Below are 70,149 nucleotides of genomic sequence, written 5' to 3'. Positions count from 1 at the left end.
TTCTCAGTGGTGATCTTACCTTCAACTTGGCAAAGAAAACTCCATCTCTTATATTCTCCCATAGACACACACACACACACACACACACACACACCACACACACACACACTTCTACAGCCATCCTCTTCTCTTTTCCTTCTATTTCAACATGGAAGCTGACTTTCTCATCAAAGGTTGATGTTTCCACCTGGATTTTAGTGCTCTCCCTTCACTCTTTTCCTAGAAACCTTGTATTTCTTCTTACCCTTTCTTTGTCTTGGAATTTTTCTTTCTACTTCAAGGCCCATGAGGTTGGGCTTCCTCTCTCCTCTCCAGTCCCACTGCACCTTGTGTGCCCTCTGTTCCTGAGCCCTCACCACACTGGCCTCTTTTGAGTCCCTTTTACTTACTAATTACTTTTACTTACTTTCACAGGGCTTTGCACATGTTGTTTTTTGTCTGGAACGTTCTTCCCGTTCATGCTGCAGACCTTGGCCCAAGTATCAGTTCCTCTGGGAAGCCCTCCTGACTTCCCTAAGTTGGTCAGATTATCTTGTCACATCTTCACTTAGCACTCTATAGCTCTCTTTGTAGTAGTGCCATGGTTGTGACTTGATTATCTGTACCCTTATCTGTTTCCCTTACAATATCACTTCCTTCTCTGAATTTCTAGGCAAGAGAGTGGGTCTTTGCTGGGCCTTGTGTCCTTAATGCCAGACCTAGTGGGCCTAGTCTCCAAGATTACTAGTAACAGTAAGGGTTCAATTAATGGGCATATAGGGAACATCTAGTCTGTGCCATGCTCGTCCATGCATGTAATCCTCATGACACCTTTGCGAGTAGGTCTTTTGCTCTTTATACATGAGGTCATCAAAGCTCAGAGATGCTAAGAAACTTACCCATGGTCACATGTTGGAGATGACTGAGCCTGAGCAAGAACCTGTCCTTCTGACTCCAAGCCAGAGTCCTTATCTGTTTCTCCAGCTGCCAGGAAAGGGAAGGAGACATTCTGGTATCTACTCCCATAGTCTGAGGGCCCCTGCCTACTAGATGCTCTAGAACCTTATCTCAGTTCACCCTCAGAATTTACCTATGAGGTGGGTGTTCCATCCTTTTCCAAATGTGGTCATTGAGATACAGAAAGGTTTTGTGAACACCCCCCCAGTTACTCAGCAAAATAGCAGAACTGAGCTTCTAACCCAGGGCATCAGGGCTGTCTTTACCATACTAGGCACGATAGAACAGGTAAATGAAAGCTTAGCCAGGGTGGGGGATCTTTAAACCTCATGAAAGGACTGAGCTGGTTTCTGGGCCTCTTCTTTGGCCCACACTTGACAACTTGAGTCATCTTGGCTTTGAGGAATACTCGTGCCTGGAATTGCTCTGTTGACCCAAGACCCTAGTTCGGAGTGTTTCCAGACAACGCGGGGAAGCAAGGTTAGGAGTCATGCCACATCCCAGAGCTGGTTCAAGGATCCGTCGTCAAGATGGCAGCCGGCCTTGCACTTCCACTTCAAAATAAACTGTCTGGTCTTAGGGTGGCTTTTCAAGGACAGCTCCTGTCACCATCACCTCCCTCCGGGGCACAGTGTGGAAGCATGGGGGCAGGCGCGGCCCCGGCTGAAAGTGTGAGGCGTCCACAGGCTCTGGGAAGAATCAGCCAGTTTCCAGATGGAGTAGAACCAAGAGCCCTTGGGCGCTGGAGCTGCTTGGGCCTGATCCTCACTGCCTGACCTTCTGGTAGGCAGGAGAGACACATTGCCTGCAGTGGCTTGTGCTAAGGGTGGGGTTCCTAGGAAGGCTTCTCTTGGCTGGCAAAGTGACAAAATCACCATCCGAGGGGTGGGATGGACATTCTGCCCACGTGGGCCTCCCTGGAGAGGACCCACTAGTGCCACCATGGTTTCCTTGGCTCATGCCTTTATTCAAGAAATAACCGAATACAGCAATGTTTCTCGAATTATTGACAACATGTCTCAGACCCATCTTTTTGTTATTTCGCACTTAAATGTCAAATTGCTACAAAATCTTTCTAAATGCTTGCTCAGAATGTTGGTATTTAACTCCCTGTGGCCTGATGACGAAGAGTGACTAGTTCTTTGCCCAAGGGTCTTCTGTAGCAGCAGGATTGGAGGACTGATGGATTGGGTGGACAAATGTTCTAGCTTCCTTGTCCCCCCGTGGGACACTTCTGCGGTGTGTTCTACAGTTACTCAGAGGCCTCCAGTGGGACTAAGCCCCAGTTACCCAAGAGGCAACTTGCTCGCTTTTATTGGCTTTCCTCCCTCCTCTCTCTCTTCTCCACTCCTTCACCATGCTTCCTGGGGACATCCTCTTAAATACAGACCCTGCACCCCTGAATCTTTGATTCAGCATCTGCTTTGCAGGATCCCCAAATTAGGACACTTTCAAAGTTCAAGTCCTATCATACCCTTTCATGCACCCTTAACTGCAGCCAACTTCAACTATAAACTGGATGCCCCATGCCTTGGCCTTCCGTGTCTCTGTTCTTGCCGTGCCTGTTACCTGGAAGCCCTTCTGGCTTTCATGTTCGTCATCTCCTATCTGTTCTTCAAGAACTAGCTCAGGTTCCATTTGTTTCATGATAAGAACAAAGAGAGATGGCTCAACCCTTTGAACTCCCAGAGGAGTCTATCAGTATTGGTATGATCTTTGTCTTCTGGGTTTCTTGACCCAGTGGAGTCAACTGACAATCTCCCTGCCCGCCCCCCACCACACCTGCCGCCCCACTGGGGTTTGATCACTTACTCCCATGGCCACAACTACACCTTACCATGGCTCAGAAATGCGCAGTTCTGGGATCTTAAAGGCCAGGGTCCTCAGGGTGCCCACAGACACTTCTCTTTCTCTGTCACTCCAAGGGTGTATGTCTTCATAGGTTATCCAGACCTCCATCTTCTCCTCCTTCAACGGGACCTACTCACACAGCCCCCTGGTCTTTTCCCCAAACTCACCAGCCCCTTTGTCCCTTCAAGCCCTGCAATTGTACAAAATCCAGCCCTGGGTTGGTCCGCCCATCAGCCTCCTGGTTTCCCTCTTTGCCAGGAGCCTGAGAAGAAACACAAAGTGGTTCAGGGCACCCACACGAGGTATGGGGGTTGGAATCCTGGCATCACATACTCATTGTGTAACCTTGGGCAGTTATATAAGTTTGGGTCTGCAGGTTCCTCATCTATTAAAGGGAAAAATAAGATATACCACTCAGACGGAGGTTCAATTTTTAAATGCCAAAGACACAGCAGACTCTCCAGAACTGCATCTGTCCACATTGCTTTATTACTGTGTGCCCTTTTCCTTGGGTTGGTGGTGGAAATTCAATGAAATAATACGTGTAAAGCCTTCAGAACCGGGTCAAGCACCGGGTAGACACCCGTAAATGTCAGCCACTGGTATAATTACTGAGTTAGTTTCTCGGACAGCCATAGTAAATCAGGGCAATAATAAATCATGGGCTTCAATCAGCAGAAGTGTATTGTCCTCAGTTCTGGGAGCCCAGAAGTCTGAAATGGAGACCTCGGCAGGTTGGATCCTTCGGAAGCTCTGAGGGAGACTTGATTTCATGCCTCTCTCCTTGCTTCGGGTGGATGCTGACAATCCTTGGTGTTTCTTGTCCGTGGCTGTGTAACTAATGACCTCTGCCTCTGCGTCATGTAGCCATCCTCTCTGTGCGTCAGTCCCAGATCTCCCCTTCTCCTGTAAACATACCTGCCACCCCCCTAAATCCAGCTAATCTCATCTTGAGATCCTTAACTTAATTATATCTGCAAGGCCCCTGTTCCAAATAAGTTCACCTTCATGGGTTCCAGGGGTTAGGATCTGGCCATATTTTATGGGGGACAGCATTTCATCCACTACAGGGATCGTTACAAAAAGTTTCAGTGGACAGGTAGGAGCAGAAGCCTAACTGGAAAGAATTAAGAGACAAAGAGGGAGAACAAAAAAAGAGAGAGAGAGAAGATTAGGGGGGGGGAGGGGAGAGGACAAAGAGGAGATGAAGAAATGTAGATAATTTCTGGGAAGACTTGGTCAGGAAGGAGAGCAAATGGAGAGGGAGCTGGAGGAGAAGTAGATAGATGAGGAATTTCTGTTCTTCCTTGAAATTACAGTCAAAACCTGGGTCTCTTGGGGGAAAAGATGGTAGAGAAGAAGGAAGACCTTCAAGATGCGTGGAGGAGTGAGGGGAGGAACGGGCCCCAGAGCAGAGTCGCCCTCCTTAACTCAGGGCCAAATGGCTGACAAGAAATCCCGGGATGGGCCCGCCATGGAACAAGTCAGAACAGAGACATCATCGGAGGAGCAAAAGGTGAGCCAAGCAGCCACCAAAGACAAGAGAAAACGCAATCAACTAACCACGGAAGAGCCTGAGACTTGGAAAGGCTGAGTCAGAGATCATATGTTGGACAGTATGAAGCACTGTCTCCAGTCTCTCATCTGAGGTTCCAAACATGGCTGGAGGGCAAGCAGAATGATGATGGCCCTCAGGTGGGGGAGCAGAAGGCGTTGGGGTGACCAAAGAATCCACAGAGCCTCCAGCAGAGGAAGCAGGAAGCCCAGGGAGGGTCTGGGGGATGCTCTAGCTGGGCGCAGGCAGAGACACCACGGAGGCCCCGTGCAGAGGTGGGCACTCTCATTGTACTGTTGCTCCCATTTCCTTCTGCACTCTCAACCCTGGGCTTCTTTCAGATGGGTCAGCCTGGGTTTTCTACCTCTTGGATCTTTCTCAAGACCCTTTCCAGAGCACCTCTTCTTCCTCTGACCCTTGACAGACCCCAAACCAGACTTAGCTTATTTGCTAGCTGGCTCCTCTTCTTCTGTTGGTTGGCACTACCGGCCACAAACCGGCCTCTGTCTCTCCCAACGTGCTGTCTCTATCACCAAGCACTGCGTATTCTACCTCCTACGTATCTCCTAAGGCTGCCCGTCCCGTCCCGTTCTCTCCATCCCCAGGCCTTGCCAGCCCAGTCTTACCCAAACCCTGCAACAGGTCTCCCTGCCTCTTGGCATCTCCAGTCCGTCGTCCAAATGGCTACACCCCAGGCTTCCTAAACGGCAGAGATGATGTTTTTTGCATACCTGTTGCTCACCTGTTTAAAGGTCTTTGCTGCCTTCTTACCTCTGTTGGGGAAAGCAAAACACAAACTGGCATTCGAAATCCTTTATGATCCGGGTTAATTTCCTCATAGTCTTTTTCCGTATGCGGTTAGAACCTGGTAGAGTACCCAGCTCCCCACTACCCATGGCAGCCATAATGCGTATTTATATAGACATTGTATAAAATTGGAGTCATGCTGTTTCATAACTTCCCCTTTTCACTTACTAGCATATCTTGAGTGTTTCCTCATCTCTTTAATATTCTTTGAGAGTGTGAGATTTAATTTCCCTGCAGCCTTCCTTCTACAAATGTGGCGTAGCCTATACCCAGGTCTCTGTCATTGAGAATCTGGGAAACTTTCAGTATACCCCAGTTATAAATAAGGCTGGGATAAATCACCCTTGATTTTTAGGGCGCATCCTGGAAGCAGAATTGCTACATCAAAGTATAACTCTTTCAAAGGCTTTCACACATACTGTCAAACGGTCGTACAGAAACGTACAATTTACCTCCTCAGCAGAGAAAAACAGGCCTCTCTCTGTCTTCCCTCACATCTTACCAACAGCTGGTGTTTTCATTATTTTTATCTTGACCAATTCTATAGATAAGAAAAGCCGGAATCTCCTTTTCATTTGTACTTCGGGATTTCTGACATTTTCATAAGGTTTTTGTATTTCCTCGGTGAATTACGTTAATCATCCTCTGCCCCTGGTGTCCACAGGTCAGTTCCTCTCATTGTTATGGGTTTAGCGGGACTTGAAAGGGCCGCTGCAGATGCGAGCCCTTGGGCAGCTTCCTCCCCGCCCTTCTGACCCACCTCCTCCCACATTCCCACCCTCCCGAGCCTTCCTCTGCTCCCCAGGGAACCTTTGTCATTCAAAATAGCCCCTGCTTCCCAGGGCCTTTTCCCAGGGTAGCGCGTTCGCACCGCCCTCTCCACCTTTCGCTAGCCTTCCCTCCGGGAGTCCCACATTCCTCCAGCTCCCACCTCACCTCTCTCCACACCCTGCACACTCACCCCTGAAATTCCTCAAGGAGGCCCAAAAGGACAGAGGACCCAGACTGACCTAGCCCTAGAGCCAGAATCCCGGCCCTACCCTGTTCTGGCCTGAAAGGGGAAGGACTTGGGGAGATGGGGAGCAGTTCAGAGAAAGGGCTGTCCCCAGAGGAAGGCCTGGGAGAGTGAGGCCACAGTGCCAGGTGGAAGAAGTAGCTCATTTTATTTTTTATGATTGTGGTCTTTCTATCCCAGAGCTCAAACCCACCCTGGGTCACCTCACTATCTGGCAGGGTCCTGAAGAGGGGAACTGTAACATTATGTGTAAGCATGTGGGATGGAGGTCAGGTGCACAGAACACAAAACCCCAAGGAGCAGGCCTGGCTTCCCCAGGAAGGATAGGCCTTGGCAGCGTCTCAGGCTGAAGGGACAGCTTGAGCCAAGGCTGGGGGACCAAGTTTCTGGTTGAGGAGGTCCTGTAAATGAGGGTTCTCAGGACACCCAAGGAGTCCCTAGGGTCGGTGCCAGGACTGACAAGGAAGTGCCGCCCCCCCCCCCGCCCCCGCTCCGGCTCTCCTTTCTGCCCCTCTCAGACTTCACTCCTTCACTCCTGCACTCAGGAGACCAGTGTGGCAGTGGGGCCTGGGTCGGGCTGTGTGCTGGGCCTCGCCCTGTAGGTGGAGGGGATGCAAGCCTCGACCCGAGTGATCAGAACTGGAGGGCTCCCCGAGGACAGTGACTAAAACCGGGAGTCAGAGGCCAATTCCCAGAAGCAGCCTCCGAGCTGGCCCTTGAGGTGCAAGGTGGTCAGGTGGCGAGGGGCGGGTGGCGATCGCGGTCTCGGGGAGTCTCGGCGGCCGTCGCAGCTTGGGGGGCGTATGGGGGAGGGGCCGCCTGGGTCAGTCCCGCACCCCGGCGCGCAGGAGGGCCCCGCGCCCCCCGCCCTGCCCCAGCCAGCCGCCCGCGCACGTAGCGCTCATCCGCTCGGCGCGCCCAGACAGGTGACAAGAGGGCGGGGCGGCGCGGCGCCTGCCCGCTACCTGCCCGGCCGCCTGCGCCTCGGGGGCCCTGCGGACCGAAAGGGGCGGGGCTGCCTCGTGCACCTGGAGGAAGGCGGAGGGGTCCCGGAGCTGTGGTCGGGAGGTCTGGACCGGGACAGAGAGAGAGGGGGACTACCCGCAGGGACGCGGCCGGTTGCCGGGCCGGGGGCGAGCGGGTGGTGAAATGCTCAGTCCCCGGGTGTACAAAGAGGCGCCGGCAGGGCTCCCCAGTACTCACGCTTGCCCCGTCCGCACCCCCACCCGCAGCGTGAGGACAAGGACTCCGCCCCAGACCTCTAAGCGGAATTCGATGTACAAGAACATCCAGGTACACAAGTCTGCGCTCCGGAATGTCTTATCTAGGAGCCAACCTAGATGGACCGGTCTCCGAGCGGCTCTTTACGCAAGATGGTCCTGTCTTGTCCTCATCAAAGGGAGGGGGAGGGTGGCGCCGGTGGAGGTTAGTGGGGAAACGGACGCCTTCTGAAGCTAGCCGTGTCCTTGTGCCCCCAGGACGCCCCGTCCCACAGACCCGTGCCCACCCCTGATCTCATACACGCACACGTCGGGTGGTGGGCCCCAGCAAGAGATCCGGCTGTCCAGAAGGGTTAGAGGATGAATCCCAGAAGGATCCTTTGCATTAGCCCTCCAATTCCCTGCCCCCGGCCTCCACTCCCCCTTCACTTTGTCCTCGGTGCAGGGCAATCCAGGGGCAGATGGAGGAAAGGAATGGGGCCTGGCTCACCCGAGATCAAAAGCATTTTGAGAGGTAATGTGTTCTGGACCCAGAGCAGCTGCTCTTCCCCGCCCGACCCACGGACCATCCCCCATCAAAGCAGCTAAAGGGAAAGCCAGAGGACCACCCAGAGTAGATTTGCTGCAGGGCCCCTTCCATCTGGGGGAGGCACAGTTGTTGCTTGCTTCTGCCTTATCAGTACAGTGGGGAACAGGGCTGAGCCCTGGGATCTGGCCCCTCCACTTCCTCCCTTCTGCTTTGGACTTGATCTGCAGACCTAGAGAGTGGGGCCCTTGTGTTCACAAATACCTCCCCCTGGCAACCTGGCATAGAGCCCCTGTTCCTTGGAGAAGGTGCTCGGGGAGCAGCAAAGAGAAGGTTCAGAGAGGTCAGCTAGCCTGGTTGATCTCCCTTAGGTCAACCAGAAAGACAAGGAGACCAGGCCCCCCCACCCTGTCAGCCCCAGGTGCTGAGCCGGTTGCAGACTTAAGTGCAGATCCAGGACAGCAGCCCAGGCGCAGGGTCCTGGGGATTAGTGTCCAAAGAGGGAGGGAAACCTCCCCAGACAGACACAGGGCTACATACACAGAGGACTGAAAGAACGAGTAAGTGGATGATTGAATGAATGTCCGAGGTCTTGAATTTATCTGGGTTGAAAACCCTCAGCAGGTTGAGACTTTTTGTGGTTTGTCATTGCTCTGATCCTGGTGTGTGCTACAGCTCCCCAGGGGCTGGGGAAAACACTTGGATTCAGCCCCTCCACTCCTGCAGCCAAGGCCTGATGTCCACAGGAGGGCAAGCTGTGCTCTCGGAATATCCAGAGCTGGGGGTGTGTTGAGGGTCCATTGCCCCAGACAGAGAACTGTTCACAGGCCTCTGCAGTGCCTGGGTCACCTTCCTTCCTGTCCTCATCTCAGTGTCCCCAACAGCATAGGACAAACTGTGCCAGAAAACAAGGACCTGAAATGAAGACCACTTACCAGCTGCGTGGCCTTAGCAGTCATTTCTCTCTCTCTCTCTCTCTCTCTCTGAGGTTTAGTTTCCTTAACTGTAAAATGGAGGAGACAAAAATGCCTTCATTGAGTTCCTGAACGTGGGGTCACTTGCAGCTCTGCCCCTCCCCCTCCGCACCCAAGGCTCTGAGTTCACTCTGAACACCTTCCTACCCGCTCCTCCCTGTCTATCTGCCTTCATACCCTCACTAGCAGTCCTCCGAGGGCAAGAATCCGGTGTCCCCCACCTCTCTGTGTCCTCTGTTACTCGGCGTTGCCCAACACATGGGCAAGCACCTGGCAGGGGAAGTAAGTGTTCCCTGAATGGTAGTGATGAGTGAAAGCCCTGTTAGCCAGATAGCTTTGGTCGTGTGATAGTGTTTGAAGTCACAGAGCTTCAGGACCAAAATATATTTTACAAATGAACCAAATCCCCCATTTGACAGATGGAAAAACTGAGGTCCAGAATGTGAGACTGCCAGGGATCCTCTCTGGAGGTTGTCGTGCTTGGACTTCAACTGAAAGTCTCCTAGTCCCCGGCTTGGGGTAAGGGGGAGAGAAAGCCTCTCCACAGGTTCTTCTCAACAGACTCTCCCCGCTCCCATCCCCACAGGGCTCCAGCCAGTGCAGACATGGGGAAGTCCAGCACTGTCGTCCACCTTCAGTGACTGCCGACTTCAAGACGCCCGAGATCAAAGAGCAGATCCGGGCTCTCAAGGGCTGGCAGTGGGGGCGCCATGTTATAGGGACTGGGAACTCGGAGTTGGTGATGAGGGAACAGAAGGCAAGCGGAGGACAAAGCAGGAGCTGACACCCCACAACCCCCACCCCCCATGGGATATATGTGACATTCCTCAGGCATTCCTGGCTGCCCTAAAGGAAAAAACAAATAGTTAACTTGTAGAGATCACAATCCTCCAAGACCTGAGTCTCCCTCAGTTTACAAAGGTCCTAGAACAAAGCATTTCTCGCAATAACTAGCTTCCAGAAGGAAATGTAGATAAAATTAAAATTCCGTATAACCCGCAGCCCATTGACAGTGAAGTGGGCAGAGTGTAACGTTGCTCCAGGAAGCTCCCAACTATCTTCATGTTAATGCCTTGCCAAGGGGAAAAACAACCTTAACTTGACAATGGCAAGGCCTCCGTTCTCCGGTGAGTCTCCATTAACATATGAAAATCCTTTTGAAACCTCCCTTTTCCTTACCTCCCCCAACCCCATAGTATATAATCAGTCACTCCTCTCAACCCGGGTGCAGCAGCTATGTCTGCCCAGGGGTCCTCTCCCCGTGCTTTCATAAACCACCTTTTTGCACCAGAGACATCTCAAGAATCCTTTCTTGGTCATTGGCACCAGACTCCACCGAACCTCACCTGTATTCCAAAACCTCATCAGCTGGTGGTGCCAGGGGTGCAGACTCCGTGCTGTGGTGTGTGCTGGGCAGAACTGGAAGTCCTACTTGTGACTTCCGGCTGAGCCTGGGCAGGTGAAAGCAGCGTGGGCTTCAGGGGCAGACCAGCCTGGCATGGAATCTCCACTCTGACACTCATCAGCTGGATGAGTTAATAGGACAAGTCACTTCATCTGTTAAGCCTCCATATCCTCACCTGTCCCATAGAGTATTAATCTATAGTTGAGAAAATTCCATAAAGACATAAGTACGGGGGAGCCTGGGTGGCTCAGTGGGTTAAGCATCCACCTTTGGCTCAGCTCATGATCCCAGGGGTCCTGGAATGGAGCCCCATGTTGGGCTCCTTGCTCAGCAGGGGGCCTGCTTCTTCCTCTCCCTCTGCTGCTTTCCCTGCTTGTGTCCTCTCTCAAATAAATAAAATAAAACCTTTAAAAAAGGGGGGGGGGGATTGAATACTTAACCAACTGAGCCACCCAGATACCTGTAAGCTAAGGATCATGAGAAGAAGAGAAACTTCTCTTGAATTGTCCAGGGGGCCCTAAATGCCATCACATCACAAAGTATCTTTATAAGAGAGAGGCAGAGGAACAGAGAGAGGAGAAGACATACAGACCCAGGAGAAGGAGGTGTGAAGACGGGTGCAGAGACTGGAGTGCTGGGCCACCAAGCCAAGGAACAGTCTGCAGCCACCAGAAGCTGGAAGAGGTAAGGAACAGAGTCTCAGAAGGGAGTGGAGCCCTGCTGATCCCTTGCTTTCAGATTTCTGGCCTCCAGAACCATGAATGACTGCATTTTTATTGTTTCAAGCTCCCTAGTTTGTGGTCATTCATTATAGCAGCAGCAGTGGAGTTCTCGTGGTTCTGGCTCCAACTTAGCCAGTCCCCTGCCTCTGGAACTTCTCATCTCTTAGCTAAACCTGGACCTAGAATCTCAGGCCCTAAAGTCTGATTCTGGGTGGGGTGGGACAGCTGCCACCCACAGTGTCCACTGCGTTTTAACTGCCACCTGCTCCTTGGCCCTATCTGCCTCTGATAGACTGTACCACCAGTTTCTGGCCCCATCAGACTCCAGTGGGAGTGGGAAGTGGGCATGTGTGCAGGGGTCAAGTACTGGTTCATTGGGCAAAAAAAGAACTTGGGAAAATCAGGAGGCCCATACTGCAGTTTTGCTTCTGTACGAACTTGGACCACAGTTTGCTCACCTGCCATATTTGTGGATTGGAACACATGCTTTTCCTGAGCCTTTTGGTTCTGACTGTGAATGAGCAAGGAAAGGAGTGGGAGCGTTTGGGAAAGAGGATGAAGATAATGAATGCTGAGCATAAAAATGTTGAGTTCTATAAATGAGGCTTAGGTTTCTCTCATGGACTGGATGATGAGCCATTCTGAGGCCACACAGTGACTCAAGGTTTACCAGGAGGCAGGGCTTCGGGTTGGAGGTCTGTAGGAGAGGCGGGACCAACCCAGCCACACTCACCTTCAAGGTAGATCACTCTGTCCCCAATCTTACAGATACGCATAGACCCAGGGACTTTGACCCCGTAGACAGAACCAACCGGAAGGAAGAAGGGTGGCGTGACCAGAAGGCTTCCTGGCAACCAGTGACATGGGGGGATAAGATGAGATAGGCAAAAGTAGACTGCCACACTTGGGAACTTGAAGGAGGAAACACTGGAAAACATGGTAGGAAAATGGAAACAAAGGAGTCACGGTTGGGCTAAGTCCACAGAGCTAAACCTGTTCAAGCCAGTGGCTGAAATAAAGTATTAAAAGGAAGTGAGTTAGGGGGACATGGGTGGCTCAGTGGGTTAAGCCTCTCCCTTCAGCTCAGGTCATGATCTCAGGGTCCTGGGATCGAGCCCCACATCGGCCCCTCTGCTCAGCAGGGAGCCTGCTTCCCCCTCTCTCTGCCTGCCTCTCTGCCTACTTGGGATTTCTCTCTTTCTGTCAAATAAATAAATAAAATCTTAAAAAAAAAGGAAGAAGAAGAAAGGAAGTGAATTAGTGGGCAGAATAAAGTGAAGCAAAGCTGGGTGCTAGTTGGGTTGTTGAGTTAGTGTTGAGATGTGAAAGTTAAAGTCCACACACTCCCACTGCTGGTGGTCCTAAAGTATTAAGAGAGACCACAGACTCAGAATTAGTAAGAACGTGGTTTATTAAAAATGCATTGCTAGAAAGAAGGAGGAACATGCCCGCCAACCAGACACTGAGGACAGCCTCCTCGTTTCTGAACACCTCACTAAAACGGAGTTTAGCAAGGTCACAGGATACAAAGCCAACATTCTAAATTCAGTCAGATTTCTTTCTTTCTTTCTTTTTATTTTATTTATTGGGGCACCCGGGGGGCTCAGTTGGTGAAGCATCTGCCTTCCACTCAGGTCATGATCCCGGGGTCCTGGGATTGAGCGCCTTGTTGCACTCTCTCCTCAAGGGGAACCTGCTTCTCCCTCTGCTGGCCACTCCCCTGCTCGTGCTCGCTCTCTTGCTCTCTCTTTCTGTCAAATAAATAAATAAAATCTTTTTAAAAAGAGAGAGAGATTTCATTTCTTTATTTGAGAGAGAGTGAGAGCCAGAGAGATCACAGAGGGTGAGGGAGAAGCAGACCTGCCATTGGGCAGAGAGCCTGATGCAGGGCTCCATCCCAGGACCCTGAGATCATGACCTGAGCCAAAGGCAGACACTTAGCCAACTGAGCCACCCAGGCTTCCTCCATCAGATTTTTATATAGTAGCAATAAACAACTAAAAACTGAAATTTTAGAAACATCTATTGAAGTTGCTTCAAGGGGAGCCCAGCTTGCCCAGACAGTGGAATGTGCAACTCTTGCTCTCTTGGGCTTCGAGCCCCACATTGGGTGTAGAGATTAGTTCAAATAAAATCTTTTAAAAAAATAAATAGAAATAAAAAAATAAAATTGCATCAGAAAATCAAATAGTATTACATTTAACAGAATAGATGCAAGATGTGTGTATTAGTTATCTATTGCTGTGTAACAAATGATCCCAAACTTAGTGGTTTAAAACAACAGACATTTGTTGTTTTATTTCAGTTTCCACAGATTAGGAAATCAGGAGCACTTTAGCTGGATGGCTCTGGCTCTGAGTCTCTCGTAGGCTGTACCCCAGATGTTGGACAAAGCTACTTCATCTGAAGCTTGCTGTGGCTGTCATCAGGTGGAACCCTCCATAGGACTGCTTACAACATAAGCTGGCTTCTCCCAGAGTGAATGATCTAAGAAAGAACAGCCCTACAGGAAAGCCACACTATTTTTTTTTTTTTTATGACCTGATCTCCACTGTCCCACACTGTGACTTCTGCCTTATTCTCTCATTAGAACAAGTCCAGTCACTAAGCCCAGCTCACACTCGAGGGGAGGCGAATTAGTTTCCACCTTTGGAAAGGAGGTGTATTAAATAATTTCTGAATGTTTATTTAGTTAGTTAGTTAAGATTCTGTTTATTTATTTGACAGAGAGAAACACAGCAAGAGAGGGAACCCAGGCAGGGGGAGTGGGGAGAGCGAGAAGCAGGCCTCCCGTCCAGCAGGGAGCCCGATGCAATGCAGGGCTTGATCCCAGGACCCTGAGATCATGACCCGAGCTGAAGGCAGATGCTTAACAACTGAGCTACCCAGGCGCCTCCATGAATGTATTTTTTAAAACCACCACAGCCAGTATGCTGAAAACAACAAAACACTGCTGATTAAAATTTTTTTTTTTTAAAGATTATATTTATTTATTTGACAGAGAGAAATCACAAGTAGGCAGAGAGGCAGGCAGAGAGAGAGAGAGGAGGAAGCAGGCTCCCTGCTGAGCAGAGCCCGATGCGGGACTCGATCCCAGGACCCTGAGATCATGACCTGAGCGGAAGGCAGCGGCTTAACCACTGAGCCACCCAGGCGCCCTGATTAAAATTTTTAAATGCAAAGATAAAGTGTGTTTGTGCATGAAAAGACTTGATACTAAATCGATCTTGGACTGATCTATAGATTCAGTACAATCTCAGTCAAAACTAGCAGGATGTCTCTGTAGACATTAACAAGCTGGGCACCTGGGTGGCTCGGTTGGTTCAGCATCTTAGTGGTCTCAGTGTTTCTTAACCTGGGACAGTTTTCTCCAGGAAATATTTGGCAATGTCTGGAGACATTTTTGGTTGTCACAACTGGAGAGGCTGATGCTTTTGAATTAGTGGGTAAAGGGCAGGAATCTGCTCAATATTCTGCAATACACAGGACAGAAAAATTAATACAAAAAATTTTCTGGCCCCAAATAACAATAGTACTGAAATTAAGAAACCCTGAGCTTGGGGTGCCTGGGTGGCACAGTCCTTAAGTGTCTGCCTTCAGCTCAGGTCATAATCCCAGGGTCCTGGGATCAAGACCCGCATCCAGCTCCCTGCTCAGCGGGAAGCCTGCTTCTCCCTCTCCCACTCCCCCTGCTTATGTTGCTTCTCTCACTGTGTCTTTCTCTGTCAAATTAAAACAAAAGAAAGAAAGAAAGAAAGACCAATCCTGAGCTAAGCAAAGATTTCTTTTTTTTTTTTTTTAAAGATTTTATTTATTTATTTGACAGAGAGAGATCACAAGTAGCCAGAGAGACAGGCAGAGAGAGAGGAAGGGAAGCAGGTTCCCTGCTGAGCAGAGAGCCCGATGTGGGGCTCGATCCCAGGATCCTGGGATCATGACCTGAGCCGAAGGCAGAGGCTTTAACCCACTGAGCCACCCAGGTGCCCCTAAGCAAAGATTTCTTAGATAGGACACAAAAGTCAGAAACCATAAAAGGAAAAAAAAAAAAAAAACAACCCTGATAAATTAGATTTTAAAAATTAAAAACTTATGCTCTTTAAAAGAGCAGAATCATCATTAAAGGGGAACCTGGGTGGCTTAGGTTAGGTGTCCAACTCTTCATCTCAGCTCAGGTTTTTTTTTTTTGTTTGTTTTGTTTTAAGAGTTTATATCATGGGGCACCTGGATGGCTCAGTGGATTGAGTCGCTGCCTTTGGCTCGGGTCATGATCTCGGTGTCCTGGGATCGAGCCCCGCATCGGGCTCTTTGCTCGGCAGGGAGCCTGCTTCTCTCTCTCGCTGCCTGACTCTCTGCCTACTTGTGATCTCTCTCTCTGTCAAATAAATAAATAAAATATTTAAAAAAAAAAAAAAAAGAGTTTATATCATGTGTGAGAGAGAGATCATGCGCAGGGAGGAGGGGTAGAGAGAAGCCAACTCACGGTTGAGTAAGGAGGCCCGCTGAAGGACTCCATCCCAGAACCTTGAGATCATGACCCAGGACCCTGGGATCATGACCTGAGCCGAAGACACTTAATCAACTGAGCCACCCAGGGTCCCCACTCTCAGCTCAGGTCTTGATCTCATGATTGTGAGTTCAAGCCCCACCTGCAGATAGGTGAAAGCATTTGCAAAACATGTATCAGATAAAGGACTTCCAGCCAGAATTTATAGAGTTCTGACAACTCAAAGTAGGAAGGCAACCAGTTTTTTTTTGTTTGTTTGTTTGTTTTAAGATCTTTATTTATTTACTTGACAGACAGAGATCACAAGTAGGCAGAGAGAGAGGGGGAAGCAGGCTCCCTGTTGAGCAGAGAGCCCGATGCAGGGCTCGATCCCAGGACCCTGGGATCATGACCTGAGCTGAAGGCAAAGGTTTTAACCCACTGAGCCACCCAGGTGCATCGGTGACCACTTATTTTAATGGAAAAAGAGTTGATCAGACACTTCATCAAAGAAGATACACAAATGGCCAATAAGCACACAAAAAGAAACTCAACATCATTAGTCATTTAAGAAACATCAACTTAAATCACAATGAAATGCCACTACACATCCATAAGAATGACTAAAAATAAAAAATGGCAAGAATGTGGACAGCTAGAACTCCCCTACTCGGCTGGTGGGAATGTGAAATGGTGCAACTTTGGAAAACAGTTCGGCAATGTCTTGTAAAGATAAATATACACTTACATTACATCCATGCCATTCCTTTCTTCGGTATTTACCCAAGGGATGTTTACCAAGAGATATTTACCCAAAGAGTTAATAAATGAATGTTCGTAGCAACTTGATTCTCAATGGCCAAAAGCAGAAAAGAACCCAAATGCCAATTAACTGGTAATTGGGTTAACAGTTGTGTCTATATACATAACAGAATTTACTCATCAATAAAGAGAAACAAGCCACTACAGTTGTGATATATATATATATAAGAAAATGGATAAATTTAAAAATCATTATGCTGGATGAAAGAACCCAGACATAAAACAATGCATATTATATGATTCCGTTTATAAGAAACTCCAGGAAATTCAAAATTACAGTGACAGATAGTGATAGTTGCCAGAGGCTAGGAGTTGGGGGAGAGGACTGACTTCAAAGGGTCACAGGGAAATTTGGGGGTGATAGAAATGCACTATATCTCCATATATCAAGGAATAGATGTATGTTTATCTCTATATATAGGAATTACACAACTGTATACATTTGTCAAGATTCATATTTTACACTTGAAACTGGAGAATTTCATTGTGTGTAAATGATGCCTAAATAAAACCTATTTAAAAAAAAAATACTGGCTTCTTTTTATACATAAGGCCACCTCCCAGATTGGTCTTGTGGTTAGCAGTGGGGGAGGGGCCCCACAGCTCCGGAGTAGGAAAAATGAGACCTAGGGAAGTTTAGCCAGGAAAGGGAAAGGCACTTAGCACTTTCCTTAGCAAAACTTTTAAATTCGAAAGAAGTTCTAATACCATACGTTTGAATGAGTTTACTCTTTTGTCCGGTATAATATATATAAGTTACAGGATTTGTCCAGTGGAGATTGTTATTAAAGATCTATAAAAGAATCACAGTTTGTCCAGTGAACAAATCATTTCAGGACCTCTTTGTTAGTCGAGATTACTGACATTCAGACCCCCCTGACATGAAGTCCCGCTGATTAGATAGGGACCACCCTCATCATTAGGGGCCTTCCCATATGTGGGCCTCCCCAAGGCTCCGGGCTGTAGGGTCTTTGTAAGAATGTCCTTGGCATTTCACTTAGTGCTAGTTGCACCATACATATTCTCATATTAATGTCCCTTCATCCTTTGTTTCTTGCCCCTGAAAGCTCTTTACCAGAAAAGGATCAGAGTCGTAGTTTATAGCTAAGGATTAGGTTGATTAAATTTGGGATTATGGGCATGGAAAGCCTAATTCACACTGCTCCTCCCAAGTGTGTCTACCACATAGGGAGTGGTGAGTATAAGTATTCAAATCAATGAATGAATGAAAACTGATTGAAATGGAAGGAAGCTGTTAGTTGGCTTCAGGTGGCTCAGATAACATCATGAAGGATAGAGAAGGGGTTGCTCTTTCTCTCTCTCTCTGTCCTGACCTCTACAGTGTCATTTGAAGGCTTCCCACCACTCACCACCTACCTCTGTTCTGCTAAAAGCCTCCTTGTGCTCCCCTGTGCTGTCCCATAAAGGGGAGTCTCCCTGGTTGCACCATGGAGAAGAAAAGCCACTTCTTCTCAAGAATGCCAGAAGAAGTCTCCTTGCTTTCCCTGGCTTGGATTTGGTTTGGGGCCCAGCTCGAACCTTGACTGTGGCTATATGGACTGGCTAAAACCAATCAGAACCTATTCTTGGTGCTGGGGAGTGAGCTGCTTTCTGCAGTCATCAGGGGAATGGGTGTTTGGCAGTCAAAAATAACAACTGTCACAAGGATGTCAGGGTCTGGATTAGAGCTCCCAAAAGGCTCCAGTGTAGACTGAGCAGTGAAAAGGCTGAGTTGTGTTTCTTTTAGATCACGATAGGGAGGAAAAAGCATAACACTTAGTGCCCTGTGTTCTGCTTTTCAGGACTTTGCCTGAAAACAAAAAAGCCACCTACCTAAAAGCTGTTCTTCATGTAGAAGAGTGTAAGACCTCTTAAACATGTAGGGTTGGGGGAGAGGGAACAAATTTTTATGTACGTGACTGAGTTACGGTAGTAAAAATACTGTCTTTATATGGATAAAAATATGGAAAAATAAATATCACCAGGTGTGCTAGGCTATTTAATGACATACAGGGATTGTTGGAAAGCAATTTAACGGCTTCAGTTTTCCACATATATCATCACAGTGTTTGCCTAATCATAAGAATACAGCACAACAGGGGCGCCTGGGTGGCTCAGTCAGTTAAGCGTCTGCCTTTGGCTCAAGTCATGATTCCAGGGTCCAGGGATTCAGCCCGGCATCTGGCTCCCTGCTCAGCAGGGAGTCTGCTTCTCCTTCTTCCTCTGCCTCTCCCTCTGCCTCTTGCCCTGCTCATGCTTGTGCTCTTGCTCGCTCGCTCTCAAGTGAATAATAAAAAAATCTTTTAAAAAATGTAAAAAAAAAGAACACATCAGAACAGAGTTTGGGTTAGGTAAGGGATGAATGCTGGGGCTGGGGTGCAGATGACCTTTCCCTGAGAGAAATGGTTTAGTCTCTGCAAGCTTCGGTTTCCCCAGATGTAGGACAGAGGCAATAGCGACAGTGACACCTCACAAGCGGTCGTGAGGGTTGAATGAACACTCTGTCTATCCCATGTAGAGCACACAGTAGTTGGTACCCACTAACCTCTCTCGGTATACCCTCGCGGTTAGGAGGAGGACAGGGGAGGGATGCCTTGTAAAGCTAGGACTAGCTGTGACTGCACATAACTGGCATCAGATTTGCAAAGCGGCTTTATTGAGGTAAAATTGACATGCAATAAACAACACATGTTTCAATTATACAATCGGACAAGTTTTGAGGATGTATCCACCCTTGCAACCATCACCACCACCAAGATAAGTCCCCTATCTACCACCCCCAAATGGTCCTATTCCCCTTGGAATCCCCCCTCTCATCCCTCCACCCTGCTCCCTCCAGATAACCATGGGTCTGCTTTCTGCCAACACAGATTAGCTTGCATTTCCTAGAATTTCATGTAAATGGAATCATAGACTCATATACTCGCTCTCTCTCTTTTCTGGCTTCTTCCATTCGACTTAGTTTTGAGATCTTCCATGTTGGTGTTGTACTAATAGCTAGTTCGTGCTTTTTTATTGCTGAGTTGTACCCCATTATATGGCTATCTCACAATTACTTTCTCCAGTCCCCTGTCGGTGAACAAGTGGGCTGGTGCCAGTCTTTGGCCATGACCCAGAGTTGTTATGGGCTTTTAGTCTTTGGGTGGACATATGCTTTCGTACATCTTCTGTAAATAGCTACCAGTACGATTGCTGGATTGTAAAGTAAAAAAAAATATATATATATATATATATATATATATATATATATATAATCTTTACAAGAAACTTCCTGGCAGTATGTGCCATTCCAGGTGTGCCCCTTTGCAGGTGGAGCCATTCCAGAGTTCAACCTCACAGGACCTCGGAGCCACGGGCAGGACAAACCCACTGCGGACTTCGGGTCCCCAGCTCAGCAGCAGGTGGTAATTAGAGTTAAGATGAGGAGGAGTCCGAGGGGCACCTAATCTGAAGGGGGGGGCCAAGCATGAGCAAGAAAATAGCCCCAGGTGTGCCTGTAACCCATCTTGCCAGGTAGCCATAAAATTGAGGTGGTTCGTGACTGAAAGTTTCAAGAGCCCGGAGTCCTCTGCTCTTTGCCATGTAGCCTCTCCCTTCAGAATCAGGGCCCCGTGTGACACCCTGCCTGGCTCATGCGAACGCTGTCCCAGGGCTGGACCTTGCCACGCCCACTGGAGTCCTGCTGCAGACCCGCCAAGTCTCTAGACACAAACCGGGTTGCATCTGTCGACCTTGAGACTATGGAAGCCCAGAGCCCAGGGGTTCCAGGAGCTCAGCCTGTCTTCAACCTCAAGCTCTGGACACACCCAGCCGCCGTGAGCGGGGCCGGCTCTGCAGCCTGTCTGTCCCACGCTCCCCTCCTTTCTTATTGAGCCACCCATCTGTCCCCACCCTGGTTCAGTCTTGGTTTCTCCCACTTGAGCTATATATCTGGTCCTCTTCTGGCTGCTCTGCCTGGCCTCCCTTTCTCCAGCCCATTCCCTCAATCCATCTTCCACACATCATCATTCTAAGATGCAAATCTTTTCTTTTTAAAGATTATTTACTTATTTGACAGACAGAGAGATCACAAGTAGGCAGAGAGGCAGGCAGAGAGAGGAGGAAGCAGGCTCCCCACTGCGCAGAGAGCCCAATGAGGGGCTCCATCCCAGGACCTGAGCCAAAGGCAGAGGCTTTAACCCACTGAGCCACCCAGGCACCCCTAAGATGCAAATCTGACGAGGCCCCTCCTCTGCTTCCCATTGCCTATAGTGGAAAGCTCTAGTTCCTTAGCCTAGCATTCAAGGCCCTCCATGGACTGCGTCTCTGACCTTTCCGGCCTCCACTCCCTCCATCCCTTGAACCTTCCCTGGGTTCTAACCATTGCAAACCATCTTTCACCACCTTTATACCTGCTGTTCCCACTGCTTGGTACACTGTTTTTAAGTCCCTATTCCTTCATTAAGAATCAGCCCTCCCTTGGTTCCTTCCTCGGTTTCTGGCACCCTGTGCAAAACTTCACAGTGACAGGGTGCCTGGCTGGCTCAGTAAGAGCATGCGACTCCTGATTCAGGTTTGTGAGTTCAAGCCCCAACCTTGGAGACAAAGATTACTTAAAACAAACAAACAAAACCCCTTCCCGATGGCAACAGCCACACTGTGTTAGAGTTGTTCCATTGTGTTTGTTGGCCCACCCAGCTGGGGGTTCCACATGCCTATAGCTCCATCTTTAGTAGCCAGCACATGGTACCTATATGTCGAATGCACGAGGGAAGAAATGAATGAATGGCAGAGTGAGTGAGTGGGACAGTGACCTGGCAGCACCCACGGTGGTGATGGTGTAGGTGGGTTGGAGCAGGCAAAGGATGGAGGTGAACCAAAAGAACAAAAGGAAGACACGAAGAGACGGCTCCAAGGGGGAGGGGAGGAAGTCTCCACAACGATGATGTTCCAACCCTATCTCTCTGCATGGGTCCATCCTGCAACCGGGCTGTGTGCTCTGAAATCCCCCAGAATCCCTGTCATTTCCTCATGTTTGTTATTTCTGCTACCCCTATGAGGAAATGCTCCTTGACCTCGCCCTTGAGAAGAGTTGCTCAGGCCTTACCTAAGGCTGTTGGCTTCTTTGCAAGCTGGGAGGTGAGGAGGGGACAGCACCGTTCACCCCTCCTCTGGGCTCCAGGACCCTCCTGGCAGGGGTCCCGTGGGGAGGGCCTGAGAGCTGAGCAAGCAAGGCCTGAGCCATATGAGAGAGGAGGTTGGGCCTGTGGACAGGGGGAACCAGAAAGCCATGGGGTCTGGAGGCTGGGCCACTGGGCCATGCTGCTGTCTCTGTCTGAGCACACCCCCCACCCCCACCCACACCCCAGGTGGGTTTCCTGTCCTAGTTCTCTTGTACTTAGCTACATTCCTGATGACAAAGCACTCACTCCATGCTCAGCCAGGAAAGGGAAGCAGGACTGATGGAAAGTTTTTTGCGGGGTATGAAGTATCTGCCTCATTTGGTCTTCACCACTGTAACTTCAGGACCCAATACCATGCCTGGCACATGGTGAGGGAGCTCAAAACTCTGTCTGATGAATGGATGAATGGATGGATGGATGGATGGATGGATGGATGGATGGATGGAAAATTGTCTTGCCTGGGACCAGAAGGCTGTAGGGGAGTAGCATCTCTATTGTCCATCCCTGGTGGCAAATGTGGCCAGGAGAGTGTGGGACTCCCTTGGAAAGGGGTAAGAGGCTGGGGGTCTGAGTCGGGGGTCTCTTATGCTACCTCCCCACCTTCTCAAGCTCTCTGCTCCAATCTTAGAGTTCTGGGATTGAAATCTCAATGAGGCCTATCCCTGCTTGGAGACACCCCTTCCCCATGCAGAGGTCCACATACCTGGCTAGGCATCAGAACTTCAGGGCTGTGTTTCAGGAGAGGTGGAACCACAATGATTCCTGGGTTCCACCTGAGATCCACTGCTCAGAATATTGCTGGATGGGACCACAAATTCTGTGTTTTTTAAAGTATCCTGAGTGATTCTGCCATGTAGACAGGCATAGGAGTTCCCCCACCTCCCGGATCAAGTTTAAACCCCCCAAAAGGCATTCGGAGCCCTTTGCCATCGGGACCCAGTGCCCACGTATACCCTCATACCTTGCCCTTCACCCCAAACATGTAGCCCAGTGAAACGGCGCCATGGTCCCCAGTCCTGTTCAGGCTCTCTTGCCACCTGAGCCTTCACTCAAACTCATCTGTCTTACCTGCCCCCCTCCGCTACCTGGAGAACTTCCATACATTCTCTGAAGCCCAGAAAATGCCACTGCCTTCCCCAGGAAGCCTTTCACACCCTTCTATCCAGCCAGGCAAAACTTCAATCTCCTTCCTGTGAATTTCACAGTCCCTGCCACTACCTAGACCATAGCACCTGTCACCCTGCTTAGTCATTATCTGATAAGGTTTGCACCAGCAGCCTTGTTAAATCCTCCCAGACACCCTCTGAGGTAAAGGATGACAATGACAGTGGCGGTAGCAAAGTCCAATTAAGCAAAAAGCCTGCTGGAAGCCCTCAGCACGTGCTGCTAGGCCCTTAAATCCTCACAAGAGCCTGGTGAGGTAAGTACTGTTATTACCAGGCCCATAATACAGATGAGGACACCAAAGCCCAGAGAGCCAAGCACCCTTGCCCTGGGCCACACTGGATGTGGTAGAGCTGGGATCTAACCCAGGCAGTGCTCCACATACCACAGTCTAACCCACCACACATCAGCCCTTTTACACTTAAGGCTCAGGGAAGTATTTGCCCAAACTCACCATTCTCATAAGCAGCCCAGACATTCTTTGCACCTAGGAGCCCCTGATTCCCAAACTCCACGCTCCCACATGGCCCCTTTTTGGTAAGTAATTGCAAGCCAAGCCCCATTCCAGGCTCTCTTCCTCACCCCGGGACCCTCCCCCCGTCCCCCAAGGACCTGGCCTGCCCTCTCGGCTCACTCCTGCTTATCCTGCCCCACCTCAAGTTCTGAGTTCCATGGAAGGAACGCCCAACCCTTGCTGAGTCCACATCAGCTGGCAGGCTGAAGTCTGACATTGCTGGCAACTTCTCCTTCATGACATTCCCGTGCAGCATTCTGGGTCGAGCAGTCTGGGACAGTGGAGGAAGCAAGCCTCCTCCTCCTCTCCCTCGGCCTCAGTTTCTCCATACAGTGGTCTTGGCCTGGTTGTCTTCCAGGGCTGAGAAGAGGCTCTAGTGATCGCAGGACAAGGGGCTTGTCAGTGCTGGTGGGCCAGCCCTGAGTACCTCACTCCTGGGCCTGGTTAGGAGGGCCGGATCCCCAGTCAACCTGCAACCCTACACTGCTGCCCTGGCAGGTTACCTACCTTCCCTGTGCCCCAGCACCCCATTCAGCAAATGGGATCCCCATGAGGACCTTTGCACACAAGCACTGTGGGAATGGACTGCAAAAAGGCACAGGGTACATATAAAGGGCACCTAGACCAGGGCAATACCGCCAGACATAAACAGTAGTAATTCCTAAGAGCCCTGCCTCCTTCTGAGGGGCAAACAGACCAAAGCAGAATCACAGCTGGGAAGTCAGTCACCTTTGTAGACAAAAAAAGTGGTAACGTACATGCAGCGGTAAACTTGGCTTTCTAAGGTGGGTCCCCAGCCCAGCCATCTCACGCACTGAGAATGCTCTACCAGTCCAGCCGGATGTCTGCAGGGCTTCAAAGTCGTACTGGGCTAGCAGATGACCTTCACGACGTGCCAGAGCTCTTTCGCATGTCCTTTTCTCACCCAATTCTTTACAGAGCCTGTAAAAGGAGATTCCTTGGGCTTTGGTTCCAGGCTGGCCTGAGCTCATGTTTCCAGTTCTGCTACTTATGAGCTGCGTGATCTTGGGCAAGTTACTTCCCTCCTCTGGGCCTCACTTTGCCTCATCTGTAAAGTGGGAACGTTAGTCCCAACCTTTGAGGATCCCGTGAGAGTTACAGGTATCAGGCATAGAGAAGGTACGTAATCCTTAAAGCTCTATAACCCCCTTGTTCTAGATGAAGAAACTGAGGTTCAGAAAGCCTCCACTGCCTGCTCCACAACCAGAAGGGAGCAGGCTAACTCTAGCTCACGACCCCTGCTACCACACAGGAGGGTGTCTCCCAGTTCACAAGTTTAGAGGTCATGAGGGATGGCTCTGGCTGTTCAAGGTCAAGGACACGGGGTCCCGCTTTACAGGCTTCTTATAACTCTCGTTTGTCAGAGTGGGCCAGGTCCAGACCTAATCATCGGGCCCTCCAGAGTGGGTCAGAGGGGAAAGGACAGACCCAAGATGGCTGTGGCAGGCGTGGCAAGTGTGATAGGTGAGGCCGTGCGCCATGTGACTACTGGAAGATCCACAGACACTGGGCCAGAAAGCAGAGCCCTTGCCCCAACCGACTGCACCGTGAGGACACAGTGACCTCATCTCTACCGTCAGGAGCTCAGCTATTAACACTGTTCCTTCTTAAGCCTCAGTCAGTGAACAGAACCACATTGCATCGCACTGGCTTTGTGTCTGCTGATTTTATTAGGGCCTCTTCTAGATAAAGCAAGTTGTAGTCAGCATGATTTGCATGGATACCAGCAGGCTTGATATGTTCTTTCCACACTGGGGTTTGTCCTCTTGGAACCCTCCTTATTGGCCCCAGCTCCAGTGCTGTAAGGAAGCCTGGACTCTGCTGCTGGAGACAGAGGAGCATGTGACACCTTGTGCTGAGGATGGCCCCCGCCAAGCATCTGGCTGAATGTCACAGCTTCACCACAGAGAGCAGAAGTGCCGAATCCACAAAATCGTGAGAAATAATACCTCATTGCTGTTCAAAGTCACTGACTAGGTTTGGAGTCGTTATTCCATTCCATGGCAATGGAGAGCTGAAACACCCCAGTGTTTTCATTTCCTAGATTTTCAGCGTGCATATAGACCATTAGAGCAGAAGCACCTGTGTCTGAGCGCCTAGTGCCCTGTGTGCCCCCCACCCTGAAGGCAGAGCCTCAGCCGTCCCCTGATGATTGAGCCTCTACTCCTGGCCACACATTGTGCAGCTTTCCCAAACACCATCACGTCCTAGATGCGTACTACTTATTGAACAAGCAAATAAATGCCTTAGCACACACTGCAGTCCCGTAACAGTTGTTTTATCATCACTCAACTGAAACTGATTCTTTAGAAAAAGAATCAGAAAGATGCAAATATTACAAAAGAGGGAAAAAAAAACCATGACCCCTAACTCTACTACCCATAATTTCAATTAACATTTAGCATGTATGTCTAGAGATTCGATTATATTACATATGTATCTTTACTTTGAAAATTGTTGTTGGGGCACCAGGGTGGCTCAGTCAGTTAAGTATCTGCCTTTGGCTCAGGTCATGATCTCAGGGTCCTGGGATCGAGCCCCAGGTCAGTCTCCCAGCTTGGTGGGGAGTCTGTATCTCCCTTTCCCTCTGCCTCTCCGCCTTGCTAATGCTCTCTCTGTCTCTGTATCTCTCTCAAATGATTTTTTTTTTTTTTAAATCTTAAGAAAACAAAACAAAACAGAAAGCTCTTTACATATTGATTTGGGACACTCCCCAAGATAAACCACACAGACCATCCTGGTGGCCACCACCTCACTGAGTGTTGGTGGCTGAAGTTGGCTCAAATGCCTTTATGCTTGCAACCAAAAATTTGTCACAATTACTACTCTATGGGTTTGAGAAAGAACGGACTCTCCACCACAAGGCCAGGCCTTTGGGAGCCAGTAAAAAGAACAACCCAAGACAGAGGAATATTGCACCTTCCATAAGCAGAGGCTCTACTAGCCACTGTAAAAAACCGGGTACACAGGGGGCTCCCAGAGGGCTCAATCAGTTAAGCATCTGCCTTTGGCTCAGGTCATGATCTCGGGATCCTGAGATGAAGCCTTGCTTCTCCTTCTCCCTTTGCCCTTCCCTCTGCTTTGCACTCTCTCGCTCTCTCTCTTAAATAAATAACATCTTTAAACAAACAAAGCCAAACCAGGTATGCAGGATGGAATACGAGATGCCTGAGGGGAGGCCAGCAGTCAAGGTCCTCTCTCTATGCCATGGCCTCCACCTTCCAACCTCAGCAGCAAATATCTGTTGGCCACCTGCCTCATGCAGGGCACTGCGTCCAGGGCACAGATGTATACGGATGCATAGATGTCCATGTGTGACTTTGGACAAGTCATTTCCACCTCTCTGGGCCTCAGCCCTCTCATCTCTTAGTAGGCTGAAATGTACAATCTGAGTATCTTTCCATCTCTTAACCTATACATCTAAGCCAGTCCCGGTCCCAGGGCTCCAGGGAGGAGACAAGCTCCAGAAGTGGCATTGGATTTTCCAAACGCCTTCATCCATTGTCTCCTGTGATCCTCCCAACAGCCCCGAGGCAGGGCTCTTAGGCCAATTTGAGGGATGTGGAAATGGGAGATGCGGAGAGATGAAGCAACCTGCCCGAGGTCACACAGCTGTTGAATGGATGAGCTGGAATTTCAATCCAGGTCTGAGCCAACCGCCCCATGGAGAGAAGGAGCAAACAACCCTTGACTTTTATTAGCATGGTTAAAGATGAGAAAGTTTCTATGAGGTCTCTAGAGCAGTCAAATTCATAGAGACTGGAAGGAAAAAGGTGGTGGCCTCAGGCTGGGGGGTTCAATGGGTAAGGTGTTTCCCTTGGGGAAGATGAGCAATTCCAGAGATGGAGGGCGGTGATGGTTGCCCAACAGCACGAAAGGATGTAATGGCATGGAACCGTATGCTTACACATGGTTGGCAGGGTAAATTTTATGTTCTGTATATTTTACCACTCTTTTAAATGAGAAAAATGAGGTCTAGCAAGATCAATGGAGTAGGTGTAGAGCAGTTTGGGAGAGCTCTAGGGACAGATTGGGTTCAGTTCTCAGATCTGCCACTTGTTCACTTGCTTGACCTGAGGAAGCTTGCTCTGGAACAGTGCCTCAGTTGCCCTCCTTGTAAAACGGAGTAGCACCCGTATATCTGGGATTGGTTAGAAGAATGAAAGAAGAGAAGTCCATGCCAACCCCTTAGTCATGTGCCCGGCACACAGCAAACTGTCTATACACGTGACTTCTTCTAATGACGAGGCCTCTCAAACAGAGCCACAAGAGCCTTGCAAGGCACCTGTTAAAGCCCCTTTGTTACAAAATGGAAGAGACCGAGGCTGAGACCGAGGCTTAGAAGGACTTAGAAAGGGACTTGCCTGAAGCCACCCAGCAGATCTGCAGCGGAGCCCAGCGAGCAGCAGAACCGCCACCCCTCTCTGAGCGCAGAGATCTCCGTCTCCAGCCAGCCCACAAGACTTTTCCTTTCTTCAGAGCTGAACTGCCATGGATTTGGGATATTAATCTCAAGCCTGGAGGAGGAAGGGAGGGCTTCTCCGGGCTCCCAACTGGTTTTCACTCTCCCTCTTCTGAAGTGTGAGCCTGCTCTGGTATAACCGCTGTGAGTCAGCTGGCATTCCGTGACGAATGCGCGTGTGACTGCCAGGTGGCATCCAGGTGGGGGCTGGGGGAGGGGGTGAGCACCGTGTGATACCTGCTGGGTCATGCGGGCTGCTTGCTGCTTCTGGAACCAAGCAGCTGCACAGTGGTATCAGCAGTTAAGGGGTCCACGTTTCATACCTTTAATTTGCTCCCAAATTCCTCCTTTGGTGTGACCTCCAGCAAGTGCCTTTAACTTCTGTGTGCCTCAGTTTCCTCAACCGCCCCATGGAAATGTGAATATAGTCTTACCCTCAGGACAAGGTGTGAGGAGTAAGGGAATGATATGTGAGAAGGTATTTTTTTTTTAAGATTTTATTTGACCGAGAGAGAGAGATCACAAGTAGGCAGAGAAGCAGGCAGAAAGGGGGGAAGCAGGCTCCCTGCTGAGCAAAGAGCCTGATGTGGGGCTCAGTCCCAGGACCCTGGGATCAAGACCTGAGCCAAAGGCAGAGGCTTTAACCCACTGAGCCACCCAGGCACCCCTGTGAGAAGGTATTTTGCACACTCAAAAAGTTGTATCAGCATAAAGGACAGTGTTATTTCATTTTTCAGGAGAAATACGGTTCTAAGAACAAAACAGAGCCCAGCCAAGCTATTTATTTGTTTTTTTCCCATCAGTCCTTAGACTTCTCAGGGTGGCTGAGACCCACCGGTCTCCTAGCTGATCCTATCTGAGGGTGCCAGATTAATTCCTCAGTGTCAGCCTTAATGGAGAGTCTACTGGGCACCAGGCCCAGGGTCAAGCCACTGAACCCTCTCCAGAGCCCCACAGTGTCAAGACTGTTCTGAGCTCCATTTTACAGAGAGAAAACCAAGGCTCAGAGAGAGAGAGCAACTTGTCAGAGACGGCATCACCGGCAGGATGGAGCTGGGCCATGAGGCCAACTTCTGACTAAACCCCACACTCTGCCTCCCTGTAGGCTTGAGGAAGAAAGCCCTGGGGGGGGGGCTGCATCGGGTCTCCTCCTTCCAATTCCAGAGACCTCCAGAAAACAGTACATGGAAACTGAAACAGGTTGATTCCTGCCACCCTGAAGTAAACCAGGCTTTGCGAATGGAAAACACAGGCAATATTTATCATACTTACCATTTTCAAGTATATATTACATGCCAGTCACCCGACAACCATGTTCTCACTTCCTGTTCTCAATAAATCTTTGAAGTAAGTACTGAGTCTCTCATCATTTTGCGGTTGGGGAAATGGAGACTCAGAAAGCCCAAGTAATATGCCCAAAGACACAGAGCTAGCAGATCTGTCTCCAAGGCCTGTGTTCCTCTCACCCCATATCACTGTCAGACCTCTCATTCATTCGTCCTTTGCTCCGTTTCTTTATTAAACAGAGCCTCTTCCTTGTGCTAAGTAACTAACGGGACAGAGGGAGGGCGGGAGTGCTTGAGCCCCTGCCTGGGAAGAGGTCATTACCTGGGGAAAGATAAGGCTCACATAAATTGTAATCTAAGTGATCGGAGCCAGACCCAGGTCCAGTGCCCGTGCTGGTGCTCGGCCAGGTAAAGTGGTGCTTCTTAGAGTTTTAGTTTTTAATTTTTTTCATCAGAGGTGCTTGAATTGACACTCACTACCTGTTCACTCTCTCACTACCTACTCGATCTTGGCCAAATGACTTCACTTCCTCAAATCTCTGTCGACTCTTTGAGAAAAAGGGAGAGGGGGCGCCTGGGTGGCTCAGTGCGTTAAGCAGCTCAGGTCATAATCTCAGGTCCCAGGATAGAGCCCCACATTGGGCTCCTTGCTCAGCAGGGAGTCTAATTCTCACTCTCCCTCTGCCTCTGCCCTCATGCCCGCTCTCTCTCTGAAATAAATAAATAAATAAATAAAATCCAAAAAAAGAAAATAGGAGAGAAAAACATTCATCTCATCAAGTTCTTGTGGGCAGTAACTGGGATGATACTGTATCCATTCATTCAACAAATACTATCACTCTCCCTCTGCCTCTGCCCTCATGCCCGCTCTCTCTCTGAAATAAATAAATAAATAAATAAAATCCAAAAAAAGAAAATAGGAGAGAAAAACATTCATCTCATCAAGTTCTTGTGGGCATTAACTGGGATGATACTGTATCCATTCATTCAACAAATACGTACTGAGTCCCGGTTTATGCCAGGTACTGTTTTGGTGTTGCAGATGCTAGAGGAAGTAGATGGCAGACATTCCCTTGGAACCATGGAAAGATCTGGTTTTTTAAGTTAAAAAAAAAAAAAAAAGTTAATGGAGGCATACATAATATGCATACAGAAAAGTGTAAAAAGTTGAGGTGTACAGCTTGATGAATTGTCACAAGCTGAACACACCTGTGTAACCAACACCATGATTACAAAATGTTACCAGCAGTGTCAGGACTAGGATATGGTAAGTGAGGCACCCACCTCCACAGTAAAATTTAAGGGGGTGTTGAAAGCACAGTCATCACGATAAACAATGCTTCAATGTGATAGCTTTTTTTTGTCGTTTTAAGGATTTTTATTTATTTATTTATTTATTTGACAGAGAGATACACAGCGAGAGAGGGAACATAAGCAAGGGGAGTGGGAGAAGGAGAAGCAGGATCCCCGCAGAGCAAAGAGCCCAATGCGGGGCTCGATCCCAAGACCCTGGGATCATGACCTGAGCTGAAGGCAACCGCCCAATGACTGAGCCACCCAGACACCCCAATGTGATAGCTTTTAAAAATCAAAATTCATGCCAAAAAATCCATGATGACAAAATATCAAAATTTTAAATAAGACAGGATTAGTAATAGTGTCGTGTTGAGTCATATGGAAAGCTCAGGGCAAAAGGAGAACATCGGTAAAGTTGACCCTGGCTTACCTTTGTCCCAGCCCTGATATCAACTCCCCTCACAGTCACTGCCTCCCCTGCAAGGGTAACTATTGTCCAGACTTCTAATCCCAGAGGTAAGTTTTGCCCGTTTTCGAACTTTGGATGCATGAAATCACGCTCTTTTGCATGTGGCTTCTTTCACTCCACATTACGTCTGTGAGACATAACCATGTTGAAGCATGCCCAGGAAAAATGTTTAAACAAGGGAAGGAGGTGGTGGCTGAGTGTTTTTGAGACCAGTGTGGCGACAGGTTGGAGCATGGATACACAGGGGTTCTAGACCCTGCTGGCTCTGGGCCTGTGGGGATGAGGAGGAGAGGGTGAATTCCAGTGATATTTTGTAAGGATAGAGGTCACAGGACTGGCTGGCTATTGGGGATGAGGGAGAGAGAGGAGGCAAGGAAGATGCTCCATCTCTGGCTTGCCCAGTTCGGTGGACAGAGGAGCCATCTCTAGAGTGGGCACTGGGAGGGAGGGGAAGAGGAGTCTAGATTTAAACAACGTGAGTGCCAGGTACCTGTGGGACATTCCAAGGGCTGACCTGGAGCGAGCTGTCCAGATGAGCCTAGCCCTCAGGAGAGGATGCTGGAGCGATATGTTCCCCCTGCCCACACCCCAACAACCCTCCCCCCCCCCCCCCCAAGCATCAGCGAGCAGGCGGCAGCCTTGATGAGAAGCTGTGCAGAGGCCTGGGGAAGGGCACAGCAAGGGTAAAGAAGGCAACTGAAAAGTTCTTTGAGAGCAGCTGCTTTGAACAGGTGTGCAAATCAGAATGAAAATATTAAACACCCAAAACTGTCCTGGTTGGTCCATCAGGCCTTCCTAGAGTCCAGCCCCGCGTTTACCTGCAGCCTGGGAGGATTTGAGTTGCAAAACATCCCGAGGATTAGCGGACCGCGCCACACACCCCGCCCCCCCCCCGCCCCCCGCATCCCCCCATCCCCGTCCCAACCCCGTCCCAACCCAGGCCAGCCCCTCTCGCATCCGCAGCGATGGCTGACTCAGCAAGGCTTTTTTTTTTTTTTTTTTTTTCCTCCGGGATGCTTGCCTTTAAAGGCAAAAAAGAAAAAAAGGAAACAAAAAAACCCTCTTCCCGGGTGCCTTACTCACACCAGACTCGTGGAGCAGCTAGGACCGCCCAGCACAGCGCCCCGGAGCCCACGTGCGTGCTCTCAGGCACGCACCCCAGCGCCGTCACTGGGCCACCTGGCACCGCCCCTCCAGTCCCCGAGAGCCCTTCCTCCCCTGGCTAGGGCTGGAACTGCTTGGAATCAAACCCAGAAAAAGTCCGAGTTCCTTCCAGGGCTGAAGGCAGCCTCTGGGGAACAAAGCGGCCAGTGTGAGCACAGTTAGGGGTTGGGGGGAGTGAGGGGGGGACCCTCGGATCCTCCAAGCCCAGCCTTCTTAAAAGCCGCAGGGTAGGGGAGGCTTGAGGGGAGGCTGAGATTGCTCCATGTCGTACCCCTGCTCAGAAACCCTCGGTGGCTCCCCACTGCTCACTGAATAAAGTCTTACATCCTAGAACCTGGCAATTGAGGGCCTTTATGACCCCTGTTCTTCAGCTTTTTCGGCTCAAATTCCCCCTAACTTCATATCCTCTTTCCCCAACTCCCTACACAGTGGACACAGGGGCTTTGGGGCTCAGGCTGCACCTTCCTGGCCCACTCTAGGCATTCTTAGCTCCTGTTCTCTCCTCTCCTGCCTCCCAACCTTTCAGGCTCAGATGCCATTTAGACTTTCTCGGGCGTTCCCTCTGCGGTTGGAGTTAAATTCTGTTTTCCAGGACTCAGCCACCCCAAAAATAAACTAGCCCCCCTGAGAGTCTAACCTCTGATCCAGTGTTAATAGCTTCTCATGAATTTACCTCGAAACTGTAGCGTCTAGGGGCTCATAAAACTTTTACAGAGAGAGAACACCTAGAAATGGAATTTCAAGCAGAGAATGGGGGTCTGTCTGGGCAGGTATGGTGAGGTAGGGCAAAAGGAAAGCTCTTTTTCTGGCTGCTCTTGCTTTGTCTTCTGGTGCTACCCTGACCAGAGGAGGGGGATTTGATTCGACATCATGAATTAGGACAGTTTCTTTCTTTCTTTTTTTTTTTTTTTTAAAGATTTTATTTATTTATTTATTTATTTGACAGACAGAGATCACAAGTAGACAGAGAGAGGAGGAAGCAGGCTCCCTGCTGAGCAGAGAACCCAATGTGGGGGCTTGACTCCAGGACTCTGGGTTCATGACCTGAGCCTAAGGCAGAGGCTTTAACCCACTGAGCTACCCAGGTGCTCCAGGACTGTTTATTTCGATAAACTTTTATACATATCCATTTTTTCTCAGGCTGATCCAGGAGGGAACTGTTATACCCATTTTATAGATATGAATCTTGAAGTTCAGAGAGAAGGGATTTGCTCAGTGATGATTGGTAGGCCAGTTGCAGAGCTGGGACTCCTGAGTCTGAATCCGGGAGACTGCCCTTAGTCTCTGGGTGTGGTCTAGAGTCTGTCTTCCTTTCAGCAATTTCTCTCTGCCTGCTGTCTCTATGCATGTTCTTCCCTCTGCCAAGAATGGCCTTCCTTACAATCTACCTGGTGAACTCATATTTAGCCTTCTAAACCCTGCTCAGCATGCCCCCTCCCTTCCCTAAAGCTCTCTCTATCCCCTGTCCTTCCCCCGTGGTACGAGTTCTCCTCCAGTACACATTCTTATCCCTGTATTACTGCTGTCCATTTTCCCTCCTGTGTCCTTTTCAGTTTGGGGGCTCCATAAGGCTAGCAACAGACTCACATGCCCCTGATCCTAGGGAAGCAACCCACCCGGGGCTGGCCTGGAGAAGGAAAGGGAGCCTGGTGGTGAGTGTGACCCAGGGGCAGAGTGAGACATCCCCACAGCTGGGAAAAGACACACACAACAGACTGGGCGTGCTTGGAAACAGAGCTATGGAGACCTTGAGCCGGGAAGTGACCAAACCAAAAAGGTACTTAAGGAAAGACTGCATGCTTTGGCAGGAAACAGGCATGTAGGCTACTCATCTGATCGTTCATTACTGCCTGCCTTCACGCTTTCCGCATGTGTCTCCACCACAGATGCCATCCTCCATCTGGAGGCAGACAGACAGGACCAGCAGCGCATGAAGAAAACACCGAAGGGGAAGATTCTGTCTTGGGAGACTCTGGGACACTTTCTGGAAGCCCCACTGCAGAGGTACTCTATGCCATCAGAAGCACTGAGGCGGGACTGGAGGGAGTCAGGCAGAGGTAACAACCCGAGCAAAGGCAAGAGATGAAGAAACTGCGGGTGGCAGAGGTGAGGCCCAGAGCTTGTAAACTAAGCGAGGGCCTACAGCCTCTCGGGCAGCATCAGCCATAGGAGCCCAAGGGTGTCCATCAGGACTAGAGGAGGTGAGACCAGAGGAGTGGAGGCACAGCAAACAGCAGGGAGGAAGGGAGGGAGGATGAGGTAGGTGGTAGAGAGAGTGAAAGCAGCAGGAATTGGTGGCCTCTGGTATGTGGGGCACAGGAGGAAGCCCCAGGCTTTGCAGGCTGAGCCGCAGGGAGACCATAGGAACAGAAGCTGCGGGCAGAGATATTCTGGGGAGGGGCCTGCTTCTCCTTCCGTGGACTGCTCCATGCCCAGCTAGGGTGCCCCCTTAGCAGCACTGGACACACAGCCCGGACAGAGGAGTCCAGGCATCACGTGGTCAGCTCAGCCTCCTCCTTTCCAGCCAAAGTAACCCCTCCTTGTCCCTTGTCCCTTTCCACAGGGAAAGGGACACTTGGCCTCACCTCAGGACTGTGCACTGGTGGGGGGGGGGTGTCTTTCCCTTCGCTGTCTTAAGAAAGACACCGGTTTAGAAGAGAAAATAAGGCTGAAATGATACCACTGCCCCTAAAAAAGGGCTCGCTGTGTGTCAGCAGGTGCTGAGTACTTCATGGACTTATCTGGAAATTATATCTCTCACGACAGCACATGAACCTGGAGGTGGTATTCATTCCGCTTTACCCGTAGTAAGGCCGAGGCTCAGAGGCCAGCGCGTCGCCTAGACTCGTGCTCGGACTGGTATACAACAGAGCTGGCTCCAAACCCAAGGACTCCTGTGTTCTTGCCGTTCATATTTTTCACACTCACCTGTCGCCACAGGTTCACATGTACGGTCAGGAGTAGAGGAGAGTTCATAAAGGTGATAGGAAAGCCCAGAGAAGAGGTGGGTATGGATTTTCAGGCAGCGGGCCCAGACTGTGCTAAAAGCAAGGCTTGGCTTGCAAGCAGGAATGTCGGGGGTGGAGGTGGGTTAGGAGAAAATCTCCCAAGGAGACCTCCTGTAGTTTGTAGTCACTGTAGTCACAAATACTCCAGTACCACTTCCCACGAAGCAGACGCTGTTCTAAACACTTCATAAATTTTCACTAACTTACTCTTCATAACAAACCTATGAGATGGTACTATTATTATCTTTAGTTTGCCGAAGTTATCCAGTGGCGCAGTGAGGACTCCAGAGTCCTCGCTCTAAAGCGCTATCCTACGCCGGTCCCAATTCGCTGTACAGCTCCACCATTTTGCTAGAGGTCGCTGAGGCTCAGAGAGGTGTGCACACTGGCTTAGCGTCACACAGCGAGCGCGCTTCCCCGGACTCGGGGCACAGGCAGCGGGGAGAGAGAGACCCCTCAGCCTGAGCGCAGAGCCGGCAGGGTGCCCTCCAGCCCCCCTCCCCCGAACCCCCTCCCCGCCGAGCCCCGCCCCGGACGTGCCCCAGGCCCCGCCCTCAAGCTCTGCCCACACGACCCCCCCGACACACACCGCAGCGCCAGCCAATGGCTGGGGTCCTATAAACTCTACCGCCGCGGGCTCAAGGCGAGAAGCTAGAGGTAGCCCGGGCTAGTGCGGAGCTCGTGGGCCGCGGGGCTTGGGAGCGAGCTCGCCAGGGAGCAGGAGGCCAAAGGACCGAAGTCAGAGTCGCAGTCGGAGTCTCCGAAGCGGAGCAGGAGCCCGAGCCGCAGCGCGCCGCCCGTCCGCCCGTCCCCGCCCGCGCACCCGGCGCTGCCAGAGCCTCCGGCGCAGCGCGGCCATGGAGCCCAGCAGCAAGGTGAGTCGCGCGCCCGCCGGCCCTCCCCGCCCGGAACAAAGGCGCGGACTCCTCCGACCCTCCGCCGGCTCGAGCTCCCCCGCCGCCCCGCCGCGCTGTGCGCCCGGGGCGGGCGCCGCGCCTCTCTGAGCCTCCCTCGGCGCCGGCCTGTAGCGCCGCGCTCTGGCAAGGCTGGGGGCGCGGGTGCGGATGGGCTCGGGATGTGGCGGGCGCAAGGGCGCCGCGTGCGTAGTTGGCGCCCGCACCGGTATCTGGCTTCCTTCCGGGGGCGCCGCGCCGTCCACGCGGCCCGGCGGGGCCGGGGCACCAGGGCCCTGGCGCTGCACGTCGCTCACGCTCTCCCCGGCGGAGGCCCCGCGCCGACTCCTCCCGGGGCGGGGGAGGGGGCTCGAGCGCGGCGCCCATTGGCTGAGCGGGCCGAGCCCCCGGCCCGGCCCCGGCCTCGGCGCGCGGAGGCGGCGGCGCGCGGAGGCGGCGGGACCCGCCCCCACTCGGCAGGCTCCGAGCCGCTGCGCGCTTCTCCCGGGGGCAGCACTACGCGCGCGGCCTGCTGTTTGGCGCTAGACGCGGCCTCCCGCGGTCTCCCGCGGCGGGGCTCCGAGGCTCCGAGGCGGAGGGCACTTGTTTCAGGCGGGGGCTCCAACTCCAGGATGCCCGGCTCCGGGGCGGAGACGGAAAGCCGGCCTCTGAGGCCCTTCTTGCCTCGTAGTGCAGGCCCCAAAGCTTTGCCAAGTACCGGGGAGAGGTGCTCCGAGATGGCACGTTCCCTGCTGGGGCGGGGCTGGGCCGAGGGAGCTCCCGGGGGGCCGCCGCCGCGAGCCCGGGGCCGGTGGGGGGTGGGCCGGGCCGGGAAGGAGCCCCAAGCCAGAGCAGATCTGGAGGGGAGCGCACGCCGGGGTCCGGGTCTTGGGGTCCGGGGGACACTCCGTGCTCTAGATGTGGCCTCTTCCCCTGGGGACAAACAACTGCCCAGATAGGGATCTCTTTCTTCGTCTCGTAGAGAGACTCGTCCTGCAGGGGATCTTTGTGACTTCCAGAACGGTTCCTTTTCAACAAATATTTGTCGATCCCCTCCTGTGTGCAGGGCATTGTTTCTTTCTTACCCTCCCTTTCCCCTCGCGACGAATATTTTAAAGTGACTTTTTTCTTTGAAGCGCTCCCTCCCCGAATTTTCCCAGCTCTTTGGCAGGGGAGGCACAAGGGTCCCCCCCCCCTCCTTTTTAAAACGTGGAATGATGGGATAGGACTGAACTCCATCTGCACTGCCCTTCCTTTGGGCCGTGGAGATGTCCAGTGGGACTGAACGGGGTCTTGTCTGGCCATAGTGGCGCCTGCCCGACGCCTGGCTATCCTCGGTCCTTACATACCTGTTGAATCCACGGAACTTGTATCACCCACGCTTGCCCTTGGGCTTTAGGTGAGACCCTGAGCCGCAAATCCAGGAGTCAGCCGTCAGCCATCAGTCGCTGTCCTGGCATGTGGATATGACAAAACAAAAATAAATCAAGTGATTTTGGCGAGTGGGAAGGCCTTGAGACCTTTGCTGTTTTATCTCGATGCTCTGACAGCCCACTTCACCTCTCTGGGCCTCAGTTTCTCTGTCTGTAAAAGAGAATCACCTTTCCCCCCCCCTTTTTCTTTTTCCTTTTTACTTCTTCAAAAGTAAGAACTGTCCTGTTGGGAAATGCCACTGTGTTACTGACCCTCGTAGGTCTGGAGCTCAGAGACGAGCGGTAACTTTTGCAAAATCACACAGCTAGTCAGTGGCGGAGCTGGATTTGAACCCAGGCCAATCCAAAAGGGCTTTCAGTCTCCGCCGACCTCTTTCACCACACCCTTTCTTGAATTTTGGGCCAACGGGAGATTTTGCCTAAACTCAAAGGCTGTCCTTATACGTAGGAGCTGGTTCTAAATGCTGTAGCCAGTGGGTGTTTTCATGCAATACCTTCCAGACTTAGGACTGTCTGCCCATCAGTAAATTACTTTGGAGCACCTCCTTCTCAGTGGTTTATCTATATTTACAAATTCATGTGTATACAGTCTTATGCTAGTAGATTTTATGCCTGCTAACGTAGAAATTTAAAAAGACACAGATAATAGTTAACGGTTAAAAATTTGTTTCATTTTTGTGAAACCCTCTCTGGGTCATTAGTATACATTCTAGAATAAAGCCTTTCCTTTTGGAGACTGCTGATTTGATCAGTAAGCACAGCCCTTTTGTGCATGATGTTAGACTAAGGTCTGGAGAGGGTTTGTCCATTGCCTGAGGTCTTTCAGTCAGGTGTGTCTGACTCTGAAATTCTTTCTCTCCTTTAAAAAAAAAAAAAAAGGAATCTCTACACCCTTCACGGGGTCCGACTCACAACACCAAGATCAAGAGTTGTACGTTCTACCAACTGAGCCAGCCAGGTGCCCCTGATGTTTTTTCTGCTGTGTTCCCCTTCATCTGTTAGGCACTGAGAATAGACCCAAATGATTTTGCTGTATTCTGTCGTGTCCTCTGTACATTGGTGTCCTCTCTATGCATTGTGCTGAGTTTAACTGAGTAGGAAGTGGGAGACAGGTTGAATGCCTCCCCTCTCAGCCAGAGGTTCACTCATGCCCCCTCCTGGGCAGTTGGCTAGGTGATCCCTGAGCCCCGCGCTAGGACCTCTCACCCATTACGAAGAATTCCTGGCTAGTCCCTTGTGGCGCCTGGGGCCTCTCCTGGGCCTCCGCCTTCTCTGTCTTCCAGATAAAGGAGAAATCAGAGATCTGCAGGGCTCCTCAGCCCCTCAGTGGTATGAAGAGCATAGACTTTTTAATTTTAAAGTCCTGTGTATGTGGTTTTGAATTCCAGTTTAGTTCAGTTGCCTCGTCCGCAGGGTGATGTCATTTTCATTATTAGAGTCTAAGATTTTAGAAAGAACGTTTCTGTGCCCATAGAGGTTCCATAAATGTTCCTTGCTTCCCTGGACTCCTGAGATCCATTGCACTTACCTGGGTCTCAGGTGACTGTACCTGGGTTGTGGCCTCCATCCAGAAGTTTGACATTCTGACAGTGGGAGCTTTTGCCGGGATTCCCGGGCAATGAGTGGCGGTCGGTTGAGTCAATCATTAAAGATCCCACCGGCCAGTTCTTCTGTAGCAGGGGTTTGTTGGGAAGCCAGTTTGGGGGACTGGCACCTGGGTGGGAGTGCGGGGCCCAGAGCTGGGTCAGCTAATGTCGCTGCCCTGCCCTCCCCTCTGAGGGAGATACGGGCTGCAGTGACATCACTGCCCAATGAAAAATGACTTTCCCAAGGTCACACACCGAACCTCCTACTGCAGAACATGCTTCAAGGGTCTCTGGGATGGCCTAAGAGCATCAGGGAAAGAGCCCGAAGGAACTTTCCAGTGCACGGCCCAGCCCTTCATTTGACAGATGGGGGAAACTGGGGCCCATGAAGGAAAGACATTTGTCTAAGAAAAGGCTGTCACAAAGAATTGGAGATATTACTGAGTAGTTAAAGAAAAAAAAAAAAAGGATTTTTTCGCTGGCCCTGCCCAGTGTGCGCCCCTCCACTCACCCCAGAGCAATAGGAATTCCATCCTCCAGGACCTCCAAGCTCCTTCTGGTGCAGTCAGAGTCAAAAAGTGGGATTAGACATAACTCGACAACCGAAATCCTTCTGTGAATGCAAGCAAAACATGTCCTCAGAAAGTATGACCTTGGGCAAGTGACTCTCTTCAGAGCCATGGAGCTGGAAACCTGCTACCCCATAGCCGGTTTGATGAGACTGGCCCTGTTCCCCAACTCAAGGTGGTGGCTGTTTAGGTGGGAAGACCCTTTGCATGGCCATTTTGGGTGCACAGACAGTGTAAACATCTCCATCGGGATCCTTGTCCCACGCTGAGCCTGTTGGGGACCCAGCCCTGCTTGCCACAGTACTGGGTCAGTCCCAAATCCCCCATAATCAGCTTGTGACTTCAGGGAGCTCAGCTCTACCCAGTACCTCCTGGTCACGGGGTGTCAGGGCCTAGAGTGCCTCCCTGGCTCTGAGGGTACAAGGCATCCAGTTCCCCCTCCCCCGGGGCTGGCAGAGCTGGGGAGGCCTAGAACAAAGGGGGAAGTGTGCAACATTGGCTTGGGACCTGCAGCCTCACCCTTCCCCCGCCTTACTCCTGGGCGCACAGGTGACAAAGCCACTCAGTTCGGTAACTGGCCTCCCCCGGATGGTGGAGGCTGAGAAGGCTCCTGGTTGGCCTCGTGGCCTCACAGAGAGGCTGTGACCAGGCTGGCAGGCCCAGGCCTGGTCACCAAAACAAACCTCTGATTGTTACCTCCCTCCATGGGAGGGGCAGAGCGGAGCCGGAGGCTCTGCCGTCCAGCCACCAGGCTAGGGAGGCAGTAACTAAAGCATAAACCGTGGGGTTTTATAGGAACTGAGCCGGGCGCCCAGGCCTTGAACTCAGGGCACGATCAGGGCTCGGTTCACCCTCTCTAAGACCTCGGCACCCACCCCTTGCTGGCTTTGGCTTCTTCAGGGCCTCGGCACCCTGGAAGGGGAGAGACCTCTTGCCAGATCCAGCTTACGGAACCTTCGGCCACTGAGGCCTCTGCTGGACAGGACGTGTCCCCAGACTGCCTGTCCCAGAGCTGGCCTCCCACTGGTATGTGCGAGCCGGCAGGAAAGGGAGGAAAGGGAGCGGACTGAAACAGCTCTGCCATTTGACCTCAGGGAAGCCACACCTTCTGTTGGAACCTGTTTCCTCAACTGCGGTGGGGATAATATCTACTTCTCTGGGTCAGGTCATAGATTCTTTGAAAATGACAGAAACAGAGAGGCGTCTGGGTGGCTCAGTCAGTTAAGCATCTGCCTTCGGGCACAGGTCATGATCCCAGGGCTCTGGGATCGAGCCCCACATCTGATGGAGAGTCTGCTTCTCCCTCTGCCATTTCCCCAGCTTGTGTTTTTTTCTCTCTCTCTCTCTGTCAAATAAGTTAACAAAATCTTAGGAAAAAAATACAGAAATGATGGAATCAATGATAGAGAAGCATACAAGGAGAAAGAGTAAACATCTTCTCCTGGTTGTAATGGTTTGTTTGGTATTTCTCCTCACAGAGGACTTTTTGGGCATGTGTGTTTGCGTGCCTGTGAGTGGATCACACTTTCGACATAGTTCTGTGTGCCCCGCACAGCCCCTTCTGTTCGCCCACCATCCCTGAGACGTCAGTATCTACAGATGTTTTTGCTCTGCCCATACAAGCAAGTATCATCTCTACAAGTTCATTTTCTCCCGCTTCCTTCCACAAAATGTACATCTGACACCTTGTTTTTCCGCTTGCTTTTTTCCTTAACAGTCGGTCCTGGCACGCACTTCCTATCAAGGACATACAGATGTGTTGCGTTCTTTCCAGCAGCTGCATAATATTCCATTATAGGCGTGTCCCACCATTACGAAGCTTTGGCACCCGCATCACTTTCTTTCTTCATATCATGTGCCACCTGATGTAGTTGAGGTTTTATTTTCTGCCCTCCCCACCCCTAACTGAAATACCAAGTTTCAAGGAGGCAGGGGGTTGGTTTGGTTTAGTGCTGAATGCGCATTGGCTAGAATAGCTTTGGGAACAAGAATTCCGGAGTAACGGCTTATTAGGAAAGCTCTCTTCTGGAGAAAAAGAGGTCTGGTCTGGAGGGAGTGGGCTTTCTCGGGTCAACCTAGTAGGGGGAGCTGGGACTTAAACTTGTCCACGGACAGGGACCTCTGCATATTCTCATGGTGTGACCCAGTGAATTTCATCAGGGTTGAATTGGTGCCCATCTCACCCTTTGGATGGGTATCGGCTTTTCCAGATGGCTGGTACACAGCCCCGGGAGCGACGTAGGTTTTGTTTTAGGACAGTTACCTTTGGGTTGTTTAGAGAGGATGATTTGGTTTTACCTGGAAGGCTTTGAAAATCCTGTGCACATGGGCTAGGTTTGCACAGAGCAGTTCTTTCTCTTTCTCTATCTCTCTCTCTCTCTCTTTTTTTTTTTTTTTTTTAAAGCTTTTATGTATGTGAGAGAGAACACAAGCAGAGGAAGAGGGAGAAAGCAGGCTCCCTGCCCCCTCACCCTGGGAGCAGGGACCCTGATGGGGGGAGTAGACCCCAGGGACCCCAAGATCATGACCGTGGCCTGAGCTGAAGGCAGATGCTTAACTGACTGAGCCACCCAGGCTCCCCAACACAGAGCAGTTCCAAGGACCTAGGGCTTCCAGCAGGAGCTGACAAACTTTTTCTGCTCTGTGATGCCCTTGTGTCATTGTCGTGCAGAAGCAGCTGTAAACAATCTATAAATGAATGAGTGTGACTGTGTTCCAGTAATATGTTTATTTGTGGTTACTGAAATTGGAGTTTGATATCATTTTTATGTGTCACAAAATATTAGTCATTTTTTTTTTCTTTTCCAGCCACTTACAAATGGAAGCTCCGTTCTTAGCTGGCAGGCTGGGTTTGGCCAACAGACCCTAGTTTGCCAACCTTGGCTTAGAGCAAGATCCAGTCAAGTGGCCAGAGGTTTCTGAGCTTTGGCCTGGGCTGTCCTGGCTCAGACTGGGCAAGGCCCCAAAAGTCGCTAGAATAGAAGTTGACCTACATAGAAAGTACCAGGTAGGAACCTTGTTTCCTTCGGGGCCGGTGCCCGGAAGCAAGGGGGAGGACATGAGCAGGAAGGGCATGGGATTTGGCCTCAGAGACCTCCTGCTGGAGGCATCACAGAGGCCGGGGACCTTCTGGTTATCTGCTTTCCCCTCTCACAACACCCCCTTTTCTCATCTGTGAGGTGGGACAGCCTCTCTCCCATAGCGTGTCCACGGTGGCTGAATTGGGGTGCACTAGCAGCTGCTGGCATGGGGCCGGGTGCCTTGCTGGGGCGGCGGGTGCTGATAAAGGCAGCAGCTCCCTCCTCTCCTCTCTCAAGACTAAAGGAGTGCCTTCTGCCCCCAGGGCCACTGGGGGGTGCAGGGGAGGCCCAGCCATGCTTGCAGAAGTCCTGACCTCACTGGAAAGCCCGAGGGGATGGCCTCCAGAGGAGTTGCCTGAGGTCACCAGCTGGTTAGGCTTTGGAAGGGGGACCCATCCCTCTTCTTTTTGAAAAGAGTTGGCAGGATGGAAGGGGCCAGAGGGTAAATTTCTAGTCAAGGAATCCAAAGAACTCAAGGCCCAGCCCTGGCTTTTGTTTGCTGAGGATCCTGGGAGTCTGCCCTCTGACCTTAGGCTCCCCATCTGTCACAGGAGACTGTGAATAGCAATTCTGCAGTTAGGGGGGCCTCTTTCTATTTTAATGCCCAGAATTTTGTTCAAATGCAATCTTGGGGGGAAATATAAAATAAAATAAAAATAAAAATAAATAATAAATAAAAATTTATTATTTTTATAAATAAAAAAGGGGAGCCGTTATGGATTTCATACTCCCCTGCCTCACCCCCTCCTGTCCTCCTTAGAACTTGGGAACCCAGCTGCTGGAAAGACTATGTCCTGTGCTTCCGCGCCTGTCAGGAAACCGCTCGAGAAGCTGTGGGAGGAGGATGGGATGGGAGCAGTATCTGGATCCAGCCAGCACGGGACCCTGCTCCTGCAGGGAAAGCCCTCCCTCTGCCAATATTGACTAAGGGCCTGCTGCCGGCCAAGCCCAGGGCTGGAGCACTGTGCTGAGGAAGGGCACCTGGGCAAGGGTCAAAAGGCCACAGTGCTTAGCAAGTTACACGGCATGGCCAGTGTGCCATCTGGCATCCCAGTGTGTGGGAGGAGAAGTCCCCAGGCTGACCCTGCATCAGGACCCTTACATTGGGATAGGGCTGATGGGGGTGGGGGTGTGAGGTCCTCCTCTTTGCTGGTCCCTGAGCCTGGGCATGTGCTGAACTGAGAGGCCTGTGGCACTCCTAGGAGAGCCCAAATTTGAACTTGAGGTCTTTCCTCTCAAGTCCCAGGCCGTGGGAGTTACTGTTAGCCTGTTTGTGCCTCTCAGAGCTGATGTTCCAGTGCCCACCTGGGGTTCGATAAATGGCCGAGGTAAAATCTGTAAGGATGAGCACTTTTCTGGCCAAATAAATACCCTGAAAGGAAAATTCGGAAGTGGTTACGAATGAATGATCTGTACTGTGCCCAACCCTGGGCGCGCTCTGGCTGAAGAGCTGGGTAAGACTCAGGCCCCATTCTTGGAGGGAGTTCCCAGACTGGTGGGTGAATTGCAGGGGACGCAATTAGGGCAACACCCTGTGAGAGGGCAGGTTCTTCTAGAAGGTAGCCTCAGCCGCAGGGTAGTCCCAGCTGGGTGACCAGGGTGGGCTCCTGGGGGTCACAGATTCTAGATTCCAGATTCCACATTACGCTTCCAACTCTTAAAGAAGGCTTCACAAGGGGCGCCTGGGTGGCTCAGTGGGTTAAGCCGCTGCCTTCAGCTCAGGTCATGATCTCAGGGTCCTGGGATCGAGTCCCGCATCAGGCTCTCTGCTCAGCAGGGAGCCTGCTTCCTCCTCTCTCTCTCTCTCTCTCTCTGCCTGCCTCTCTGCCTACTTGTGATCTCTCTCTGTCAAATAAATAAATAAAATCTTTAAAAAAAAAAAAAAAAGAAGGCTTCACAAGAAAGCCACAGCTGTGGGTTTGTTCCCCTTCTCCAAGTCGCCACCAAGTAGTTCGTCAGCCTGACCCCTAAATTAAAGGTGTGGAATGAATGGAATGAATGGATTTCATTGTGGCACCTAGATGAGCCACAGAGCAGGTGGGGGCAGGTGGTGCTGTGGTGGCCCAATGGAGAGTGGCTTCCCATGCTTCCCGGGTGCAGCACATGCTTGTCAGGTGAACCCTGCCAGGTTCCCTAATGGCCACGGATACCGAACTTGACAGCAAGTCTAGGGAAGGAACTTGGATCCCCCATTCTCCTCCGTGAGGAACCTGAGCCCAGAGGTCTCCATGTGTCCCAACTCCCGAAGTGAAGAGAAGCCCTTCTCTGCTTTCCCGCCTGGGTCTCCTGATCTCAGTACAGCCCAGATCCCAGATCCCGCTGGGTGTGGTGGGGGTGTGCCTCCCTGCGGGAAAGGGATGCAACATCTCCCCTGCGCCTAGCATCCGGCCACACTGAGCACTGCCTGTTTAATCCGACAGAATCAGGCCCTTCTTCTTCCCCCTGCACAGACTGTTCTGGCTACCTGGAATGCAGTCTTGCCACTGCTTCCCCACTTGGCAGACTCTGTATGTCCTTCATGGCCAACTTCAATGTCACCACCTACAAACCTGTCTTTGATTGTCCCAGGCAAAATACCTTGATGCTGGGACTGGGGTCTGTGTCATCCAGGGCCTGGAGCATGGGTCACTGAGCATGCCTGAGTCCTAGTGCAGCAGCCTGCTGGGGTGGCTGTGGCTATAACCAGGAGTGGGTAGGCAGGCAGGTTTTCTTTAAAGCAGAATTTGACCTTGACCTGCCCATGGCAGTGCTAGCCCAGATGTCTGTCCTTGGCTCCTAGTAGCCCCCATTGTCAGAGGCCACAGCTGCTCAACGGGGTGGGGGACCACAAGAGTAACTTCAGAGTCGCACACACCCCTAGGACATCGAGCCAGATTGAAAACGGGGTCTGTGATAAGACAACTTAGCACTCACAGCTCTGCTGTGCTGTTCATTTCCTGATCACAGGTCATCTGTATTGCGGTTCACGACGTCATCTGTGTGCTGTTCATTTTTATTTAAATGCTTTGTTCTAAGTAATAGGAAACCAAGGGGTTTATAAGTAAATTCTTCCCAGTAGGTGATACAGTCACATGGTTCAAAGTTAAAAAGCATGCAAAAAGGTGTAAAGTGAAACCTTTACACCACCTAGCCTCTGCCATCCAGATCCCAGGGTACAGCGTTACCTTTCTTATGTGTTGTTTTAAGTAGGTAGATAGATGGGGTGTGTTCTGCCTCCCCTCCTGTCCTCAGCCATTTCTTCTTCTTTTCATACCACACACAGCATGCAACACATATTGCTAGGAAGCTAGCTTTTCCCTTAATATAGCTTGGGAAGTGTCCCAAATCAATAAGTAAAGAGCTTTCTGGGTTTGTTTTTTTTCTTTTTGTTTTTTAATATTTATTTGTCACAGAGAGAGAAATCACAAGTAGGCAGAGAGGCAGGCAGAGAGAGGGGAGAAAGCAGGTTCCCTGTGGAGCAGAGAGCCCAACGTGGGGCTCGATCCCAGGACCCTGGGATCATGACCTGAGCTGAAGGCAGAGGCTTTAACCCACTGAGCCACCCAGGTGCCCCTTGTTTTTGTTTTTTAAATTTATCTGAGAGATGGCAGGGAGAGGCAGAGTCCTTGATGAGCTGGAAGCCTGACGTGGGGCTCGATCCTAGGACCTGGAGATCATGACCTAAGCTGGAGGCAGACACCCAACCATCTGAGCCACCCAGGCGCCCCTAGAGAACTTTCTTTTTTTCCCCACTTTTTTTCTATGATACAGCTGTGCCATATTTTATTAAATCATATTTACATTTATTCTAACGTGAATTAGAGAAATCTCTCTCTGGCACTCCACTAATACTGTACTCTGTGTGGAAAACCCCAAGTTCACACGTGACTCCCCACAGGCAGGGAGCCCTCACATGGAGGCCTTCAACAGCGGCTCTCCAGCCCTCCTCGGTCCACGCTCAGTGCCTTGTGACCGCCTCTGCCTTTATCCCAGCGGCCACCCGATGATGAGTTAGCTTGGCTGGGGCCCACAGAGCACATCGGTCAGATGCTCCCCCCACACACAGGGCCCACAGCCCTGGGTCTGGAGGCTCCCTGGGGAGCTAAGGGAAGGGAGACTTTGGAAGGCCTGCAGTCCCCTGTGAGGAGAGCCCCGGCCCAGGATGAATGTCCAGGACAGTCCCAGCACTCACCTGCTGAAGAACGGACTCTGCCTGAACGCTCAGGCTAACTAACGAAGTCTCTCCTCTCTCCACCTCTGATGTGGGAACCTTGGCTTTTGCGCTTGTTGGCCTGACAGCTTCTAGAGGGTGAAAAGACCATGCTAGAGGAACCGGTCTGAGCAGCCATAAACCCAGTGCTGTCTGTGAGGATCTTGAAGACGGGGCTGTTTCTGGGTTCTGTTGGGAAATCGAGTCCCAAGGGTATGGCACCTTGTTCACCCAGGGCTCTCCTGTCTGGGGCCTTCATGCCCCAGGCTGCGGGGGGGACAGGGACCCTCTATGCTTTTCTTCCCCCCAGCCCTTTGCCCCTTGACACACCTTGGCCCGACACTCTTACTTGCCTGGTGTCATGTACTTTTCCAAAGCACATTCCTGCCTGTTACGTCATCTGTGTCCACATAACCCTGGGAAGCCCATGCTCTGCGGATGGTTGCCATGAGAGGCACGAGGTGGGGAGTCAGGAGCCCTGAGCTCCAGCCTGACTCTCCGCAGACCCCTGCGTAATCTGTCTCTGCCTCTCAGGACTCAGTTTCCTGCTCTGTGAATGGAGGGAAAGGGAGGGCAAGACCACATCTCCAGTGCTGCCAAGCATGATTCCCCCTGCCTTGTACACAAGCAAATGGGGGTCTGGACGGGACTAGGGAAGGGTGGCAGCCTGCTGGGACTCAGGTCAGCTGGAACCAGAAGCCAGCACTTTCTGGCCCAAAGTCAGGGTGCTTACACTGTATGCTGTTCCTCCCATGTAATCTGCCCCCCCCCCCCTTGCATAGGGGAGTTGATTACTGGGCCTCCCAAACAGAGTCTGGAGCCCCCTGGACCTGGGCAGGTCATGGTTCCACCAGAGGAATGAGACTCCAGAGAGCCAAGACCTGACTACAGAGGGAGAAGACCCGACTTCCCCTCTCCCCCAAGGAAAGAGTCTGGCCAGCCTAGTGTCTAGAAGTTTGCGGGGCTGGTTCAGGCATCCGAGGTCAGGAAGTGGCTGAGTTTCCTGGGAGAAGGACTGGTGTGGTGCCAGGAGCCAAGCCAGATATCTGAACACGGGAACCTGCCCGCCTGTGCCCTCGAGTAACCTGGGCCCAGACATGCCTGTAACAGTGTGGGTCTTCTTTTCTCTGCAGAAGCTGACGGGCCGTCTCATGTTGGCCGTGGGAGGGGCAGTGCTCGGCTCCCTACAGTTTGGCTACAACACTGGAGTCATCAATGCCCCGCAGAAGGTGAGTGCTATGCCTTCCCAGGCTTATCAACGCCAGCCTGCTCTGCTGGGCACCGCACACCCCACAGGCTCCCCCTGCCTCTCAGGTGCCAGTCATTTACATCAGTTCACCATCTGATCCCACCAGCCAATTGTCTGGCCCTGAACAGGTCAAAAATTCTTGATTTTGGCCTTGGAATCCTGGAGCTGCAAAAATCGTGGGGGCTTGTCATCTTGACCAGCCTCCTACCCAGCACAGACACTCGTAATCATCACAGCAACGTGTGATACAATGATGCTGCATTTATGTGACACTCTGGGGTTCCAGAGGGCTTGGTGGTGCTTATCTCCCTTGCTGCTCAGTTTGCCCAGGCAGGCAGGCAGGCTGGTGGGCCAGCAGGCAGGCGACAATCACTGCTCCTGTCCTGCAGGTGGGGGGAGTGGCCAGAGAAAGAAACCTGCCCTGCATCACCCAGCGAGGCAGGGGTGGAGCTGGTGTCCAAGCCCAGTCTGCCTTGGAACCTTCCTGACCGGGTGGTCCCCAAGCCTGTGCTCATACCTGTCCACAAACAGCACCCTCCCTTGTAAAGGCCGCCTATTCCACTTGGAAATAGCCTTCTTCCCCTGGAGGCCCCCTGTCCATGTAAAAATGATGTCTTGCCCTAGGGAACCATAGGGAGGAGGGGTCTGTGCTTCTTGCTTCTCCCTGCAGCACATTCCAGATCTGTCCTCACTTGTTCCTTGGATATCAGGCCCGGGAAGGAACCCCTCGACCATCTCTAGCTCAGCACACTTGCTTTAGGGAGGAGAGAAGAGGAGAGGGGTCAAGGGGCAGAAAGGAAACCACCGGAAGGCGTCCCTTCTCTATACCAGCCTTTTTGCACATGTTTATGAGGTTAAGTTCCATTTTAGAGACACAAAGACTGAGGCCCTGGGCAGATGAAATAACCAGCAGGCTCCACACATAGCTAGTGAATGGTAGATTCAGAAGCCAGACGGTTTCCATAATCTCAGGCTGTCTCCCTGACCAGCTGCCTCATCAGTTGAAAACTCTGTACCTTCCTGGGGAGGACGAAATGAGAGTGGACAGTCCTGCCAGGGCCATATTCTGCCCTCCAGAGGGTGAGGCTGGAAAGTGAGTGCGGCCAGCTCCCGAGGACCAGCGGCCAGTTCAGGGGCACTGGGCACTGTCGGGAGTCAGAGCTGGTCTTCCTCCCAGTAGGCAGAGGGTGGCTCTGGGGGGCCACGCCTGATGCCCGGGAGCGGGTTACCAGGAAGGCCTGGCCTGCTGAGTCATGCTCAGCTGCAGCAGAGGTAACAGGACTTTTCCAGACTTGTCTGAAATGGCGCCCATGCTTGGAACAGCCCCAGGCCCTGCTTTAGCTAAGTGTTCTGAACAGCTCTTGTCGGAGCTGGCTCCATCTGGGAATCGCACAGATGGAAATTCTGCACAGTCTTAAGAGGACGGCTGAGTTCTGCAGTTGATTGCCTCTTGGGGGCTCCTGATTGCCCCTTAGGAGCCCCCTGGACACTTCCTATCCTGATGTGTTCAGTCCGGGGTGCTGTTTGGCCATTTTATGTTTAACGCACCCCAGCGATGCTCACGTGTGGCCAGAGTTGGGAGCTCCTGGGTTAAGTGACAGTCTGGACTGTGAACACCTAGTGAGTTAATGACAGGATGAGGACTCTGAGATCAGGATAGCAGCGTTTTCCAGAAGCGGAACAGGGCTGGGTAGGCAGAGGAGACAGACAGTCCAGGTTAGGGTGAATGGGAGGAGAAAGAAGTCTGGGGAGGCCACCACGGGAAGCCCAGGCCTGACTTACTTACAAAGGGCTTCGTGGGTCGATTTCACCCACAGAGTCACGCACTAGTGTGGCATGGCCCGGCGCCAGCAGGACAGGCCCGTGGGCACCAAGGCGTGGGCCAAGCTAGGAGTATGGACTAGAGTGAGAACAATAGGGCCTCATTGAAGAGGACAAATAGAATCAGATTTGCATTTGAGGGCAAGGAGTCAGGGCATCTGGGCAGTGGGAGGGTCTGAGAATGGGAAATGAGAGATAGGGAAATTGCGAGACAGCGGTTCCGAGTAAGTGGGGATAGGAAAACAAACACCGAACAGGAAGAGTGGGCAGGATTTGGTCATCAGTTCAGTGTGAGGACAAGAGTAGGGTTTGAAAGTGGCTTCTGGGTTTCTGGCGGGGGAGCCGGTATGGGAGGGACCGAGAGGTACGAGAGGGACATGCCAGAACTGAGGTGCGGTGAGACACAGCTGGAGATGCACAGGAAACATTTGGACGTGGGGGTCTGTTCCTCATGCGGGTAATCCGCTGGAGAAAAACTAGGAGCTGGTCACCGGTATTCAGACAGCAGGAGAGGGGGATGCCCTAGAGAGACTGGGATAAAAAGAGGAGTTGGGGAGTAGGGTGAAGTAGTGCTGTCTGGAGCCCCAGAAGGTGAGCTGGACCAGCTGGCCCCTTATTGCCCAACACCCAAGACCGGATGTTGCCAGTGTGGTGACCAAAGGTTGACTGGGTGGGACTGCGTGGGTAGAAACCTCCATCCCGCAGGTGGGGGTGGAGGGGGATGGGAAAGAGTAGGGAGGGTCCTTCCAAGAGATTCAGTGGAGAAGGAAGAAAAGAGGTTGGTGATTGGAGGGGTGGCCCACCTGAGATGCCTTTTCACTTGGGAAGACTTCATTTTATTTTCTTTTATTTGGGAAGATTCCATTTTTAAAATGTGCCTTAGGGGGGCGCCTGGGTGGCTCAGTGGGTTAAGCCGCTGCCTTCGGCTCAGGTCATGATCTCAGGGTCCTGGGATCGAATCCCGCATCAGGCTCTCTGCTCAGCAGGGAGCCTGCTTCCCTCTCTCTCTCTGCCTGCCTCTCCATTTACTTGTGATTTCTCTCTGTCAAATAAATAAATAAAATCTTTAAAAAAAAAATGTGCCTTAGGGCATCAGCAGAGGGGGTGAGGGCGAGTTTTGGGGAGGGGTCTCCGGAGGCAGGGGCGGGGGTGGGGGTGGGGCAGAGGCACCAGGATTGCATTTGGCCACCAGGAGCGACTGAGAAACTTCTGAACTTGCAGATGGGGACAGATCCACGGAGCAGTTCTCCCATTCTTGCGTCCTCCTGCCTAAAACCAGAGACTGGCAGAAGGCCAGAACAGCTGGGGAGGGCTGGTGGGCGGCATGGAGGGTCCAGCCGAACCGGAGATGTCATTGATGGTGGCATCTGTGGGCCCCTGTCCAGAGGAGCTCGCTGCCACGAGGTCCGCAGTGAGGACCCGAGGGGCCAGTGCTCATTGCCCACACCCTGCAGTGGAGTGGGCTTTCTGGGGGTGGCCATCTGTGCCCCTGTGTTTACACCTGCACTTTGCACGTACTTCTCGTCAGCCTGGCCCATCCCTTCCAACCAGGAGTGGACTTGCTGTGATTCACCTAAATGGTGAAGGGGGGATAGGATGGCCAAGAGAGTTAAGAGATAATGGCTGGCCTTGAAGCTGCCCCTTTGTGCTGGGAGCCGACCTGTGATTCAGTCCTTCCGAAACAAACTTTCACTCCTGCGCAAGGCACTGTCCCAGACAGTCTGGGAGGGTAGAGCTGTGACACATGGTCTAAGTTGGGCCCCACCCAGTCCAGCCCTTAACTTAAGACTCCGAAGGGCTGGGGGAGACGTGGGAAGAGCCAAAGCATAATTAATTGGAGGGGGGGTTCCTAATTCATGGAGGGCTTCGGGGTGGCTCTGGATGGAGCCCGGAGGAAGGCAGGCTAATGCTGGCGTGGGATTGATGGGGGCGGCCTTTCAAGGAGGAGTTGGCAGCTAGGCAGACCCTGAAGGGGAGTTGGCCCCTTGCGGAAGGAGGGACAGGTGAGGTGGCCCAGGCAGTGCGGAGATGGACTGGCAAGAAGTGTTGCCCTGAAGTGGAACTGCCCACACCCCGACTGCCCGGCTTCGTAGGATGCAGCCTTGGGCTGGTCCCCTCGGCCTGCTCTCTGAAGGAGACTGTACCCCACTAATGGTGAGGACGCTTGAAGCTGGAGCTTATAAAACAGGCCCCAAAGGGCTTCCTCCTGGAAGTGGTTAATTAATCATAACATTATCTTAAATGTTTACAAACCACCTCCCGGTAAATTATCTCCTCACAGCTGCCCCGCAAGGTGGGTGGGGCTGGGTTATCTCCTCCTCCTAGAGGAGGAAGCTTTGGACTGGTGAGGTCACTTGGAAAGTGAGAGGCTGAGCTACGGGTGGCCTCCAGGAGTCACCGGGGAGTGATGACCACATCCCGATGCTGCCCCTGCCAGGCCTCCTGTCTCCTGGGGAGGAGGGAGGAGGGAAGCCCGGCCACAGAGAGCAAAATAAGTGAACAGGGCATCCTGACCACTATCCTGGGTGGAGAGAGCTGCCTCTCCCTTCCCCAAATGGCCGAGTTGCCAACAAGGGGTGACTAGAGGCCATTTAGAATCCATGCATTCCTGGCCAAGGGACATTATTGGATGTGTCTTGGAATAAGGCAGCCTCAGAAACCAGAGTTGTGGCTGGAAGGGGCTTAATGGTCCACTGGCTCATCATCCCTTGTTTGACAAAGGAGGAACTTGGCCTGGAGAGCAGACAAGGTCAGCCCAAGATGACCCAGCTTGAAGAGGGCTCCCATCACAGCCCTCTGCCCACTGGGGCTGCCCTGGGCTCCAGGCTTCAGGCTCTCAGCCCCAGGCAGCCTCTCCTTAACTTCCATCAAGATCCAGAGAGTTCAGGGTCCTCCCCTCTCTCCTTCACCCATCTCCACTAACACAAACCCTTACAGCTTACTGTGTGCCAAATCTTACTCTCAGTGCTTCAAAAATCATCCTTCAGTTTCTTTTATAATAACCTGATTAGGTAGGCCCTAGAATCCCTGTTTTACAAGAAAGTGGGGGCACAGAGATTTTAAGCAATTAAATAAAGGACACACAGCTAGTAAGCGGCAGAACTGGGATTTGAACCCCGGGGAATCTGGCTCCAGTCTGCATCCTTGCCCACCACAGTAGGAGTGGCGGTTCCATACTACAGTCGGATGGGCAGCCATACACCCTCTCACACACCTACAGCTGACAGCTGGTCCCTCTTGCTCTGACTTCCAGGCCAAGTCAAGCTCAGTCATGTACAGACCTCTCAACGGTTTCCCACACACAGTTGCACAATCCCTTACACCATGACTGCCTGTCTGAGCTGCATCATCACTTCAGCCCTTCAGAGAGGTGGCTCATTTATTAGTTAGTGACTACTCTTTCTGCTTCTAGCCCTGTTGCTGGGACCTAGTGACGCAGATGAATCCTCTCCCTACTCCATGTTGAAACTGAGTCTAGAAGGGGATACATGTCTCCTGATGACGAGCTGTTTCAGGGCAGCCATGGAAGTGTGCGCAAGGCAGAGGGAGAAGGTGCATGGCCCGGAGAGCAGGGCTCTTCTCAAAATGATCGTCAGGGCCAGATCTTTGGCGTTGGTGGGGGTGGGGGGTGCTCGCCTAAGTGGTGTCGTTTCGTTGAGCAGCGTTCCCACCAGTGTGACAACCAACAGTGCCTTCACACATAGCCAGATGTCCTCTGCAGAGTCAAGTTGCCCCTGTTTGAGAACCACTGCGATGGAGGGGAGGGTGTTGGGGATGGCTCTCGGAGTGTTTATGTATACTCTGAAAGGTGATGAAGGGCCCATCGGGGAGAAGACAGGAACAGCGCATGGGAAACTGCAGAGATGCTGGGTGCCAGGGTGGTCTGGGGGGGTAGCGAGGGGGAGGGCAGTGGGAGCCAGGCAAGGCTGTGAGTGGGGCCTGCTATGGGGACCTGAAGACCCCTCTGCTGGCAGGGGAGGCCCTGGAGGCCAGGGACCTGTGAAGAAGCTAGAGCAAAGGCCAGGCCTGGGTTTTAGAGAGAAGCCATCTCAGGGCTCTTTCAGAGAAGCAGCGTGGGTGGTCGGAGCCTCTACTGGGGGGTTGTGACCCAGCTTCTAGGTCCATCTGGCTTCTAGTCCCCTCTGCAGGTGCTGGGAGGTGCCCCAGGGGACCAAGCAGGTGGGGCTATCTGTCCAGCCCCACCAGTAGCATCTGTTGGAACTCCCCACTGACCCTGGGGTGTGGCTGAGTGTTGCTCTGGGGACATAAGCTTTAGGGGAGGGGAAAGCAGGGACTAGGAAGTCGGGGTCAAGGGCAGGCTGAGGGACTGAACTGGATAAGCTGGCCCTTCTGTCTAACTGGAGCTCAGAGCTTAGGTAGCTCTTCAACCCCTTTACATCTCCCCCTCACCCCCCGGAACATCTAGGACAAAGAGAGGCTGGAGAGGGAGCTCTGACTCTCCCTCCCAGGATGATCTAGAAGACCCTGGGGCAGAGGAATCTACAGAGAAGGATGTTGAGACCAGCCAGAGGTTCCAAAGCAGTCCCCTTCTCTTGGCAGTAGTTGAGAATTCTAGATCAAGGGTTGGCAGGGAGGCCAAATCCAGCTAGCGACTTTTTTTAAGGCCCTTGCACTAAGAATTGTTTTTACATTTTTAGAGGGTTGCGGGTGGTGGAGAAAAATCGTCTGTGCCCATTTTTAATATTTGCTGTCTAGCCTTTTACGTAAAATGCTTAGCAATCTCTGCGCTAAACTTTGACTTGTATGCTTCCTGCTGACAGGGAACTCACTACCTGTGACCTGAGCAGTCCCATCCTCTGAAGCCTAGGAAGCTCTTCTTCTGAGAGCTAAAGTCCTGTGTCCTGGGGCTCTGTAGGTCTGCTGGGTTTCTGTACCTGGGGCAGCCAGGCAGGGTCCGAGGTAAGACTTTAGAGGCAGGTCCTTTCTGGCACTAAATTCCTTGGGATAATCCTTTGTCTTTAGGTGGCTCGAGTAACTGCTTATTCTGTATGCTGGGCAGCAGACGCTGCCTCATGCCCAGGGCCTGACTACCGACACTACCCAGACACAGAGGAAGTCCGAACTTCCTCCGCAGACAGGCACACATGTGGTCCTTCTCCCACAGTTGCCTGCGCCCGGGGAGGAGGAGAGGGAGGGATTCCCAAGGAGTCAGATCTGTGACGCAAGCCTACCCCGTCACCCCCAGGAAAATGGCAGGCTGAGGAAGAGTTTTTTACTGGGAACTGTCTAGTCCGGGATCTCAGCTGTCCAGAGCAGGCCCGCTTTGCCCCACTGACCCCTGCGGTGTCCCCCATGGGCATCTGCCTTCTAGGGTCAGAGATCCTTCATAGCCCTAAACTCCTGAGAGCCTGATGCCATGGTAGTCCCCGTTCTTCTCCCAGCGTTCAAGCACTCACAGACCCTCGTGTGGGAGGGGTTGGGAAGGGAGCAGAGCTGCAGATGGATGGCTAAGCCTGGAGCGTTGGACGTGCAGGGCTTTGATGGCATGATGGGGAGTAATTAATCATGGGAAGCAGAACCGCTTCAGTGGATGGGAGGGGTCAGGAGCGGAATCCAGCGAGACCTAGGGTAGAGAATGGGACAGATCAGGAGGGAGGTTTGGTGGGACCTAGTGACTGACTGCCTGCAGGGTGGCAGCAGGGTCAAGGCTTGTGAGGAGCGTGTGAGGTGGAAGCTTTCAGAGAAGCACGAGCCTGGCCTCACCTCACATATGAGCTGGGCTTTTGGAGGCTGCCGGTGACCCTGTTGTGGAGCCTGGGTCTGTGGGGTCCTTTTGGGGGACTGTAGGCTGCCCTTGGGGGCATCCACTGGTAGGATGGACGCTGAGGGCACAGACTAGGTGGGGGGTAATCCCAGAGCTTCTCCCTGTGTAGCATTCTTCTAATTTTCCTGGGCCCAAGGCCAGCTCAGGCCCACGTGGGCCATGGACCGCCCCCCCGGGGGGGGGGGGGACAGGACACGGAGTCCCCACACTAGCAGCAGAAATGGAAAACCAGACATACCTTCTTCCCAGAAATCTCAAGTGCCAGATCAAGAGGCAGGAACCCACTGTGCAGCCTCAACTTGGCCAGGAAGTACCACTGGGGAGTGGAAAGGATGAGCCTGGGGCTGGGGCTTCGGGGAGGGAGAGGGTGGAGGGGGCTGGTGGCTCACCCTCAGCCATCCCCATTGAGTGGTCTGAGTAGCCGGGGAGCTCACGAGCCATTGAGCTAGCTCTGGACAAGATTGGGCCCCTCTGACTTGCCACCACAAGCAGCACACTTAACTGCGTGTGGGGAGCCTCTGGAAATGTGGTCCTCTTATTGGCCACCTCAGCATCGCCAGCCATCCCCCAAGAACAGGGTTAAAGACCTGAGCTGCTGAAAGAGCTCAGCCTCACATCTTCAGGCTCATTAAGGGAGTAAGCCCTTACTCAGCACTTGTGGACTCTGCTCGCAATTCGGGTAATTCCGCTAGCTGGCTTCTTGGCAAAAATCAGAATGATATATGTGGAGCGTTCTCTTGAGACAACATCTGAACCACGGGGGACAGAGGAAGACCCTGTGAACTCCAAAATGCAAACATTAAAGGTTATCTGGGGCAGAGGGGTGGTCTCCCTGCCCCTGGGGCTCTCTCCAGGGGCAGCAGAGTGAGACTGACAGGGAGAGAGATTTCCACCCCGATGATGGGTTCTCTGGGTTCTCGGTGGCCTGAGTGTCATTTATCTGGACAGTCCCCTTTTCCAGGACGGCCTGTTCTCTGCAGAGTCTGATAAATGGAGCATTACTTCTCCCAACCAGTCCTCCATGGGGGTTGGTGTTAGCCCTTGAAGAACAGAAGCACTTTGTTTTGTTTTGTTAAAATCTGCCTTCTTTCTGCTCCCCTCCTCCCAGGAGAAGAATCTCCCTGGAGGAGAGCCTGAGGCCCTCTCTTGGTTTCAGCCTCCTATTCCCTCACCAGGTGTCCCTGACACCAGTCCTGGGATAGGCCCCAGCCCTGGGATAGGCCCCAGTGTGAATCCCTGGGGTCCCTGTCCTCAGAGAGGACAGACTCCTGGGACCCTGTGAGCTGGACCTCACAAGTTCTCAGCATGGTTAAGGCAGGATGGTCCTTCCAGATGGAATAACCGTGGAGAGTGTGGAAATGAGTCCTAGAGCCGAGGTAGAGATGGTGCGAGGTGGGGAGGCCGGACTGGTGTCTGACCCAGAGCCTTGACTTTGAATTCTGGGATGCAGGGTTGGCTGGACCTTGTCAGCGGTCTGCACTGCCCTCGGGCCGGTCCTGGAACGAGATGGAGGTCCCTTGACTCAGTCCCCAGGCACCACGCAGGCACTCAGTCTCATTGGTTCCCTGCAGCACTCTGAAGTAGATATTGCTAATGTTGCCATTGGAGATGAAATAATTTGTCCAAAGTCACGGTTGTGATAACGGGGTAGATTTGGGACCTGAACTCCGTTGTTGTCCAGGTTCGTAACCCTTGTGCTCTCTGGCTTCCCTGGGACAGATGGGGGCTGCCTCCCTCCGTTCCCCAGGCCCATGTCAACCCTTCCTAACCCCCTGGACCCTGGCCTCCTGTCAGCCGTCTCTAGAGACCTGGGACAGATCATGGCAGCAGGGCAGGAAATGGAGAGGCCAAGCACCCATTGCAGCCATGGGGCCAGGCCCAGCATAGTTGATGATCTGTCCTGGGACCAAAGGCCTCGGTCCCCCTCTACCCCCAACCTGGGCAGTTGTAGCTGCCTACCATTTCCTCTTCTGCTAGACCCCTGGAGCTTGGGAGGGTTAGGGAGGTCCGAGAGCAGTGGCACGGAGGTGGTGCGAGAGGCAGCACACTGCTGCGTGCCAAGGGATTCGCCGCGTGCTGCAGGGAGGGCTGCCTGGACAGGCTGGGCACGGGCTCGGTGGGCAAGGAGCCGAGTTTGAGCAGCAGGTGGTGGAAGCGGAGAGAGACATGCAGGTTTGTGACTGGCTGAACCCAGGAATATTCAGACTGTGAACACCCGTGTGTGTGCGAGATGGGGCGAGTGCACAGAAGGCTGTTTCTGGGTATGTTGGGTCCATGCCCAGCTACGCATGTGGCTGGATGGGTCAGACCGGTCCCGTGGCACTGGGTGTGTGGCCGCGTTGCCTGAGAGTAGGGTGAATGTGTCCAGGGAGAACCGGTGGATCAGGCCAGGCCCTCCTTTGGGTGGGGGCAGGGCTGTGGGGGGGGGGCAGGCCTCTAGGACAGGTGTTTCCAGTTCCTGGAACTGCTTCCTTGTCCTTAGCCTTCCCCATACGTCCCAGCTTGGCACCTGGCACAGGGAAGAGGTCATGGGTCATCCTTCGGGGTGGAACTCCCACATAGCTGGGCCGAGGGGTCAGAAGGCAGTTGTGTGAGGTTCAGGTGCGCGTCTTGTATGCCGGTGCTGAGGGTAAAGTCAGTGAGTCAGTGAGCTGCCCTTCCCTTTATCCCAGAGCGTCTGGAACCAGGAGCCATCTGTCCAGCTGTGTTTCCTCCCCAGCCATGGAGGCCAGGAGAGCCTTGGGTGCCATGAAGAGAAGAGGGGGGCAAGTCGGAGGAGACACTTTCTCCCTGAACCTCTCCCTGCCCTGACTGTGGGTCATTTGCTGTATCCCCCTCCCGCTAGCAAGTTCTGTTAACCTTGTGACCCCTGAGGGTACTGAAAACTGCATCTGGGGGAAGCATAAAAGCTGGCTGCCCTTTTGGAGATGGAGCCCAGCCCCTTGTTCCTCACCTGGGGAAACCGAGGCCCACCAAAGGGAGGGACTTGGCTTAAGGATATGCAGTGACCTTGGGGCCCAGCCAGGTGTTGGGCCCTCTCCGGCATGCTGTGGTCAGTGGCCCCCATGGAGGGGACCACGCAAGGGAAAAAGGGCCGCTGCCTCCCCTCCCCAGCAGGCTGCTTCTCCTCCCGCAGGTGATCGAGGAGTTCTACAACCAGACATGGTTCCACCGCTATGGGGAGAGCATCTCGTCGACCACACTCACCACCCTGTGGTCCCTCTCTGTGGCCATTTTCTCTGTAGGAGGCATGATTGGCTCCTTCTCTGTGGGCCTTTTTGTTAACCGCTTTGGCAGGTGAGCAGAAGGGGTTCTGGCTGTGGCCAGGGGGTCCCAGATGGGGGGAGGGGAGACTTCCCTGCCTGTTCAGGGTGTTGTCTGTGACCTAGCCCCTGGGACTCTGGGGAGATGTAGACACGCACCTGACCGGTGACCCCACCCCCAGGCGGAACTCCATGCTGATGATGAACCTGCTGGCCTTTGTGTCCTCTGTGCTCATGGGCTTCTCGAAACTGAGCAAGTCCTTTGAGATGCTCATCCTGGGCCGCTTCATCATTGGTGTGTACTGTGGCCTGACCACAGGCTTCGTGCCCATGTACGTGGGGGAAGTGTCCCCTACGGCCCTCCGCGGGGCCCTGGGCACCCTGCACCAGCTGGGCATCGTCGTCGGCATCCTGATTGCCCAGGTAAGCCGGGGCAGGGTCTGTCTGCTCACACTGCCCGAGCCCCCCGCGCCCCACAGCTTCCGTGGCTCTCGTGTGTGTGTCCAGATGTCTCCCCGATGACCGTTCTCAGCCAGCCTTCTGCAGCCCTGCAGCGAAGGATGGCCTCGTGGCACACATCCTAGGAGGCTTAGATCCCAGCGAACACTCCTCCACTCACGACTTCCCCATGGCCTCCCAGGCACGAGAGCCAAGTCCAGATGACTTGGCCCTTCTCGTCCCAGCCTCCTCAGTCTTGTGTCCTGTCCTTCTCCTGTATCTCCACATGCCGGGCTCTCCCATGCCTCCAGGCCTTGATGCCTTTACATGGACACCACCTTCTCTCCAGAAGGCTTTCCCTTCCCCATCCCCAAAGCCCCCATGCCCTGTGACTCACCCTTGCCACATGTGTCCTCCCACTTCTGCTGTGAGGTAGGTCCTACTTTTCCCTGTGTGACGACTGCAGGAACTGAGGTTCCGAAGAGCCTCGCCTCGCCTGACCGGCAGCCCCTCTACAAAGTGGGCGGAGGCCACGGGCTGGTGCGGGGCTGGCAGTGGGGGTGGCTAGGGCGGGGGTGGCCAGGGCCGCTTCCTCCATCCCGGCCTCCACCAGGTGTTCGGCCTGGACTCCATCATGGGCAACGAGGACCTATGGCCCCTGCTGCTGAGCGTCATCTTCATCCCAGCCCTGGTGCAGTGCGTCCTGCTTCCCTTCTGCCCCGAGAGCCCCCGCTTCCTGCTCATCAACCGCAACGAGGAGAACCGGGCCAAGAGTGGTACGGGCAGGGCCCTGCCCTCCTCCCCACCCCCCGGCCCTGGCCGCCTTCCTCCTCTGAGCCACCCCCACCTTCCCTCCGGTCCCTCCCCCCGCAGTGCTGAAGAAGCTGCGTGGGACGGCTGATGTGACCCGCGACCTGCAGGAGATGAAGGAGGAGAGTCGGCAGATGATGCGGGAGAAGAAGGTCACCATCCTGGAGCTGTTCCGCTCGCCCGCCTACCGCCAGCCCATCCTCATCGCCGTGGTGCTGCAGCTGTCCCAGCAGCTGTCGGGCATCAATGCTGTGAGTGCCCCCTCAGCCTCCCTTGCCCGTGGGCCGCAGCCAAACCCTGCGGTCAAGTGTGTGCTGGGACCAGATCCCCCACTGAAAACAAACACCCCTGCCGCAGCAACAGCTTTCCTGCAGAGCCAAAACCCCTCAGGGCCCTGGTGCCAGGTCCCCTTCATCCTGTCCTTACCCTGGGTCCCGTACCCACAGGGACAGCAGCAGGAGAATGGCTGTGGCACTCGGCCAAACCCCAAGCATTTGTCCGTCCCCTAGGTGTTCTATTACTCCACGAGCATCTTCGAGAAGGCAGGGGTGCAGCAGCCTGTGTATGCCACCATCGGCTCCGGCATCGTCAACACAGCCTTCACTGTCGTGTCGGTGAGTCAGCATCAGGGCCCACCCCCACTCAGCTGTCGGGTTCTGGCTCAAGGTAGCCTTAGGGCCTCGCTGCCGAATGGCAGCGTTTACTATGAGCTGAGCGTGTGTCAGGTTCTCGTAAGTGTGTGTCGGCTCATCCTCACAAGCCTGTCCAGTTCATTACTCAAGTCTAATAGCCCATGACACTGATGCTAAGAAGTGCAGTGGCTGCCCAGAGTCCCAGCCAGAATGCTCCGCGCCCTCTGGGGCCAGCCGTCACCGCATCCTGCCGTCTGGATCCGGCTCTTCGCCCCTCAAGTCCTGTGTAGTCCCCAAGCTGAGCCCCAGGGGGGGAGGTGGTGCCGTGTGGCTTTCCCAGCATTGGGGACGAGCCTCTGGATGGGGTTGTGGGTCAGAGAGGCAGCAGGAGCGGGTGGCGCTGACCCCGTGTCTGCCCGCAGCTGTTCGTGGTGGAGCGAGCTGGCCGGCGGACCCTGCACCTCATCGGCCTGGCCGGCATGGCGGGCTGTGCCGTGCTCATGACCATCGCGCTGGCGTTGCTGGTGAGTGGCCATGCTGTGGCGGTGGGGTAGCACGAGTTGGGGGATAGAACCAGGAGCTTCGGGTCCCAGGAGGAGGATGGCAGCCCCAGCCTGGCCAGGGGCATCCAGAGCCCCGGTGGGAGCTGCCCTCTGCCTAGTTCTGCCCGTTTCTTCCCAGCCCCACTCGGGCTCAGGTCTGACCTCCTGGCCCCCCAGAGCTGTCTCCTTTCACCCACTTACGACTGGTCGTGCCCTGGCTTCTCCGGGTTTGGTGCATTCTTGCCACAGCACCTCTGGCCCTATAACCTAAGCATCCTCTACCCAGGAATTGCTCTGCCAGTACTGAACCTTTCAAAGTCTGCATCCATGGCCTTAGTTCATCTGTAGAAGAGCCCCAGAAAATAGGAGCCCCCGCAACCACCACCACGTGGAAGCATGCTTTCTCTCCGTTCTCGGCCACTGCCCCGTGTGGTGCAGTTAGTATTCCCAGTTCCCAGGTGTGGTAAACGTAGTCCAGTGAGGTGAGGAAGGCAGCAGCAGATAAAGGACAAAGCTAGGAGCTCATCTCAGGTCTGCCGGCTACAATGGTAACGGTGTGCAAGCCACCTTCCCTGCACAAACCCTCATTTATCCGCCTCCAGGGCAAGGAAGCAGCAGTTTGCTCATTTGACAGCTTAACCAAGTCTGGATCCAGAGTCTGGTGATGGCTGAGAGGTCTGGCACGCTGCAGGGGATTCGTAACAGATCTGGGATCAGAACCAAAGCTTATGGCTTTTCCACGGTGGCCTCCCGGAGGACAATGATGATATCTGGCCACCTGCTTGGGGCCTGTTCTGCTGGTCCTGAGCTGAGCACCCTATAGTCCTTAACATTTACCCCAGGAATGTTCTTCCCCATCATTCAGCTTCCGACAGACTGCTCTGTGTCCAGAGCTAGGGGACCGCAGGAACCTCTTCTTAGCCCCTCCCATGTACACCCCACGTTACTGTTCCCGAAGGGTACATTCCACCGCACACCTGCCCTTACAGGACTTAAGTCATTTTGTTCAAATGAGGAAAGTGAGACCCAGTGGAGAGTCTACGTTATGTAGCCGATCCAGGATCAGCCCCAAGCCTAATGTAGCCAATCCGGGGTCAGCCCCAAGCCACCTGCCTCCCAGGCGAGAGCTCTCTTAGCCCTGCCCTGGGCTACGTCAGCAGTGTGTTTTCTTGGAGCGTCCAGTCCCCGCCTAATCCAGCTTTCCACCCCTCTCTCGTCCTCAACAGGAACAGCTGCCCTGGATGTCCTATCTCAGCATCGTGGCCATCTTTGGCTTTGTGGCCTTCTTTGAAGTGGGCCCTGGTCCCATCCCGTGGTTCATTGTGGCTGAACTCTTCAGCCAGGGTCCTCGCCCAGCTGCCATTGCTGTTGCTGGCTTCTCCAACTGGACCTCAAATTTCATTGTGGGCATGTGCTTTCAGTATGTCGAGGTGAGAACCGCCCCGGTCTCCATGCCCACCGTTCCTCTCCTGCACGCAGGCCCCCCTCGCGCTGCTGTGCCAAGTGCTCTCCCAGCTCTTACATCCGAATCCTGCTGAGGAGGAAGTCAAGGCTCCGAAGCCCAGATCACACAGCTAAAAACCCTGACCTCCATTCCAGGGTTCTTACTTAGCTTTGAATTGTCTCCATTCTGCTCTGCCCCGGGGGGGTGGGAGGGGACCCTGCTCCCTGGAGCCCATTATGTGCCAGGTGCAGGCAGGTCATTTAATCATCTCAGCACTCTGGGTTGGGGGCTTTTTCAGTTGTCCCTTCTTCAGATCAAAGGCCCCAAGTCTTACAGGTCAAGGCCCTACAGCCAGGAGGAAGGGTCAGTACTCCAAACGAGTGTATCTGTGTGTTTTTCAGCAACTGTGTGGGCCATATGTCTTCATCATCTTCACTGTGCTCCTGGTTCTCTTCTTCATCTTCACCTACTTCAAAGTTCCTGAGACGAAAGGCCGGACCTTTGACGAGATTGCTTCTGGTTTCCGGCAGGGGGGAGCCAGCCAAAGTGACAAGACGCCCGAGGAGCTCTTCCACCCCCTGGGGGCTGATTCCCAAGTGTGAGGCGCCCCACACTACCAGCCTGGCCTGCTCCCAGCAGCTCCAAGGATCTCTCGGAGCACAGGCAGCTGGATAAGATTTCCAAACTGACAGATTTCAGCAGAGCTGGGCCTGGGGCTCCTTCCTTCAGCCAACAAAGATGTCCAGAAGAGTATTCAGGATGTTAATGGCTCCAGGATTTTAACAAAAACAAGACTATTGCTCAGATCTATTCAGACAAGCAACAAGTTTTATAATTTTTTTATTACTGATTTTGTTACTATTTTTTTATCAGCCAGAGTCTCCTCTATCTACACCCCAGACTTCACCCTGAATGGCTCAGTACCTGAAGGTGGGGACCAAGCCCTGCCTAGACACTTGCCTTCTTCACCACGCTAATCTGTAGGGCTGGACCTATGACCAAGGACATACTAATTGAACTATGAACTATGAGGCTTCTATCCCAAGAGGTAGCTGTGGCCACTTTCTTCTGAGGCCTGGATCTCGCTGCCCTAAGTGTCAGGCTCCATTAGGGTTCGCCCTTCCTACCCAACCACTTAAAGTAATTTTGCCTTGCCTGAGACCAGTTGAGAGCACTGGAGTGCAGGGAGGAGAGGGGAAGGGCCAACTGGGCTACCAGCTTCTAGTCTCCTTTGCACTGAGGGCCAGACGATCCTCACGAGAGGAGGGCCCTGGGAGGCTGAGAACCCACTGCGCAAGAAGACCACAGACACTCCTGCCCTGCTGTGTATAGATGGAAGATATTTATATATTTTTTTTGGTTGTCAATATTAAATACAGACACTAAGTTATAGTATATCTGGACAAACCATTTTGTAAATACACCACCTTACTCCTTCTGTAACTTACCTAAACAGATATAAATGGCTGGTTTTTAGAAACATGGTTTTGAAATGCTTGTGTGTTAAGGGTAGGGAGATTTGGATGGAATGGGAGAGAAGCAACTGCCATAGTGACCATGACCTTTTGGACTTCTGACTCAAGATCCAGTCCCTTCCAAGCACTTCTAATCAACACCTGCTTTGTCTGTCTAGGGCCATTCCTCCCTGAATGCACCTGACCTCACTGATAGAAGCCAAGCAGGGTTGGGCCTGATTAGTACTTGGTTGGGAGATGCCTTATCACCCAGAGAAAATCTAAGTAAGCTGGCATTCGAGGCATTTCTCTTTTTCTTCACATGAGAGCTGGTTTTCAGAAAATGATGTGCTAACCTTGATAGGCATTATCTTAAATGTGAGGTAGGTACTACATCTGCATTTGACAGGCCCAGAGATCCTGAAACCTCACAGCAAATCATTCTAGAACTCCTACTTCTAACAATTACACAACTCTTTACCCAAACTTGAGTCGTCCGCGTCCTACCACCACCACCACCAATGGGCCCAGTGAGCACTGTCAGGCTGCCTTCATTTCATTTGGAAATGCCCCCTCTGATCCAGCTTAGAGCTACTGTGGCCTCTCTCAAGACTTCCGACCCCCCATTCCTACCCAGGAATTTCAAGAACTTCATCTCTCCCTTAACTATCTACTCTTCCTCCTCTTAACCTACAACTCCTGATTTCTCCCTTTGGTATCAATTTCGTGGAAGTCAATTTGGTTCATCGGGGTGTTTGGCATTAAAGGTGGGCTTGGCACACAGCGGACACGTGGAGAAGAGTTGTGAAACAAAGCACCAAGGAAATTAGTCCCTAGAGCTTCAACTGAGAACACGGGACGCGCGGGTGGGGGCTGGAATTTGCCTGTAGAAGTCTTCATAGCACGCAGAATTATGTAAAATTCCAAATTCCCTCGGGCGGAGAACGATTGTAGGACGGAATGAAGAGGGGAAAACGGGTACTTAGTAAATGTAAGTGCCTGTGGCCATCTTTAGGTACAAAGAATCTGAGGCATTATCCATCCCCAAGTCACAAGAGGACTGTGTGGTTCAGAAAAGGGTTAACCTTGCCGGAGCCTCAAGGGTTTGGGGCAAGGTGTTAAGTTTGGAGGCTCAAAGACATTCCGTTGAAAGCAGTTACCTTTACAAGCTTCGAGAGAGAGCCTGGAGGAGCAGTGCGAAGAGAGGGCCCCAGGATGCAGGGGTGAGCTCCGAGCTCTTAAAAGCTCACGGCGACACCCCTGGAGGCTGTTCCCGCTGGGTGCAAGGAAACCGTCAGGGGATGGGTGGGGAGGGAGGAGCGCACGAAAGATGACAAGTCGGTGGCGCCACCAGTCCGAGGCCCCGAAGCGGGTCAGAGCCGACAGCATCCCAGACCCGGGTGTGAAAATGCCCGAGAACCCACCGCCTGTCCCCTGGCGTTACACGGATCGCCCCTACGTCCCGGGCGCCGGCCATTTCCCAAAGTGCGCGGTGCGCGCAGGCGCCGGGAGCCCGGACCCGCCCCAGCCGTGGCCCACAATGCCCCGGGAGGCACGGCTTCAGTCCCCTCGACGCCTGTTCTCCCGGCCGCGCACCGGGGGTATCCGCCATCCACCCGGACCCCAGCCCCAGTACGCCAGGACCCGCTCGGAGGTCGCTCCTTTCGTCGCCTCGCAGGAAGGGCGGGGCTCCGCGCCGTCTCCACCAATCGGCCGCACTGTTGGCTGGCGAGGGGCGAGGGGCGGGGGCCCAGGCCGCCACCAATCACAGCCTAGCTGCTCGGGCCCGGGTGCGGGAGCCCCTCCGAGGTCTGCGTGCGGGGAGATGTGGGTGTGCGCGGCTGGAGCGCTGGCCACCCGCGAGTGTAGCCCGGCTGGGATTCCTAGCGCGCGCAAGGTGACGTGTGCGGTCTCCGACGGAAGGGGGTAAATAGACAACGAGGCTGCGCTCGGCCACCTTCTTTTCCAGGACTTAGCTCAGTTCGCTGACAGCTTGTGAGAGCCTCCATCTGATACCCTGGGCTCAAAAGCCTCCTCTCCCTGAAAACCTGCATCGGGTTACCGCGCTGTGCCCCGCGGCGTGCTGTTTCCTCCATCGCTGACACAGGAGGTGGCTGTCCTTCCACCAGACTGGGGAGGCCCCTGCCAAGTCATTCCGTTGTCCCCAGGATGCCACCGCAGACTCAACTCAGCGCTGTTGAGCGAATGAACTAGAATTTAGACTCAGTGACGTTCTACAATCTGAGTTGTTCCAGTGCAGTTTTAGGCCAGAAAATCCAACAATTAAGCATGTGTATTTAATAATAGGGAAAGAATATTAATTCTCTTCTGTGAAAACAACATTTTGAAAACCCCCTTTCTCATCCTAGGATGTTTATTTCCTAAATCACCCACAGATCTGACCCATCCCGTCCATTGCAGTTGCTGGCCCTGCTGTTGGCTACTCATCATCTCTCTCCCAGGATCACTGCAGCATCTCATCCCATCTCATCTCATCTCACTGTTCTCTCTGCTTTCTGTCTCCTCTTATTCCCCACACTGCAAATCTTTTTTTTTTTTTTTTAAGATTTTATTTTTAAGTAATCTCTATACCCAGTGTGCGGTTTTAATTCACAACCCTAAGATCAAGAGTTTCATGCTCTACTGACTGAGCCACCCAGGCGCCCCCCCCCCAACCCCCACCGCAAATCTTTCTAAAATGCACATCTGGTCATGTCTCTCTCTCCTACTTAATACTTTCCCTGGGTCCCCATTTCCCTTGGGATAATGCCCAGCTTCGTTGGTCCAGAAATTCAAGGCCATTCAGGATCAGTGCCTAGAGCTCAGATGCAGCCTCATTGCTCACCACTTCCCCCACCTCACCTAACCATCCTCTAGGCAGTGACCTCCACATAGTCCTTCTCCTATGGGCCTTTGGGTTCCCTCCACTCAGATCACCCTGCCACCTATAAGTTTTGTTTTCCACCAGGTGATACATCCCATCACAACCCTGGGGAAGCTGCTCCTTGGGACATTGCTGCCGGCTAGTGGCTGTTGTGTGAACTCTTTGGGCAGGTGATAACCTCAGCCTCCCAGGGGGTTCAGAGCCCTTGAGATAACCCTTCACTAGGACTGTTAAATCTACTTGGTGACCCTATCCCTGGCATCCCAGAATGACCTTCCTAAAGCAGTGTATGACCACATTATTCTATGGCTTAATACTCCCCACTATCTCCCGATAAAGCCCAGATTCCTTAACCTAGCAAGCAAGATTTTTCACATTCTGGTCCTTGGAAACCTTGACGTCCACTATGCTCCTTCAGCACTAAAGGATCCAGCCACAGTGATGTGTTCAGTGTTTCCTGAACAGCTCCTCACCTAACTAACCCAAAACTTTTTGTTCAAACTGCTTTTTCCTGGTCTGCCTTTGCTCTCTTTGAAAGGCCATTTGATCTCAAGTAGAGTAAATTAACTGTCTCTTTCTCTACAACGTGTCCATTCATTCCTTCAACTGTTACTTAACTGGGCACACACTTTTTGCCAAGCTTTCTCCTAAGCAATGAGGCATCTTGGAAAGAACGTGCTATTTAGCAGAATAACCTTGAAGAAATCACCTTTCTGATCTTCAATTTCCTCATCTGTGGTGATAATAAGATGAAAGAAGATAACATATGGGTAAAGCCAGCATCAGCTGGAGTTAGTCCGCATTCTCCCTTCGACCCTATTGGGAAAGTCTAGTGCTCACCATCGAAACTTCTGTGGTTTCCCAGTGATTTCTTCCATTCTCACGGTCATCTCTGGCTCTGACATTGGATATCTCCTAAACCACCTGTTGATAGATTCCCAGTGCAAGCTGTTTCCTGTCTTGGAACTCAGATCTTTTGTTTTGCTTCATTCATTTACTGATGAATTACTGGGAGTCCGGCATTATTCCAGGGCTGGGAGTTATTATAGACCTTCATGGAGCTTACATTCTGAGGGGAGAACCCAATAAGCCATCAACAAATGCATAATAAGGTATCAGATGGTGATTTGTGTTATGGGGGGAAAAGGCAGTCTAAAGAGAGAGGATAATGGATTGTGAGAGCAGGTGTAGATAGATAAGTTTTAGATGAGATAATTTGCTTGTCTCCCAAGGGAGTGATATTTAAACACAGATGAGGGATGGAGGGAGAAAATCATATACATGCCTGGGGGAAAAAACCTTCTAAGTCAAGGTACAGCAATTTCTGAGGTGCAGGGGTGGACCGTGTTTGGCCTCCAGCAAGGAGGTGAAGGCCACTGGACTAGGGTGACAAGTAGATGTGGTCAAAGAGGTGACAGACAGCTAGATTGTGTCAAGCCTTTAGATCACATGAGAAGTTTTTTTTAAAAAAGGTTTTTATTTATTTATTTGATAGACACAGATCACAAATAGGCAGAGAGGCAGGCAGAGAGAGAGAGAGGGGGAAGCAGGCTCCCCGCTGAGCAGAGAGCCCAACGAGGGACTCGATCCCAGGACCCTGAGATCATGACCCAAGCCGAAGGCAGAGGCTTAACCCACTGAGCCACCCAGGTGCCCCAGAACTTTTGTTTCTAAATGTAAGATGAGACTTCCCTGTTTTGATATTTTGTGCCAATTGTAATCCACAGTTATGGTCAGCAGGTTAGTTTTCACGGGTTGGTGAGCAGATCCAACCTCCTGTGGCGTATTTTACAACTTTGAGGGGACCAACACAGCTCTCCTCATTTCAACATATATAGTTTTCTGTAATAAAAATACAGTTGTGAGGTTACAACAACCCATGAAAGGTAGTTATGAAATGAACTTCTATTAAAAGAATTTCACTGCCTTTCCTCATAAGGGGTCTTCAGAATTCAGTTGCTCTCTATGACAGAAAGAAGTATGAAGGATAAAGATAGATTTAACTTAAACTTTGTAAACACTGGCAGGTAAATATTCTCTCACCATTTTCCTTTCTTTCTAAGCAGAGGACAGAAGATTTTTTAGTGTTTTGTATTTTAAAAGCGCTTGTGGTGACAGGCTGCAGTCAAAGTTTCTCATGAAGTATCACTGATACTTGGGCCCAAGGTTTAAAATCTAATTTTAAACAAGGTATATGAAAGTGTTCAAGGCTTATAATTTATTTCCACACCACTTTATGCAGATTGTGATGTAAATTACATTGTGTCTCAGTCCCCTTGCCCCAGCCTTGTTAACATTTGACCTTGACATCTGGTTCTCAGTGGCAGATCCTTAAGGAGCATGAGGATAAGGGATGGAAGTACAGGCTTGGGGGCCATATCGCCCAGACACAAACCCCCATCAGTTTTTATTGTCTTTTTACAGAGGTGAGAGTAGAAGCTAAGACAAGGAACACAGGTAAGAATACTTACCCCAGGGATGTCTGGGTAGCTCAGTCAGTTAAGTGCCTGCCTTTGGCTGAGGTCATGGTCCCAGAGATCTGGGATCAAGTCCTGCATTGGGTTCCTTGCTCAGTGGGGAGTCTGCTTCTTCTCCCTCTGCTGCTCCCCTCTTTATGCTTGCTTGATTGCGCTGTCTGTCTCTCTCTCTCTCTCTCTCTCTCAGACAAATAAATATATAAAGATGTTTAAAATATATATACTTACCCCAGAGATCTGCAAGGATTAGGTAAGACCAAGTGATATACTCTTCATGTAGAGTTTGATCAGAGAAATGATAAAAAATAGGAACTATTATCATTTCCCAACACTTTCTTTCTTCATCCATATCATATCTTTGAGTTCTCCTTTCTGTTCGCCTAGACTATAGCTAGCTAATCCTCCCAACTAAATTCCAACTGAGAGGAAGCCAAGGTGAGTATGGGCTTCTCTCCTTTCTCTGCTTGGCGGTTACATATGTGTATGGCCACAGTGATCCATGGTAGCCTAGTTTCTATCTTTAAGACCAATAGCAGCTGGTGTTTAGATAATGAGTACTATTTGTCAAGCACTGTTCTTTTTTTTTTTTTTTTTTTTTTAAGATCTTATTTGTTTATTTGAGAGAGAACACTAGCATGGGGAACAGCAGAAGGAGATGGAGAAGCAGGCTTTCCAGTGAGCAGGGATCCCAATGCAGGACTCCATCCCAGGAACAAGAGACCATGACCTGAGTCAAAA

General features: G+C 52.1%; 1 protein-coding gene and 1 long non-coding RNA gene across 2 annotated transcripts; one reads left to right on the top strand and one right to left on the bottom strand.

Moving 5' to 3' along the window:
* Positions 1-10,272: 10,272 nt before the first annotated feature.
* LOC309842647 lies at positions 10,273-31,877 on the bottom strand. Its single transcript, XR_014299713.1, has 3 exons — positions 31,774-31,877; positions 10,882-10,964; positions 10,273-10,410 (listed from the first exon to the last, which is right to left on the bottom strand). It is a non-coding gene; the product is annotated as an uncharacterized lncRNA (long non-coding RNA).
* Positions 31,878-34,860: 2,983 nt separating this feature from the next.
* SLC2A1 (solute carrier family 2 member 1) lies at positions 34,861-64,076 on the top strand. Its single transcript, XM_082687151.1, has 10 exons — positions 34,861-35,737; positions 47,746-47,841; positions 58,604-58,764; positions 58,913-59,153; positions 59,782-59,944; positions 60,042-60,229; positions 60,488-60,592; positions 61,033-61,134; positions 62,379-62,582; positions 62,998-64,076. The coding sequence occupies exons 1-10, from the start codon at positions 35,720-35,722 to the stop codon at positions 63,196-63,198; spliced, it is 1,479 nt and encodes a 492-aa protein (XP_082543277.1). The 5' UTR covers positions 34,861-35,719; the 3' UTR covers positions 63,199-64,076.
* Positions 64,077-70,149: the final 6,073 nt, after the last annotated feature.

This window comes from Mustela nivalis, assembly GCF_964662115.1.
Source record: "Mustela nivalis genome assembly, chromosome: 10".
Lineage (NCBI taxonomy): Eukaryota > Metazoa > Chordata > Mammalia > Carnivora > Mustelidae > Mustela > Mustela nivalis.
This window is presented reverse-complemented; position numbering and strand designations above follow the sequence as displayed.

Excerpts from the sequence above, each read along its gene's own strand:
- SLC2A1 (XM_082687151.1), top strand. Across the intron at positions 47,842-58,603 it reads TCATCAATGCCCCGCAGAAG|GTGATCGAGGAGTTCTACAA; the intron begins GTGAGTGCTATG and ends CTCCTCCCGCAG. Across the intron at positions 60,593-61,032 it reads CAGCCTTCACTGTCGTGTCG|CTGTTCGTGGTGGAGCGAGC; the intron begins GTGAGTCAGCAT and ends GTCTGCCCGCAG.